Consider the following 69330-nt stretch of genomic DNA (forward strand, 5'->3'; position numbering starts at 1 on the left):
TCTCTTCAAGGACTTAATAGCTTTTTCCTGTCTCTGGTAAGTTTTTTTCTTGATTTTTGTGTAAATATACATTGTATTACATTCAAATTCTTTCTTTTCTTTACTTTTATTTTTACGCGTGTGTTTTGTCAACTTATGCATTTTCTAGATATGGTTGATCCAGTGTGGGATGTCTCTATTTTATAAGACGTCATGCGGGAACTGCAGAAGGAGGTTTGTGACTTGCAGTGAGAGTTGGCCAACGTCAGACTAAGGATGTTGCAGGAGATCCGCAGGCTGAGGAGGGCGCTGCTGCTGCCGGTTGAAGATTGGCCGGTTGGCCTTACAAATAATAATGATAATAATAATTAAGCTTTTTTTTTTGTTTTACCTATGTATTTTTATTTTTTTTGTTTAATAAAAAATTTATCTTTGATGCATTTGACATTTTAATTCTTATTTACTTTGCATGTAGTCTATCTCTTTTTCTCAACAAATGACATGTCTACAATTAAGAAATAATTTGAATCCAGCATCAATAGCAAGAGATCAACATATGAGTTGAGTTATTTATTAGGTTTGTGACAGGAGCTGTATTTTACTGTTTGAAACAAATTATTCATCTGTTGCAACAGAATAATTATTTGTTGCAACAGATAAATATTCTTTTGTAACAGATATATATTTTGTTGCAACAGATTACTTGTCTGTTGGAACAGATAACTAATCTGGTTCAATAGATTATTTATTCGTTGAAATAGATTACTAATCTGGTGCAATAAATTATTAATTTGTTGAAATAGATAACTAATCTAGTGTAACAGATTATTGATCTATTGCAACAGAATACGCATCTATTCGATTCATATTACGAGCACCTAGAACCATAAACATGAATCCAACATGAGTCTACTGTTGCAACAAAACATTTATCTGGTGCCACAGATAATGGATCTGTTTAAACAGATTGCTCTTATGTTGCATTCATGTTCGCGTGCTAGCTATTGTTTTAAAAACAACACACTAGCAGTTACTCAGATGACAAATTCAACTAAAAAACATAATTTGACTTACCAAAGTCTCCTCTCAAGTAAATGTCAAAGTTAAAAGTGATGTACGAAATAAAATTTGACATAAGAAACTGGTCAAAGAGCAGCAGTTGCCGTAACAACAACAACAACAATAGTCAACAAGAAGAATATGAAGATGATAATGAAGTAGAAGATGATGATAATGAATCAGAAGATGATGAATAAAGCATCAACAATAATGAACAACAAATATTGCGAATAGAGAAAAATAACAACGGATGAGAAGAGAGAAAAACGCGCCTTTTTTCTCTTCATTTTCCATTATATTAACTGACATTTGAATCAAAGTGTAAATTTAAAAACTTATGGGTTATTTTAAAATTTTTCAAATTTTCTTAATCCATAATTAAGTAATTGTCACCTCTACTCAATTATTAAGACTTGTGTCACTTACACCTCATTTTAAAACTTTTTTGTCACCTATAGTCCAAAGACCTAAGTGACTGAATATTTTATTGTATTAGATGATTTTATAAGATTAGAAAAATGAATTATGCAAAAACTCTTGCACATGAAAAGAAGAATGAAATTAAAACTCAATAAACATCAAAATAAATTTATTTCTATATATAGGTAAACAATTAGATACTCACAAATTCATAAAAATATAAATATTTTTTTATTTATGATCTTCGTCAAATGATAATTATTTAAATATTTTAAATCATGTTATTTTACAAAATATTGAATTGTTTTTGGTCCTTTGATATATTCTAATTCTCAGGTAATACTTTCTTTCTCACAAATATTTTTTTCTTTAAAAATTATCTAATTATGTAATTGAAAATTTTAATAATTAGAAAAACGTATTAACAAGACATTTTGGCATGTCATTAGATTATATTAATTATAAATTAAAAAGTATATAAAAAATTATATTTTCAATTAAAAATTCTATTTTTATATTTTGAATTTGGGTCTAGGCTTAGCACAGGCCTTGTGGAACTAGTATATATTACTACTATATATAAGAGAGAATGTGAGATTTTGGTAGTCCTCACGTTAAACCTTTTTGTCAATTTTATTACTAAATTAAGTTTTAATTATTTTTCAAGTTTTCATCCATTTTAGTAAATTTGAAAAATTATATGGGTTTATTAAATTCTATAAAAGTGATGAGTTATGAAAAAATGATAGTCAAACCATAAAAACTATTTATACAATCAAATTCAAACTTGATCTAAAAGTTTATTATGTTTCTATTTTCTAGAAATATTTATTAATTTTATTTCAAATTATTATTTTTTCTAAAAAATTTATCATGAACAAGCAAACAAAGTATCTTGACATCCCTATCTTAATATAGCCTTAATTATTTGAAAAGATAATTTTAAAAAAATACAATTTAACTATCCAAATATTAATAATACTAAATAATAAAAAATGAGAGTAATTATTTTTCACATATTTTGATAATGAACTTTTTAATTAAAAATGGGATAATCAATAGTTTATAAATTTAGGATAAAGTAATTAATTTAATATGAAATATTAAAGCTTTATACATGTTTAAAAAATTTCAATATAAATTTTTTAACATGTATTTTTAGAAAAAAAACTATTAAAGTTAAAAAAACTTAGTAACTTTTCAATTTATTTCGTACGGTTTAATATGAAGGAACATTTACAAGAGTATTTTGTTGAATCAAGCCTTTTAGTTATTTAAGTTAAATTCTATCTTTATTTATAAGTTAACTTTATTGATGTTATCATCCAAAAATTTGCAGTATTAAAAATTTATTATATTACTTTGAATGTCAGAATATATTTATTATAATAAATGAATGAATTAGTATAAGTTTAATTGAGAAAAACTTAATGAAAATAGGTTAGTCAATATAATTGAATTGAGAAAGAAATGGTGAAGTGAATAACATAAGGTAAAACTTGATTTGGGTCATTAAAGTCTTTAATTTCCAAAATTATCATTAAAATTTTTTTAAAAAAATTGTATTGATGCATGCATGTGTTTGAAACTAAAAAGAAAATATAAAATAAACTCTAAGAAAAAAATTATTCCTTTAGTTTACAAAAAAATATATTAATTAATTAATATTAAAAATATTGAGATATTATGAAACTATCTTTACAATTAATATAATGTCACACAAATAATATTAAAAAAAAAAATAGCAACAAGATATAAAAAAATTACAAATATAAAATTTAATATTAATTTTGAGTCCGGGCTCAGCACGGGCCAAATGTGACTAGTTATACTTATATATAAGAGAGGATCAAAAGTTTTGGTAGTCTTCACAAAACTTTGATCCTCTTAAGATGCTCCATGTGGCTTTATTTTTAATTTGTCTTTTTTTTTCTTCCTCTCTTACACTCATCTTGTCTTTTGCTTCTTCTTTTTGGCACCAAATTTCTTTTTTCTTTTAAGTCTATTTCTATATGGATCTCCATAATTGAAGTATCTTGACATTGTAGCTTCTTTCATCTCAATTTAAGTATTTTAATTTGATTGGATAAAAAACATAAGAAATAAAAGGAGTTTTTTTTAATCTTATGGTTTTAATTAAAGATATACTTCCTTCGTCTCATATTGGTTGTTTGATTTCTTCTTCATACGCCATTAAGAAATCATAAATGGGAAGGATAGTTTCATTAATTTAACCCGCAAGACATTCTTTTTACACTTTATAAACTTTTGCATGCTTTAAAAAAGAATCACAATTGTTTTGTAAATTGACAAGCAATTTAGAACTATTATTTTTTACGGATACTAATGTGAGACATATGTGAAAGCATTTTTAATAAATGGTTAGAATGCAAAATAAAAATCTAAAGCTTCTTTAAGCTTATCCAAAAAGAGAAGTCCAAATACATTTAAAAGATACATTGTTAGAAAATCTAATTTATTAATTCTTTTGTAACTGTGTGTTTTCAATTCTCCTTGAACGTAAGAATTCATTTGATGAGTTAGTTCTTGATAAGTTAATTCATCCCTTGAACGGATGAATCATTTGGTGAGGAGTTAATTCATTCAATTCACCATTAACTCACTCTTGTAACATCCTTTGTTCTTCACCTATATAAACCACTCTATTTGAGAACAAAGAGACAACACCAACAAAGTAAAAGAAAAATATCTTCCTCCTAAGTTCTCTACTTTTGGGCAATAGTTTTGAGCAACCTCCAAACTTCCAGCCACAAGTGCACGTGTTTGGAAGTAGCTTGTAGAACTTTGGGGAGCGACCGGCTAGAAGATTTGCACCGGAGTCGGGCCGAAATCACTTTCAAGGCAGTGGCTTGCCACGACATAACATTTGTGACTATTTTATTATAATTATTAATTTCAGTTCCATATCAATATTGTAGTACTTTTTCCAATAATTTGAAAGCGATTTTGTTACATACAATAATGATAAATGGCTCTTTCTTTGAACAAAATTTTTTCTAATTTGTCAAAACTTGAGCCATTGGACGAAAATAATTTTAAACGTAGGTCACATTTAATTTTATTCGAACAATTAGAAGTTGATTATGTTTTGTTTAATGAATCTCCTACTGATAACTCTAACAATATTGTGATTGATGATGTTGCTAAATGAAAATTTGAAAAAGATAACAAAACAGTTAGAGGACATTTGTTGAATCATATGACTAATCATTTGTTTGATTTATTTGTTACTTACAAATATGCTAGGGAAATATGGGACAGTTTAGAAAAAAATATGGTGCCGATGATGCAGGAAAGAAAAAATATGTTGTCGGACAATGGATTAAATTTCAAATGGTTGACAATAAATCAATCATGGAACAAGTTCACGAATATTAAAATTTAACTGTTGATGTTCTCGATGAGGGTATGAAGATGTGTGAGATTCTTCAGGCGAATGTTCTACTTGAAAAATTTCCACCATCCTGGAGTGATTACAGAAATTAATTGAAACATAAGAAAAAGAATTTAACTCTCCAAGAACTTATTAATTACATGAGAACAGAGGAGGTAAACCATCTTAAAGATAAGATGGAAGATCTTTCTCTTAATTTCTAAAGCTAACCTTGTGGAATCTTCTGGTACTATTGCAAAAGACAGGTACGAAGGCAAACAAAAGAATGTTCAGAATAAGAAACAAGTGAAAAATAAAAATAACTTCAGCAAGACAGAGAGTCGAATTAAAAAATCAAAGGGGCCTTGTTTTGTCTGGGGAAAACTTGGCCACAGGACTGTCCAGTGTTATCTAAGAAAAGGACAAAAGCCAAAATAGGGAGGACAAGGTGATGCCCAAGCTCATCTTACAGAGGGTGATGAAGTAATTGCTGCATTAATCGTCGAGGCAAATCTAGTAGCTAAAAAGATTGATTGGGAGTTGGACACAGTCGCTTCAAGACATTTCTGTGCTGACAAAGAATTATTTCATGACTTTGAGGAATCCATCGATGGCGAGTGCGTCTACATGGGTAACTCCACTACTGCTGGAGTTATGGGTAAAGAAAAAATTTTACTTAAATTAACTTTTGAAAAAAATTTAGCCTTGAACAATGTTCTGTATATTCCCTCGCTCCATAGAAACTTAGTTTCTGTAGCACTTCTCAATAAAGTAGGCCTTAAACTTATTTTTTAAGCAGATAAAATAATTATTTTTCATGGAGGAGACTTTTTTGGGAAGGGATACCTTAATGGGGGCTTATTTATACTGAACATTGATCAAGAGATTGTCAATGCAAATATTTCTAATTCTGCTTATATTGATGAGTCTATTAATTTATGGCATGATAGACTAGGTCATGTTAATATTGATTCTATTAAAAGACTTAGAAAAATGAAATTAATTCCTATAGTAAATATTGATGATATTTCTAAATATCCTATGTGTGTAGAAGCAAAGATGCCAAGAAACCTTTTAAATATGTTACTAGTAGAAAAATCGGGTTGCTTGAACTAGTACATTCAAAGTTAGCATATTTTAAGAACACTATTAGTAAAGGTGGAAAGAAGTATTATATTACTTTTGTTGATGACTTTTCTAGGTACACTAAGGCATACTTCCTTAAGTCTAAAGATGAGGCTAAAAGCATGTTTTTAAAATTCAAAATATAAATAGAAAATCAATTAGACAGGAAAATCAAGAGATTTAGATCTAATAGGGGTGGTGAATATAGTACTAAAACTCTAGAATATTTTTGTGAGAAAAATGGTATTATCCATGAGTTTAGTGCTCCCTATACTCTCTAACAAAATGGAGTAGCCGAATGAAAGAATAGAACACTTAAGGAAATGATGAATTCTATGCTTTTAAGCTCGGTTCTACTTAACTATATGTGGGGGGAAACTATCTTATCTGCATGTTATATTCTTAATAGAGTCTCTCATAAAAAGTTAGACAAGACCTCATATGAGTTATGGAAAGGATATGCCCCTAACTTGAAATTTCTGAAAGTGTGGGGGTGTTTGGCTAAGATTGGTCTACCTGATTTTAAACGAGCAAATATAAGTTCTAAGACCTTTGATATTGTCTTTATTAGTTATTCTCAAAATAGTGCTGCATATAGATTTATGTCATTAAATGATTATTCAATTTGTGAATCTAGAGATGCGGAATTTTTTAGCATGTTTTTCCTTTGAAAAATGATGTTCCTAGTGATGTAAAAAATAATACTTCTATATCTATGTCTTTTAACTCTCATGTTATGCCTGTATCTGATGTTATTGCTAATGAGCATGAAAATGAACTGAGAAAGAGTCCAAGACGTAGAACTGAGACTGAATTTGGTCCTGCTTTTATCACCACCTTCTTAACTGAGGATTTTGATATCAATACTTTAAATGATGAATTAGTAGCTATCTACTTAATAGAAGAAGACCCTAAGACATATGATGAAGCAATGAGTTCAATAGATACAATATTTTGGAAAGAGGCTAGTAAAAGTGATTTAGACTCTATAGTTTCTAATCACACATGGGACTTGTATGATTTTCCTAAAGGTTGTAACCCATAAGTACCAAGTGGATATTTAAGAATAAATTGAGGTCTGATGGTACAATTGATAAATATAAGGCTAGACTTGTGATTAGGGGTTTTAACCAAAATAAAGGTGTTGATTATTTTGATACTTATTCTCTTGTGACTAAAATAGCGACCATTAGAACTCTTATTGCTCTAGCTGTTATTCACAGTTTAGTGATACACCAAATGGATGTCAAAGCTGCATTTTAAAATGGTGATTTAGAGGAAGAGGTCTATATGACTCAACCTGAGGGTTTTGTGGTCCCAGGATAGAAGGATAAAGTATGCAAATTGAGAAAGTCCTTATATGGACTTAAGTAGGCACCTAAGCAGTGGTATGGAAAATTTAAATTCACATTAATAGATAATGTTTTGGTTGTTAATTCATCTGATACCTGTGTTTATTCTAAAATGATAGGATCGAACTGTGTGATTATATGTTTATATGTGGATGACATGTTAATCTCTGGCCTAAATGTAAATGTTGTAGATAAGACTAAGAAATTTTTATTTTCTAAATTTGAAATGAAAGACCTTGGAGAAGCTGATGTGATTTTAGGAATAAAAATCTAAAGAACTGTTAATGATTTCTCTTTGTATCAGTCTCATTATATTAAAAAAATGCTGAAAAGGTTTGATTGTTTTGATATAATTTCAGTGAGAACTCCTTATGATCCTAGCATACACTTGAAAAATAATAGAGATTCTAGTGTTTCTCAAACTAAATATGCTAAAATAATTGGGAGTGTAATATTTCTCATGAACTATACTCGGCATGATATAGCTTATGTTGTTAGTAGATTGAGTAGATATACTCATAATCCCAGTTGTGAACACTGGAATGCTCTTCATCGCTTGTTAAGGTATCTGCGAGGTACTATGGATTGGTGTTTGCATTTTAATAAATTTCCTGCTGTTTTAGAAGGTTTTTGTGATACAAACTGGGTTACTGACAATGATGAAGTTAGCTCGACCAGTGGCTATGTTTTTACTTTGGGTGCAGGTGCTATTTTGTGAAAGTTTTCAAAGCAGACTTGTATAGCACATTCTACCATGAAATCTGAATTCATTTCTCTCGAGTTGGCAGGGCAAGAAGCTGAGTGGCTGAGAAATCTTTTGACAGATGTGCCTTTATGGAGAAGACAAATGTCACCAGTCTCTTTACATTGTGACTCACAGGCATCAATTGGGATTACTAAAAATAGTGTATACAATAGTAAAAAGAGACATATTCGCATCAGACATGGTCCAGTTAAATAATTGTTGAAACATGGTGTTTTTCCTTGGAATATATAAGATCTGAAAGAAATTTGGTGGATCTTATGACCAAGGGTTTGACAAGGAAAGTGGTTCTTGAATCGTCGAGGGGGATGGGGCTAAAGCCCATGGATTGAGGTAATATGGTGGATACCTATTTCTGGTCAAACGAAGCCATATAAGCCGTCAATAAACACTACACATCCTATCCCTATGGCGTGAGGTAATGCATTATAAGGTTGAGCTTATTTTTTCTCTTAATGATCGATAGCCTTAAGGTGGTCTATGAGATAGACTTGATGGATCACTTACGTGAGTGTAAAAGGTTGGTTACCTTTTTATGAAAGACTTGAGTTATCTTTCTAGAGCACTCATGAGTCCCAAGGTTTGTGTGCATGACCATAAAAGCACTTTGTAGTAATGCGGATGTTGCTTAAAATCAAGGATATGGTATGTGTTGTGGGGGTCTTAATTTATGTCCATCTAATTCAAGAGTACTTCACTTTTTGGATATTTGTTGTTGCCTCATATCACTACGTGTCAATTCAAATCGAAAGATATTGACACTTAAGTACATGTTCCTTTTATTTGCCCAAAAGTGTTTCTATTCTTTTGTCTTTGCATTTGTGGGGGATTGAAAGCATTTTTAATAAATGGTTAGAATGCAAAGTCAAAATCTAAAGCTTCTTTAAGCTTATCCAAAAAGAGAAGTCCAATACATTTACAAGATACATTGTGAGAAAATGTAACTTATTAATTCTTTTTTAACTGTGTGTTTTCAATTCTCCTTGAACATAAGAATTCATTTGATGAGTTAGTTCTTGATAAGTTAATTCATTCCTTGAACGGATGAATTCATTTGGTGAGGAATTAATTCATTCAATTCATTATTATCTCACTCTTGTAACATCCTTTGTTCTTCACTTATATAAACCACTCTATTTGAGAACAAAAGAGACACCACTAACAAAGTAAAAAAAAAATATCTTCCTCCTATGTTCTCTACTTTTGGGCAATAATTTTGAGAAACCTCCAAACTTCGAGCCATGAGTGCACGTGTTTGGAAGTAGCTGTGGAACCTTGGGGAGTGACCGACTAGAAGGATTTGCACCGGAGTCGGACTGAAATCGCTTTCAAGGCAGTGGCTTGCCACGCACATCATTTGTAACTATTTTATTATAATTATTAATTTCGGATCCATATCAATATTGTAGTACTTTTTTCAATAATATGGAGTGTGAAATTTTAAATTTTGTAGTCTTAAACTTACTGTGTAGAATGTTGCAATTGAAAAACTTATTAAATATCGTAACAAACTCTCTTTTTAAAATAGATAAAAAAATAAAGAAAGTAACACACTTAAATTGGGATGAAGCAGTAGCAAAATTTTATGAATTATTTTAGTTTTTCACTTCCTCCGATTTATATCATGATTTATTTTAAATTTTATACTTAATTTGAATAATTATGTTTTATATAATCATGACAATATTAATAGTTTTTTTAAGAGAAAGTTAAATATAGATGAATTCTTATAAAACGAGAAAAATCTTATTAAATTGAGACTATGTAATTAAGGCACCGTAGTGAAAGCTGCATTTTTATAGAGGAAAAAAAGTGTGCCAAAACTAAAAATGTCATAACTATGTATCAGAAAATCAGTTAGATTACTCTCTATTTTTTTTTCATTATAGATTTTCAGCAAAATTAGTAGCAATGAAAATTTATCAACAATACCTATTAACATGTCATTAGATTTTATTTATTATGCAGTAAAAATGATACAATTTAAATGTTTTTAATTAAAATATTATTATTTTATATTTAAAGTTTGGGCTCAGGCTTTAGCACGGGTCACGTATAACTAGTATATATTATATTATATATAAGTGAGGATGTGTGAGTTTCATCGTCCTCACGGTATCACAAGTAATTTTTTATGCTTACACGTAGTTGCTGACTTTTTACTGTTTAGTGTGTTTTTGTCCTTTTTTGTCCTAAAAATAGAAAGAGTTTTTTACTTTATTTTTTCCTTAAACACAGATACTATTTTAATACTACTTTTGCTTCTTACTCAACCCCCTCTCCTTGATTTTTTTTGAAGTCAAAATAAGAAATGATTTGATAATATTAACGTGATATTCTCAAATTTTGGAATATAGTGTAATTCTTTAAGGCTTTTTCTTTTCACTTGATTATGATTTATTTATCATACATAGAATTTTTAATTTGGACATCATACATAAAAATTGCTTTACCTTTCAAAGTGAAATATTTTTATATATGGTAAATTTGGACATCATATATGTTTATATACTTCTCCAAAGTAATTTTTTTTAATTAATTGTCCTTGATTAGATGTAATATTAACTTAATATAGTTTCTTGAAGAAAGTTATGTGAAGTAGTGAAGTTGAGGTTTTGGATTGGTAAAATTGGCACTGTCATGAGGTATTCGAAAGAATTTATGAGTGAGTTTGGTGTGTTATTGAAAGACTCACATTAGGAGTTAAAATCTAGCCTACCCAAGTCTTTGGCTAAGAAATGGACTAACCCTTAAACACCCATGCATGTATGACCCCTAGGATAAGCATAACCTTAAGACTCTTCTTTTATTGGATTCTAATCAATAATTGTTGTTCTCATTTAGTGTTACAAGTTAACTTTGTTCAAACCATGTTTTAAATCATACTCCCCAATTTAATTTATGTTTTGCTTTAAGTGTACATTACGGATCAACGCTTAGGATTCGAAGACTGAATTACACTCCTCGTAGATTCGACCCCAACCTAAGTTGGGTTATTGTATAGACAACGATCGCCTTGCACCAAAATAATGATTTAAATTGAGTGTTATCATATAAAGGCTCATGTAATCAATGCACCTTCAATCAAATAATAGAAACACCCTTAAGTGGAGAGTATAAAAGATTAATATTTGAGTTGGAATTGAGGTTAGGATCAGGGTGGTGTCTCGAGTTGGGGTCTATACATTGGTCTAAGTTTGTGTCAAAGGGTGGGATCTGGATGTTGTATCATTGTATTTACCAATATTATATCTAAAAGTTCTTAAGAGTGAATCCCCCTCAAATGCCACCTCCACGAAGTTTTTGACTTTTGAAGGATTTCCAAAATTTCATATATATATATATATATATATATATATATATATATATATATATATAAAAGTTTATTTTGAAGTTGAATTCACCTTTAAGTTTTAATTTCAAATCAATCACACTACAAAATTAATGATTTAAGTTCATGTCTAAACACCTATTAATAAAAATAATATTAAAACAACAATAATATATCACAAAGTGGGGAGGAGGGATGCAACACAAGGAGTTTCCGAGAGTCATCCATCTAGATTATTTTTATCAAAACACTCTTAATTTTAGAATTTTAATGAAATTTAATGCGTTAATACTGATATGATCGAATATGAGAGCTCAACAAAATTAAATACAATTCATCACTAAAAGAAACAATTCAAAACAAGCCACCACTAAAGATAACTCTTGCATCATTAACTCGTTAAGTAGCAAATATGATCAATATCACTTCACCACAAACAACAAGTGTAAGCGAGTGACATGTTATGAAGACATAGAAAAAAGGTAAAGTGAAAATGAAAACCAAATGAACTCCTAACAGGTGCGCAACTTTCATCTTCTCTGGAGTGACAAATTACACCATTAAATCAAAGGAAACTTTTCCAATGCCTGATCCTCAATGGTCGGGAATCCTGCCCTTCCAACCAGTAGATCTACCAGAACCACCAGACCTAATGGCCATTGAACCCCCTATTATTACTAAATCCACAGAGCTAACAAAAGATTTCTTCAAAGAGATGCTCATGAACAAAAGCAACTCCATAAACAAGAGCTACAACTACACAATGAGAAAATACCCAATGCACCCAATTGAGGAAGGAGATATTATCCAGCTGACAAATGAGGATAATTTGAGGAAATATCAACCATGGCAACATTCGGTAATTGTGAAACTTTTCAACAAACGCCTAGCCCATAACTACCTAAAAACTAAATTGGTTGACCTATGGAAGCCCACTAAAGCACTTACACTAATTGACTTGGGATGTGACTTCTACATAGCCAAATTTAATAAGCCAGAAAATACGATGAAGTCTTTGAACGGCGTACCATGGTTTGTAATTGGTAATTTCCTCTTTTTTAGGTAGTAGGAGCCAAATTTCGTGCCAGACGAAACATCACAAACTCATACAGCTATCTGGATTAGACTCCCCTAACTTCCAACCAAATTTTATGACCAAAAGATTTTGAAAAGGATTGGATCGATATTGGGAGCACTATTAAAAATAGGCACATGTACCTCTTCCACATCCGGCGGCCGATATGCTAGAATTTTCATCCAAGTACCTCTCGAAGTTTCTCTTGAAACTCAGGTTAACATAGGTAGCCACAAACAAAGAGTGGTATACGAAGGTGACTGGATTCTATGTACAAGATGTGCAGGCTTGGACATGTCTCTAGAAAATGCCCCATTCTACCACAGCCACTCTAAGGATGTGGAACCATCAACCTACAATACTGACTCAAGACATAAAGACTCGGACGAATGGAAAGTAGTCTCTTTCCCCATATGAAGGCATAGTCCTAAACAACCACAGGCCCACTAAGAATGAAGACCATCACACCAGGAGGAACAAACTCAGGTAAAAGTGAATGATGCTGCCTCGGGTAAGAATCTAATCAAATTCTCTTATTCTATAATTCCTACTAGTCCTCGCAGTAGAGCTAACAACTATTCCTTTATGAGCACGAGGACTGGTAAGAATCTTTTCAATGGAAAAAAAAACAAAATGGAGGCAGGACCATTTCACCACCGTGTTAATAAAGTTATTGACACTAGCAATGCTTTTTTAGTCAACCCTAGCTGCCAACTAAACCATAGCTTTAAATACTTCAACGACCCCACTCCCTTCATTAAATACACCAACTCCATCAAATTTAATGAGGATAGGACAAAAGGGGACCCACCCTCCTCCAACAATAACGAGGCTTCAATGGAGGCCTCCATCTCTGCGTATTCTGGGTAGATAACTAATGTCGCTACCAGGGATAACTATCATCCTGAGAAGGTTGACATGACCGACACAGTCATGTCAATTAACTACCCTACCCTTTTTAGCTCTAATCAAGAGCCTAATCCCCTTATTACCACCTCTGAACAACCTAATCTCACTTTCAATTCTAATGGTAAACCATCTTTCTCAACCACAATAAATTTAAAGAAGCCACTTATATTTATCTCAGCTCCTCATCCACCCAACAAAATGCCAACGTCCTGGGCAGAACTTGTACTTAGAGAAAAATCAATCTCTCATTGCATCATAGTGGGACACTAACTAATAGTATTGGTTGTACAAGACCCGACGTGGATGACACGGATCATCAAGAAAAGGGTAGAACAGATAGCAAAAGGATTGAGGTACCAACTAAGGGCTCAAACAATGTTGCAAGCCCAGATATTGGGTACTCTGAAAATAATAAACTCAAACGAGCTCAACTCCCTAATGAGTCACATGTTCAAGCGGCTACCCTTTTACCCTAATAGTCCCTACGTCTCAGATTTGGAAACACTGAGTTTTTGTAATGGACTCTTCCAACTACCCCATCGCATACCAATACTACCCCAGAACATGGGGGGAAGGGATATAGAGGGAAAAGACGAAGGAAAAATAAACCCTCTAAGCTAGAGGAGCTCTAACAAACAAATGTGGAAATGGATCAATTCTTGGCAACCTTCGAGGATCCCAGCACAGACTTCTACATAAAGCCCTTCAACACTGCTACTATAGTGCTCTGTACGAAGGAGATAAAGACATTCAAACTAGTGTTGAGGAGCATGACAGACTATATGAATACGACAGTCTCCCTAAGACCTTATTTGGAATAAGGACAGCCTCCCCAAAATGACAAAGGGGAGAGGCCAATAGTCAACCACCCACCCAACCTAGCTGACCATATGAATTTTATCATCCGGAATACTAGGAGGGCCGCCAACAGTGCAAGCTTTAGGAGAAAATGTGAAGCTCTTGTCAAAGATCACAACCCCACTTTAGTGGTCCTGCTAGAAACCAAGATGGTTGACCATAAGCATCTTACTTAAATCTTTAAGTTTGATTCTCATCTTGAATCAAGTGTCGTTGGTAGGAGGGCTATATTGCTATTATGTGGAATAAGAAGGATGTTAAGCTTCAAAATTTTTCTATCTCACCTCAGGGAATCCACACCATTGTCAAGGTAAACTCTTACCCTAGACCATGGTTATTTTCTGTTATTTATGCTAGTCCAGACCCCAGCCTGCGTGCCACCCTTTGGGATGATCTTTGTCACATCTCATCCACTTACAAAGAGGATTGGTTGATTGGTAGGGACTTCAATGAAGTCCTGAGAGCTAACAAAAAATTAAGAGGGGCTCTCATCAATAATGTTAGGGTTAGCAGACTTTATTTAAATTTTTGTAATATAGTGGACCTAAGGTTTAGAGGTTGCAAATACACTTGCAAATACTCATGGATAAACCACTTCTCGGAGTTACTTATAGCACACTTACCCAGAATAAAGTCTACCCATTTCCCTTTGCTTGTGTCCTTACCCAAAAGAACCCAAGGTACCAACAACAAACCCTTTAGGTTCGAGCCTTTGTGGTGCAATCACCATACTTTCAATAATTTTGTCCATGATTGCTTCACCCAAACAATTGACCTCTAACAAGTTGTCCAAACCTTCCAAACTCAGGCCTCCCACTGGAATCATACTGTGTTTGGCAATATCTTCACCAAACTCAGAGGCATTTAGAAATCTATAAAATACCACACTAGTACTTTCCTTCAGAAGTTGGAAAATGATCTCCTTTATGACTACGAAGCTCTTCTAAAATGTAAGTAGGATTTTTCAAAAACTAAGTCCAGAATCACTTGGCTCACAAAAAGGGATTCCAACACATCCTTCTTTCATGCCTCTACCATAAATAGAAGAGGAAAAAATAGTATTAATGAGCTTCATAATTATGTGGGCAATGTATATAGGGAAAGGACATTATTGCTTCTCATGTGCTCCAACACTTCACTAATTTTTATACCACCAGTCAAGTTCAATGCCCGAATAATCATTTTATTCCCACTCTCCCTATCAATATGATCACTGCTAAGATGAGAGCTACTTTAACTGCCCCTTGAGGGACACTGAGTTTTTACTAGCCATCAAGTCCTTCAATCCCTTGAAAACCCCTGGACCTGATGGCCTCCACCCTTTTTTTCAGAAATTTTAGATTGAAGTTGGTCTAAAAACTATCTTCTTTTGTAGAAAAGTCTTTTCTAAAGTGGACTATGCCTTTTAAAAATAACAACACTCTCCTTTGCCTCATACCAAAGTGTAGGAATGCCTTTAGCCTGAAAAATTACAGACCTATTAGGCTGTGGAACAATAGTTATATGATTGTAACAAAGATCATTGTTAATAGAATCAATCCCCTTCTCAAATAAATCATAGGTCCCACTCATCCTATCTTCCTGTATAAAAGGAGGGTCTCTGATCATGCCATCATCATCCAAGAGTATATCACTTATTTTGGAAGAATGAAGGGCAAGCATGCCAATGTGATCCCCAAGATTGACCTTGAAAAGCTTTTAACAAGCTAGAATGGTCATTCATAAAGGATACTCTCCAACTCTTTGGATTTCCAACCAATCTTACCAATCTCATCTTATCTTATGTGTCTTCTTCCTCCATAGTTATCCCGGTTAATAGATGAAAGATCACCTTTTTTAACCCCTTTAGAGGCATTAGGTAGGAGGACCCTATCTCCCCTTACCTATTCATCATGTGCATGGAGGGACTGTCCAGGGGAATTGAGGCAAAAGTTAGAGCCAAAAATTAGACCCCCATAAGTACCTCTACTAGTGGCCCAAAACTCTCTTACTTTTTCTTTGCTGATTATCTCACTCTTCTTGCTAGAGCCAATGCTACTAACTTTCATACCATTGTCAACATCCTTGAAACCTTCAATCACCTATCTGGACAAACCGTTAATCATAACAAGTCCAAAGTGATCTACTTTAAAAACTGCTTATCTTCTCACTCCACCATGTGTTCCCAGACTCTAAACATCCAAACTAGTTCAAACTTTGGGAAATACCTTGGCTATTCCATTTTTAACAAAAATCCTAAAAATAGTGACTTTCAGTTCATAATTGACAATATGAACACTAGGCTAGCAGGGTGGAAAACCAAGTTCCTTAACACGACTGAAAGGACTATTCTTATCAAGTCTACCCTCAGTGCCATGCCTACTCATGCCATATATTACATCAAAATCCCTAGCAAAGTCACTGAATCCTTTAAAAAAATTCAAAAGAATTTTATTTAGGGTAGCTGTGCATAAAAGAAAAAAATCCACATGCTTAGCCAGGATGTCCTTATCACTACTATGAAGTAGGGTGGCCTTGGCCTCCATAAGAGTAAGCTCAGAAATAGGGTCGTTCATGCAAGCTTGGCATGCAGACTATTCCATAACCCTAGTAGTATTTGGGGCTAAGTCCTTTTTGCAAAATATTACAAATATCATGGACACTTTTCCATCAGGAAAATCACTTCCAGAACCTGGCATAACATTCATAAAAGGGTGGAAAGACTGCCTTAAAGGTATCAGGTGAAGGGTGGATAAAGGGGACAGAGTAAACTTCATGGAAGAAATCTAGATCCCCTATTTAGGCAGCCTCAGAAGTATCATTCAAGGCCTTATTAACAACCAAGAAGCCAATATCACTGTAAGGAAGTGTACAACAATGGCAACTGTAATTTTACAAAACTTTCTTTTGAAATCCCTAATGTCGTTAAAAGACATTATCCTTAGCACCCCTTTTACACCCAACTGCAATGATGAAGACAAAGCTATTTGGAACTGCAGCCTCAATTCTATATTTACCACTGGTAGCATGTACTCTTGTCTTAGGAGTACTAATTTAGTTCCTTTACAAGACAAGAACTTCTAACTTGTATGAAGGACTAACACCCCCAACAAAAAAAACCTTCCTTTGGCTGCTGATGCATAACAGGTACCCTACCAACAAATATCTTAACCACATGGGCATTAATATCCCACTCCAATGTCACTTCTGTAACAACAACAGTGAAGACATCAACTATATTTTCTTCCAGTGCCACAATGCTTCATAATTTTGGATCAAAATGGTTAACAAAAGCCTATTCAAACCCTTCTTTCCTTGGACACCATTAATGTCTCTAATTGGCATAAAATGTGGATTAACTTGAAGGGGAAAATTTCAAATCCTGGTTTACTTGGGACACCTTGTTCCCTTATTGCTTATGGGTCATCTGGCTAACAAAAAATGATAACCTTTTTAAAAATAACCACAATATCACCATGACTGATGAGGTAATTATTGCAGCCACAGAATTCACTCTTCTGGCCAAGGACAAGAATACCCATGGTACTACTACCATAGATACTATCAGCATCAAGTGGAACCCTCAACTACCAGATGCATCAAGCTTAATACCGATAGATCATCCATGGCTAACCCAGGCCCAAAGAGCACAACATCATCTCTTTCGACATTGAAATGGACTCAGTTGTGGCTATTCACATCTTAGCTAATGATCATCCTCTTTATCATAACATTATCTCTGAGTGTAGGACATTACTAGCGGAGCTGGGAGCAACAACCCCAATACAGATATATAGGGAACGGAATGCAGTAGTTGATTGCTTAGCAAAGAAAGGAACCAAGATGGAGTTTTTGGAGCACCCTATTGTTGTTGAAAATGTGCCCCTTTTGTTGTTAATTTAGTTATGAATGATTGCTCAGGCAAAACCTTTAAACGTATTGTGAAACATTCAAAGATTAACCTACAGGGCCGAGATGTGGTTCCGAGCAATTTTATTTTGGCTCCTACAACTGATAGGAGCACCAACCCACCCCCTCCTCCTTGATGATTAATGAAATCATTATCCTTTCACCAAAAAAAAGACATGTTATGAAGACAATTCATTTAACTTAATAAGGTAATAGAATAGAAAGAATGAAGACAGTTCATTTAACTTAATAAGGTAATAGAAAGAAAAAAAACATACTCCTAATTGTTTATACATAAAAATAATTGAATCTCTTTAATATGAAAAAAAATATATAAATTAAAATGTCTGCTTTGTTTTTCTAAAAAGAAATACTCTTATAAGAATATCCAACTCAACCATGCATTGTAACCTTCACTGCTTTGCCTAAAGGACAGTGAAATATAGGGGCGAGTATACCTTTTTCTCGATGGCATTTCATGGGATACTGTTGTGTCAAAAATTTTATTAAATATGTATATCTACTTACGGGAACAGATCTAGAGGCCTAGTTGGGGGTTTTAAAAAATTTAGTAACTTTCGTGTAATTTAGTATTTATATAGAGAAATCTAGTAAATATATAAAAAATTTAAGTTGGAAGTCTACAAACAAAGTTTATTATTGATCTAGTGGAATAGAGGACCTTGTAAAAGTTTTATTGACTTCTTGGTTGTGTGTTCAAATCTCCTTAGTTACTATTTGATATTATTTTTATCAAACATGGGAAACCCATAAACTTTAAGTCCACCTCTATTACTCAATAAGAAAAATAAAAATATTGAGCATAGTTATTTAAAAAATGACAGTGCTTCAATATATTGACCTATTATTTGTTCAACTTTTTCTAAGTACTAGTATTTTAAACTACGTGTGTTGCACGTGTACATCATGTCAAGTCGTTAATCACTATAAAATGTATAGAAGATGAATAAATTATTGAAAAATTGCAATTGACTTTAACCAAAATACAGTATTTTGTTCTTTGATTTCCATTTTTATCTAACATGGGAAACCCATAAACTTTAAGTCTGCCTCTGTTACTTAATAAGCAAAATAAAAATATTGAGTACAATTATTTAAAAAATGACAGTGCTTTAATATATTGACCTATTTATTTGTTCAATTTTTTCAAAGTACTAGTTTAGAATACATGTGTTGCACTTGTACATCATGTCAAGTCGTTAATCTCTATAAAATATATAGAAGAAGAATAAATTATTGAAAAATGGTAATTGACTTTAACGAAAATATAGTATTTTGTTCTTTGATTTCAATAACAAAAAAAAATGAAATATCTTGTTTTGTATTAAATATAATAATTCAGATTTGCAAGTTAACATATTTACAACCCTATCTTGTTAATTTTTTTAAATTTTTAAACAGATAACTCCTTGATATTTACCACTCCACTCAGTTATACAACATTTCCATGAGATTGGTCTTTACCATTTCAAGCATAGCTACTATAATTGCTTTGGATCTTGCATAATGAACATGCAAATTAAAGCAGTATAAATAATTATAGTGCCTAAGCCATTAAATAATAAAAAAGATCAAGTTATTAAGGATCTATTGAATTTTTCGCAAACATTACTCAAGAGCATATCACATTTGCTATGTGTTTTGAACAATGCTTTAGTCTATGACTAGAATGTTCTTTTAGGATGATCAAACTATTTTCTTACATCTCTATCCTCTTGTTCAAGTTGTTCCATGCACATCTAGAACTTCACCTTATTACTTGTCATTGTTGTCGTTCATCCTTTATCATTTGATACATGGGATAAGGTAGAATATCTTATGAATAAGTTTCGTACTAAATTTATATCATGTTGATTGATAGGTAGTTTGATAGAAAAATCATTAATTTAGGAATCAAAACAGGGAACCTAATAAATTAGAGACCCATAAAATAACGATTATCCCACGCACACATAATCTCTCTAAATGACTCTCAATAGGAGTAATATGAATTATCGTTGAGTGGAGGAGAAAGAAGGCATACCATGAAATTTTTCTACCAACCGATATGTAATATGGATGTTAATCATCCATTTCTCCATTAAATTAATGAAAAAAGAAGATTGTGTCTTTTATTGCTTGGAACATCCAAAAACATCATATATTTGGCTTCGTTACTTTTCTATTAATCTCCATTGGATGTGTTCAACTCTCCTAATTAAGAGTTAGCTCTTTTTGTCTCAAGGATTATGAAAGGAATCTCAGTAATGCTTTCTATCTTTGCATGGCTAATAAAAAATAGATTGACATAAAAGAAAGAAAATTCCTACATCTACCTGTCCTTGGCTATGATACGAATACACAAGACCTAAAAACACAACAAGGGCAAAAGCAACAATATTTATATTTATAGAATTACCATCTACATCTACACTCAAACAAATTCATGAACTTAAAGATATGCGAAATTAGCTTTACTCATACTTGTTGAGGAGAGATCGAGATTTGATCATGACGAACAATAGTTTAAACCTGAAAATTTGAATCAGTAATCAATTCCATTAAACAAACAAAATTGCAATCATAAAGTTAAATATCACAAAGCTAAAAATTTATACTAATACCACACTAATAATATTGAATCTTTACAAGAGTATTCACGTTTTTTAAAATTAGTCTACTTTACAAAAAGTCTCCTAATAAGACAAAAATTATTAATGCCTAAAATAATAGTCAAAAAGCCTAAAAAGTCTAAAACCTAAAAGTTTAGCCTATACAAAAGTTTTCAATACTTTACGTAAAATAAATTATGAAAGTTTATATGTTGCTTTCACAATTTAATAGCTTTTCTTCTATTATTACTCCGTTGATATCTTATTGTTGTCGTATCTGCTACTTTTCTATATCTCCATTTTTTAAACTAATGGTATCAGAGCCCAGTTATTCAAAAAATAAAGCAGTAGCATATATATGTTTGAATTTATGTTTGAATTTAGGTTTGAATTTATGTTTGAATTTAGATTGGATTGGATTAATTATGAGAAGACCATTTAAAAATAGAGAAACTTTTAGAAAAATTAAAGAATCTTTAATTAGTAATTATTCAGAATATATAAGCCTAAATAAAACAAAAGAAACCCCACAGAGATTAGCCTACCTAATTACTTAATATCTAGTATTGAAGCAAAATTAATAATCCATTTAAAATCTAGAAGAATGAGACACATACCACCTAATTATGATAAAATCAGATTTAGATATCTACCAAAATATTATAAATATGGTTTAAATGAATAAAGTACAAAAATACAAAGAACTAAAACAAATTATTTCAGAAAAACATAAAGAATTAAAAATAAGAATAAAAAGACTACATTATAATATATTTGCCGGAGTTAGTGAAAACTTAATAAATACACAAAAAAAATAAAATATCAAAATTAGAATCACAAATAGATAGTTTAGAATATATATATATATATCAATATGAACTATTCACAATAAAATGAACAAAGAAGAATTTATAATAGATGAAAAAATATATGAAAATCACGAAGGATTAAAAATAAAAATAGTATTTTCTAATCTAGGAAGATGATATAAGAAAATAGGTGAACATTTATATTTAATGTTAGAAAAAGAAGAATTAAAATTAGAAAATAAATTGACAGCTATGGTAAGAATAGAAAGAAAAAATGAAGAAATAGATAAGAAAAAAAAATAGAAAAATAAAACAACAAACTACAGAAGAAATACGAAAAATAGAAGAAACTAAAAATAGTAAGATTGCTGAATTAGAAAAAAAACTACAAATATTAAAAGATTTGTATGAAGAAAGACAAAAGGAAAAGGAAGAAAAAGATAAAGAACAAAAATTACTAAACGAGATAAATCAATTTAAAGAAAAATTAGAAATAAAAAACAAGGAATTAGAAATAAATAATATAGATGTTGAAGAGACAGATAATTATGATTCAGAAGATAGTGAAACATATACAGAAATATTAACAAATATAAAAAATTTAGAAATCAATGAAAAACAAGAAGTAATTAATGAAGAAAACTTAGAAAATATCAACACAGAAATAAATACTCTTGATAAAAAAAAAAAGATGAAAGTATAATACCTAGAACATCAGAAATAAGAAAACCTACATATTATAAGAATATATTGAGTAAAAAATGAAGAAATAAAAACTAATAATGATATATGCCCAAATCTACCAAGAAGTTTAATAAATAGTAAAAATATAGCAGAAAAAGAAATAATAATAGGAATTAGAAAAATAAAAATAGAATTTGAAGTAAAGGAAGAAATGCAAAAAGCAGACATAATATTAGGAATAAAATGGCTAGAACAAGTAAAACCATATAATATAGAACATACACAATTAACCTTAACATATAACAGAGAGAAATTATTCTTAAGAAGAGCCTTAACATAAAATGAAAATATATGTATTAATGAAGATAGTAGTAGAAGGATATTACAGTAGATATTATACGCCTATGATAGATACAGGAGCAGAAGCTAATTTATGTAGATATAATTGCTTACCAGAAAGCAAATGGGATAAACTAAAAACACCAATAATAGTTAAAGGATTTAATAATGAAGGAAACTTAATTATTTATAAAGCTAGAAATGTAAAAATACAAGTATGGGATAAGATATTAACAATAGAAGAAATTTATAATTATGAACTAACATCAAAAGATATACTTTTAGAAATGCCGTTTTTAGATAAATTATACCCACATGAATAATTAGAATAGATTGGTGGTTTACAACACCATGTAAACAGAAAGTAAAAGCAAAAAGAGTTAATAATAAAATAAAAAAGAAAACTGATTGGATAAAAGGAAGCGAAAAAATTACACAAAAGTTAAAAAATATAAAAAATACTGAAGATACAATAGAACTAGTTGTATTTTTTATAAATAAAACAGAAATAACTATATTTTCAATAAATAAGATAGAAATAATTAAGAAAAAATTAGAACAATTATATAGTGAAGATCCATTAAAAGGATGGAAAAAAATATAAAAATACTATAAAAATTGAATTAATAGATAAAAATAGCATAATAACCCAGAAACCATTAACATATAATTTTGACGATTTAAAAAAATTTAAAATGCATATAGATGAATCATTAGAAAAACAATATATACAAAAAAGTAATAGTAAATATAATAGTCCAGCATTTATAGTAAATAAACATAGTGAACAAAAAAGAGGAAAAAGTAGAATGGTTATTGACTATGGAAATTTAAATGCAAGACTATGACATATAATTATTCAATACCAAATAAGATATTAAAAATAAAACAAATATAGGGATATAATTATTTTAGTAAATTCGATTGTAAATCAGGATTTTACCATTTAAAGTTAGAAGAAGAATCTAAAGAATTAACTGCATTTACGGTACCACAAGGATTTTATGAATGGAACGTATTACCATTTGGATATAAAAATGCACCAGGTAGATATCAACATTTTATGGATAGTTATTTTAAATAATTATCTAATTGTATAATATACATAGATGATATATTATTATATACAAAAACTAAAGAAGAACGTTTAAAATTATTAGGGCAATTTACTGATATAATAGAAAAATCGGAAATAAGTCTAAGTGAAAAGAAAATCGAAATTATGAAAAATTAGATAGAATTTTAGGCATACAAATAGATAAGAGTGGAGTAAAAGTGCAACAACATATAGTACAAAAAATAATAAATTTGAAAGAAGAATTAGATATGAAAAAAAATTACAATCATTTTTAGGATTAGTAAACCAAGTAAGGGAATATATTCCAAAATTAGCAGAAACTTTAAAACCACTACAGAAAAAATTAAAAAAGGATATAGAATATAACTATAATGAAGAAGATAAAAAACAAGTTTAGAAAATAAAATTACTTTGTAAAGAATTACCAAAACTACAATTTCCAGATGAAAATAGAAAATTTATATAGTAGAAGCAGATGCTAGTGAATGTAGTTATGGAGGAGTACTTAAATATCGATATGAAGCAGAAAAATTGGAACACCATTGTAGATACTACTCAGGTACGTTCAAGAAACAGAAATAAAATGACAAATAAATAGGAAAGAATTATGTTCATTATATAAATGTTTGTTAGCATTTGAGCCATATATTGTATATAACAAATTTATTGTACGAACGGATAATACACAGGTACGCTGGTGGTTAACAAAGAAAATACAAAATTCAGTTACAACAAAAGAGATTCGGAGATTAGTCTTGAATATATTAAATTTCACATTTATAATTGAAGTAATTAGTACTAACAAAAATGTTATTGCAGATTACATATCAAGACAAAGCTACACAGACTGATATAATAGAAGAGGATACTCTAGAAAAAATACTCAACACCCTAACTACGCTTTCAATGAAAGTGGACAGTATAGGTAATGAAATAGAAAAGCTAAAGACTAATGAAGTTAAACTGAAGTCTATAGCTACAAATCAGCTAACTCAGCAGTGTGCAGAGCTATGTCAATCGGAAGACATTAAAGTTCCAGAGCTAGAAGGAGACGATGGGACACTCCATAAAACCCATAACGTTTATCAATCTACTTCTGCACAAGCAAAGGAATTAGAAAAAACACAAATATAAACCTAAACAAGCTATTTGATAAACCATATATACCAAATACATCAAAAGATCCTATGTTTATACCCCTACAAATTACCACATACCGAGATAGTTTAAACCAAGACAAAAAGACTTACAACTACACAGCCCGGACATATATAGAAAATATCTACAATGTACAAACCTTTTTAAATACTAACCCCAGAGCTATAAACATCCAAGAACCAGATACAAACTATATAACCCAAAGATTGACCGGATATAATAAGCTAATTGCTTTACCTAAAACCAAACCAAGTCTAGTTAAAACTTGCTACGAATATGGACTACTCAGTACTGTATATACCTCTGACGGAAATGAGATATCCACTATACCGGAAATATATGAAGCATTTATCATTTTTAAAAGAATAACAAAAGGTACTCTATTTTTTATAAAAATTTACACGGCACCAGCAGAGATATTATATGATGAAGTTAAAAAACCCATACAAGTTGTAAAGATAGGAATGACACGAGATATGATTATACCATAAGATGTTATTTCACAACCAGAAATACCTAGAATTGAGATACCAAAATTTTATGCGAATAAAAGGATTATCAAACTATCTACAATTTTGCAAGAGCTAGCGAACACATATTGCAACCAAAATCCCATATGGAATTATTATTCAAGAAATCGTGTACTAATATATTCAAATTCAAAGGAATTACGAGAAACAGATATGGAAACTATTAGGCAATGGATTCTGACGTTACTCAAACCAGAGACAGAACCTATCGCCAGAGCTATCAGAGAAAAATTTATTTCAGAAAAATTATTAACCAGATATTGTAAGACAATTGGACATAAATATCCAGATCATAAATGTTCAAAATATAATGGAGGAGATAATGATATCCCAGAAGTTCAGCTAAACTAGAAGAAAAATCAACCAAGTAAATAAGAACGCCAGCTGAAAGATACAAGATAAGAAGCAATAATGGAGATATGGAAAGGCAGCAGATACGATAATGAGAAGATATCAACGGAGTAATAATAGAAGACAAGCTATTAAATTGTGAAACAACATGTAAACTTTCACAATTTATTTTACGTAAAGTATTGAAAACTTTTAGGTTTTAGAATTTTTAGACTTTTTAGGCTTTTTGACTATTATTTTAGGCATTAATAATTTTTGTCTTATTAGGAGACTTTTTGTAAAGTAGACTAATTTTAAAAAACGTGAATACTCTTGTAAAGATTTATTCAGTCTATAAATAAGATGAACCGAAGACATTGCAAAGCAAGCCTTCATGTGTTGAAGCAAAAACTCTCTCCTGTCCACAACAAATATTTTGCTTAGTTATTAAAAAACAGATTTATTTCAATGAAAAAAGCTATGGAGGAACAAACCTTAGAAATATCAAACCTACCCGAACATGTATATTTATTATGATTATGAATAGCTAAATTCATAATTCCCAACAATCATGGTATGATAAAATAAATTCATGTTAGTTACTTTATAGTAGAATTATTCGAAGAATAATATGTTAAGAAGTTTATTAGCAAAGTGGAAAAGGAGGAAAATCCCTATGAACTATGTCATCCTAAAGGTGAAACCAATGAGGGCAAGAAGCCATGGTGGGGAGTAACCAAAGTAGAGGCGCTGTTTAAGGGCAAATATCCAGATTACCATGCTAATAGTGACCGAAGAACATGTTATTTAAGAATAATCTAGTATATAGTAATCTAAGATGACCATATTTTATTATGTACATGATTGAAGGGAATATTTTGAAAATAGCAATTTTATAAAAATGAATAATTATTTATCTGATGTAATGGTAGATAAATTTAAAATACTTATTTTGTATGCACTTAAAGATATAAAAGTAGTAGATATAAGAAAAATTATATTAGAAAAAGCATTTGGTAAATGTTATATGACTAGAATAAATTACATACCATACCTACCCAACTACTCTTACAAATACTTACCATGATAAATTACATATATCTAGAATTTTTAGAAAAAGATATGAGAAACATACAGTTAATAGAAAAACAGATGAAAGCAAATTTAGACAAATACATGGAAACTAAAGATATAAAATATATAGAATTTCTTAATGAAAATATGCAAGAACTACTAAGACTAAAACAAACAACTACAAAATATTATAATAAAATATTTAGTCAATTTTAAATGATAGATAATCTTAAAGTCTTAATCTTATATATACTTAGAGATATAGAAATTATAGATATTAAGAAAATAATATTAGAAAAACTATTAGACTATGAAATTGAAACTATAAATTGGATAACACAGTTATACCTGGATAATTACCCAGACGGATATTATTCAGACTAAGAGATGTTAGAATATATTAGAAAAACTAGAGAAAATCAAGATAACCTAAATAAAGAAATTAATTATAGAAACCGAATTAGAAAAATAATGGAGAATCTAAAAGAAAAATTAATATGGATAGAAGAAACCTTAGAAAATTTAGGAAAAAGTACATGTGATAGTTTATATAATTTAAAAAACTCGCTACGAGAAGAACAACACAAAATAATAAATAACATTGAAAATCTAGAATTAGATATACATTACAGTACAATTAGGATACATTATTATACAAAAATCTGTAACTCTGCAATTACTACAGGATAAAATGATAAACTACAAATATTTAAAATATTGAAGAGAAAATATGGATGAAATGATATCACAAAGTAAAACATATCCATTATATATAATAGATCTATTTTACTTTTTATCTTTACAAGTTAGTTATCCGCACCCCCCTACTAATGGTATGCTCAAATGCTAACAAATATTTATATAATGAACATAATTCTTTCCTATTTATTTCCCATTTTATTTCTATTTCATTGAACGTATCTGAGTAGTATCTACAATGGTGTTCTAATTTTTCTCCTTCATATCGGTATTTAAGTACTCCTCCATAACTACATTCACTAGTATCTGCTTCTACTATATATATAAATTTTCTATTTTCATCTGGAAATTATAGTTTTGATAATTCTTTACAAAGTAATTTTATTTTCTGAACTTGTTTTTATATAATTTTGACGATTTAAAAGAATTTAAAATGCATATAGATGAATTATTAGAAAAACAATATATACAAAAAAGTAATAGTAAATATAATAGTCCAGCATTTATAGTAAATAAACATAGTGTAATAGATACAGAAAAAACAATACAATTATAGATAAAATATATGACAAAACAATTATTAGATAATAATATAAAATAGCATATGCACCAGAATATACAGAAAGAACACTAATAGGAACATGACTAGAATAAATTACATACCATACCTACCTAACTATTCTTACAAATACTTATCATGATAAATTACATATATCTAGAATTTTTGGAAAAAGATATGAGAAACATACGGTTAATAGAAAAATAGATGAAAGTAAATTTAGACAAATACATGGAAACTAGGCTCAAGTCTCGACAAACAATTATATGCTACTATCTTAATAGTTTTTAGTACATATATCAATTAAAAAGGTATGTAATTGAAACCAATTGAAAAGGAAGAACGTGAAACAGAGAAGAACATGAAAAGAAGAACGTGAGAAAATATGTAATATAAGATATTCTAATTGTGATATTTAATTCAAGAAAATAACTTGTATAAAGTAAAATTTTAAATCTCTACTGGTCCTATTTTAGCTCGGAAATATTTTTGTCAAATTTTATTTGGACAATGGAAAAGGTGTCTTATTTCTGCTAGGAAAGGATTTTATTTTTTATTATAGTTAATATTTAATATTATTAAAATAATAAACATTAATGAAAAGACGATTTTATCTAAAACAAAGTCTTTTAATAAAGGGCAAAAAGTTCAAACAATATTTCTAAGGTCCTTCACACTTTTAATATAGTAAGTTAAGTCTCACACGTATAACGTTTGATTATTTAAAATTAAATAATTTTACCTATTGCGGAAATTTATAATTAAGTGTAAAAAATTCAAATCACTTTGTCCAATAATAATTGTTCATTATTAACTTGATACACATATGATATAACAATAAATAATAGAGTTAATTTGGCTACTAAATTACTTTTTGAGTGCAATTAATTTAATGCCGAAAATGCATTGTATAACGACTATAATTAATAACTAAGGGTACAATGGATCAAAATGGATAAATTATGCATTGATTTTCTAAACTGGGAAAATATTGTTGGACACTATCTTTAGCACTTTCTTCATTTATCTTTACTTATCTACTTTTCTATTGACGCATGAATTAAGAAATAATAAATGATGGGGGGTAATTTTATCATATTACCCGTTGAATATAATAGATTTAATATTTTAAAAAATGTATTAGGTAATGAACCATATTTAATGCTAATGGTGATAAAAAAAAAGTAAATTATCCATTGATTTTATAAACTGGATAAATATTATTTAACATCTCAAAAATAAAAAAAATGGACAAATAAAGATGGACGGAGAAAAATAACATGGATAAGTATTGTTAACGGAGGAGTATTTTCTATCTTTACTTTTACTTATCAACTCTAGACTTTTTACATTTCTTTAAAACAATAATAATTAATATGAAAATTTTAATATAATATTCATATTAATTGATATTTAGTATGAGGTCTTCGAAAATAATATTAGAATCAAACATGCATTAGAAATACTAAAAGTAGAATCTACTGAATGGTGTCATAGAGTGTTGAAATTGAATTAGTGTCATTCGTCAATATCGAATTGTCATAGAAATTTCGTATTTGGTTAATTAAGAATTAATTTTTGTAAGCATAATACGTATAGAAAGAACGAAATTAATTTTTGGGATATATCTTAATGAATTTAAGATTTTTCTTGAATTTTTTACTAAATTTAAGTCATCACATTTAACTAACATAAAATTGTGACATACAAAACAATGAATGAAACTTAACAAATATCAAAAGAGATATATCTATAAGGAAGCTTCATATGCTCACAAGCTCATAAAAATATTGATTTGTAATTATCATAATTTATCATGTCAATTTATATAATATCAAATCACTTATATTTATTTGATATTTGCTAAGTTTCCTGCTAAACTTGCTTTCCATAAATAACTTATTCCTTTAAAATTTATCCAATTATTTGACCAATTAAGGAACTTAAAAATACTAAAATTTATTTTAAAGAAAACATAATTTAATTATATGTCACGACCCAGAATAGGATCCTGATCGGTGCTAAGGAGTTTAGGACTCCAAAGCAAGCCTCATCAGAATTCTACAGAAAATCGGGCAGAGTTTTCCCTGTTTTTGGGCCTAACAAGAAAATTTTCTATCTCAATTCAACAACAAAACAACCCAACAACACAACCACTACACAACCACCAACACAATTCACCATAGATCATCAACAATTCACCAATACCACCAACTAACAATATGAAATCCATCTCCAAAAATAAGAGAAAGTCAAATACTCCCCAAATCCAAAACAATGAAAGAATACTCAAGCTCTAAAGATATGACTATGGAGCAAACTAAAAGTTTTCAAGAAAAAGAAACATAACGAATAAATAAACTATAGCTCACGCGAACAATTGTGGGGCTCATCAGGAATATGCTACTCGGATCCTCTAGCTAACACAATCCTCAGTGTCACCTGCGTTCTCTGAAAAATATTAGCGAGGAGTGAGACTCTAGCTTAGTGAGTAATAACCCTTAAACACAACCGTTTAAATGAGGACAAGTCATAAAAATCATGAAATAATGCTCTTTCAGATAACAGTAACAATAAACAATATCATTGTTTCATGTAAGCCAAGTGAACCAATAGTTCAGTAATAAACTTAAAAAGCATCGTATCATATCAAATATTACATATTTGGGAGGTTTTCAAGAATGAATCATGTAATCAGTGTGGCGTTCTTCTTTATCAAGAATAACCCATAACAGTGGACCCCTCATAAAGTAGTCAAATATCATATCAGTATCAGTATGCTAGTTCTACCTTCCCATTAGTGAGGGCTATAACAGTCATTAGTAAATAAAAGGTGCACCAGGTATAACGATCCCGCCGTTAGCTACGGGATTCAAATCAAGGTCTACTCCCATTTATAAATTCTTTGTATACAATAAGATATTCATATGAAAGCATTTTCAGAATAGTACATATCATTTAAAGTTCATATCAAATCATGTTACATGTAAACTTGAATAAAAACACATGTCAAAATACATATTTCTCATGTAAGTGAAGAATATCCACAGTAATAATATCATATCTCAAATAACAATTTTAATATCATATCAAGTAAAGGACTAGCCCCACATGCAATTTCAAAGCATTTCGTAACTCATTATTTCATCAAAGTCAAGTATAAAATATGCAAGTTAACAAATATAAATCATGGTAAGATTACTACTCACAGTACTCTTGTCGAAATACCAAATTTGTCACCCTGAATGATTCGTATCACTTTCTTAGATTAAACCTATAATCACATCATATCCATTCTCGAGTTAATATCCTTATTTTAGGCTATCATGATACAATCAGACTACCCAACCCTCAGAGTTTCATGGTATTTTCCAATTCATCGAATTTCATACCCAAAATCAAAATAAAGATGTAGGAAAGGGTTTACCTTAATCTCAAACCTAAAAGTATAAAAGTTACAATTCAATCATCTATTATTCTCGCTCCTTTCGTAAGAATTTAAAGATTTCTCTATCACTTTAACCCTTGATTCTTAAACTTTCTACCCCAAAATAAGTTATAAATTAGACGAGTCAAGTTTATGGACCAAGTTAGGAAATTTTTTTCTTTTAACTATTGTGACACTAGATGAGGCCACTTCGTGCTCTCCAAAAAATACAAGAGAAAAAATAATAATTTCCTTGGTGTTTTCTTCATGTAGGAAGTTGTTGTTTGAAGCTTTCTTTCTGTTTCCCCCTTTTCTGCCTTACACGTGAAGCTTATTGTCACTTTTCCATGAGAAAATTATCCCTATACTATTATTAGATCTAAAATAACAAATTTTAGCAACACTCTTAGATAATTGCATTAATAGCAATTTAGTTACAAGTTATAGCAACTTATTAAAAGATATATTATTTTAATTATATTTTTAAAATTTATTTTTAATTATATAATTTAAAATTAGTTCCATATTTATAGAGTTGTAATCAATATTCTCCTTAAATTGTGTATTGATAATTATGGTATATATATATATATATATATATATATATATATATATATATATATATTCTCTTTCTCCATTCTAATACTCAACCTTTCAAAAATTTATTGAAAATTTTGATTCCATTAACTTACTCATATAATATTCATACTCTTCCCTTGAAAATACAAGATTGAAAAAAAATGGGTTTCATATAATATTCATCTTCTTCATTGAAAAAAAGTGGGTTTAAGATAATATTCATCTTCTTTCCGAAAAACATAAAATTGATATATTTGTTTTTTTCATTCTCCATTGTGAATTATGTCTAAACCAAAATTCGATTCTACTCCTTCGCGTAGAAGTTCTAGAATATTCAACCAACGATTTGTTCCATTGTGAATCATTATTCAACCAATGATTTGTTCTCCTTTATCAGAAATTCTCTTTCTTCTATTTTTCCTTTTGTTCCTTAAAAATAATATGATATAAGGAGTATTGCCAATTTCTTTATTAAATACTCATTGTATATAATAATAAAAGATATGTCAATAGATATTAGAGAAAAAATATTGAACAATCAGTTTGTGTTGGTAACAACATAAATAAGGATTTAACTATAGATCGTAATAACTTAAACATGTTGATTATGGTAATTTTGTTATGTATTATCTATTACAAAATGCTTTTTTTGTGAAAGGACATTAACGAAATGTACTAAAAAATGATGGTTATGCACAAGTTTTTTCAGTGCAAAAATAATTGTTCTACATTACAAATTGTTTTGTATAAATGAATGAATAACATTATACATGTAGAATTACGCTTAATGTAATATGTAATAACAAGTATCGTTCACCTTAGGCATAAATGTTGTAAGCATTAATATAGTTATACATTCAAATATTGTATCTATACATTACAAATCCTTATGTGTTCACGTAGGATGAAGTTGGTGGGACAATAACTGATTCAATACAAGCAGCTATAGATACAATTTTATTTGGTCTGTCAACACCTTCGAATACAAAGTCATTGGATGTTGGTGCTTCATATAAAATGACCGAAAGTCAATGGGACTTTTCAGATAGTCAGATTCCACCTGACTTCCCTGATGCTCAGGTTCGGGAGCTTGAAGCCTCAAAAACAAAAGCACCTGCCAAATGGGAAAGAAAGAAGTTTAGGGTTTTAAGGTCTCCGTACATTTCAAAGTATGGTTCTGGCTCTAAGGATGCGGGCGATTCCAATAAAAAGGAGAAGTTGAAGTATGTTTTTGATGGGTACACCATTAACCAAGATTTACCGAACGAATTGATGATCGATTACTCCCAGTGGATTGTCGTAGGCTTACTGAAAACTCATTCTGCCAAGTAAGAAATTTGGTTTTATTTTTTTTCTAAAAATATTATTCCATCATAAACTAAATAGTAATTGTGATGTGTAATCAATGATGTTTTTCCAGGAAAGAAATGGACAACCACTATCAATTAAATGCTTTGGGATTAGGTTACAAACAATTGGACTTTGGCATTGCACACCCACAGTCCAAGAATTGGTTTTACTTAATGGTCGAACACAAGACATACTGGAACGATGAGGTAACTTATTCTAAATATTATCCATATCATAAGTTCTTTTGCTGATACTCAATATTCTACAACACCATAACATATCATACATGTTAAACAATGTATAATAACATATCATACATACAGTATTTTCCATTATCAGTTATTCAACTTTAATCAACATGTCATGTATAATAACATGTAACACCAGCATAGTTGTATATCATACATCTAATTAACATGTAAGGTCGAAGCTACTAATTTCTTTCAATCATTTTTACTTTGTTACCCTATTTTCACTTGTAGCATTTAGATGTGATCTTCTACCACTTAAGAAAAAAATCAAAGATTCAACTGGGTGATAATTATAGATATACGACAATAAAATTCTTCTTTAAAACATATGTTGAGAAGACACATACTCGATATTATCCAGCGAAACCGGCAGTTGAACTATCCACCCAACAAGACTATGCAGAATCAATTGTGGTGGCTAAGAATGAAGATGCTATTGCAAATATAATTCATTGATTTTGTATGCCTGCTGGATTACCATGGTACATGGTTGATGAGGTATATGTTCCAATTAACGGCGGTAAAGAATTTCATTGGGGATTGGTTGTGATTGTCTTTAAGGAAAGATTGATACGTGTGTATGACTCACTGTCAAGTAAAAGGTAAAAAGAACCACCAATTGAAATACAAAAGCTTACAGTGATGCTGCCTACTTACTTGTTAGACAATGGCTTTTATGATAACACCGAGCGAACTGACTGGCCATCACTTGAAGCGTACAGAGGGAAGATAACTCAGCAAACTGGTCTTGCCAATGAAATCCTATTTGATGTTGACTATGTGTAAAACATCCAACAACAAGTGTCTGGTAGTTTGTAAGTAAATTACAGTTTATTTTTCATGTATAATAATATTATAAGTAATGTACTGATTATTATTTCATTTTTTGTTTTTTTAAATCAGGGACTGTGGTATCTTTATGTGTGCCTATGCAGAAATATTAAGTGAAGGGTTGCAAGTTCATTCATGTTGGTTTGATGCTGCAAGTCAACGTGCACGCTATGCTTCATTACTGTGGCATTACGGAGTGGAAAAGGCAAATGAAGGGTACATGAGTGATAATAGCGATCCGCTTCGTCCAAGGAAAAGTGTTATCAAAGAAATTGATGCAAGTGCAATCGTTACTTTAGAGTAGCAATGTTTTATAATTGTTGGCATTGAAAGAACTAATTCTTAGTTTTGTGGTTAATGTTAAACATTCTCAAGATTACTTTATAGATGTTAATGAACATTTTATGGATGTCTTCTTATTTTTGAGACAAATGATTAGCAATTTCTAACACACTACTGTAATGATACAAACTAATTCTTGGTATATATTGAGTTTGCCTTTTATTTATTTTTAAACATATATAAACAAAAATAAAACTATACTGATACTGCATTTGAACACATTATATTTTTACTATAACGTACATTTTCTTATAAGTTAAAAATACATTGAACTAATATTTAATACGTTAAATATATGTAACACATAACATAATACATGTTGTCACACTTTTTTTTCTGAAAAAAAATTACAAACATAGTTCACAACATTCACTTTTATAAAGTATGATACTATTTCATACAATGATACAAATGTATAATCTAATATTATACATTCGTAACTGAACAATATATATTTTAGAGAAACGTATAATGTGTAATCATTAAGAGTCAGTAAAATGACATTTTTTCTAACATAATACCCTAACTCAAAGTATAACGCTACATCATACATTTCTTACACAGTAACTATTAACGTATAACAGTTTATATAGCTTATGTTTCAACATTTTATTAATGTTATAGTTCCCAGGTTACATAATACATATACCAATCAGTTGTAACTACAATTAATATGGTTACGAAATATGATATACAAAATATGATTCAAACTGTTCTTATACTACTAAATAATCATTGAACAAGTGAAAATCAAATAGCAACTAAAAAGCTTAATATTAATTGCTCCGGCATTCCAAAAAAATCTAATTAAAATGTTTATACAACTAAAACCAATCAAAGCATCAGCATGTAGAAAAATATATTATGTTCATCATGATTTCTTTGGAAAGAAACTGCAAGTCCTACGATTGTGACCGGCTCGTCTGCATTTACCGCAGCGTTTCGAACTTGAAGATAGTGATTCACTTGATTTCAAATGCCTTCCTTTTTTTGGCCTACCAGGCGGTCTTCGATATTTGGGCGGCAAAAATTCTTCATCATCAACAAAACCTGGAACATTCCAATCCTTCTTGTCTGGCATTGGAACTATTGGGAGTTTATATGTCTTCATTATGGTGTGTGGCCTGTACAATTCAGAGCAATAACAACCATAATCCTTTACATCCATAATTTTACTTTTTAATACGGCAATTCCATATGAACAAGGCATTTCATCAATTTGATACCGGCCACAATTACACGTGCCACGCTCAATATCTACAATGTACCTCTGTCCCGAATCATATACACAATAAAGATAACTCTCTGCTGTCATAACTTGTTACCAAAAAGTATAATATGTTTCAGGTGTTAAAATATGAATATACAATCAATGTAAAACAAAGTTTCTGTTCCATAATTATTCTAATACATACTGTCATCCGCAAAGGTTTAACACCATTAAGAGTCAGTATTTCTTCAAATCTTCTCCCAAGAGTTGTATTGGTGTAAGATGCAATTTCATTGTTCTTACAATTCCAGGCAGCAAATAAAATTCTAACTTTTTCAAGGAAACCTAGAATAGAAAGTTTTCTAGCCTCAACCAAACAACCGTTAATAAATTCAATTATATTTGAAGTCATCATTCTACCTCTATTTACAGGAGAGTGACACCAAGCCCATTTTTCATACCCAGCTTCCTCCAGATATTCCTTAACTCTTTGATCAACCTTAGCAACCTTAGACATAATATATTCAAAATCTTTTTTTTTATAAGATTTAGCCATGGAATAATATAGGTCACTAAGTCTATCTTTGCTTTTTCTAAAATGGGTGCAAACATTTTTTCATAAATGCCAAATACAAGCTAGATGAGGGACATTAGGATAAACAATGGTTACACCTTTTATGATACTTTCATTTCTGTCTGATGCAACACATATGTTGTCTCATTCACCAAATGCCTCTATAAACTGTTGAAAAAAATAAATCAATGCATTGTCATTCTCTGAATCAACAACACCGTAAGCTAATGGCAGAATACAACCTAAATATAAAATAAACAAGGCAATCATTGAAAAAAATGTCAACTACAAAGATGCTAATTTTAGCATCTTTATGAATTATTATAAATAAAACATCAATGTATAAGCTCATATAATAAATAGTAAATAACAAAACAAAAAAGAGTATAATAAAACATGAACGTACAGTACCTGCACCATCTAATATGCTTGCCGATACAAATGTTCCTTCATATGGACTGCTTAAATGTGCCCCATCAACAACTACAATAGGTCGACAAAATTCAAAACTCCTTATCATTGGATGCAATGCAATAAACAAGTATTTAAATTCGTTATCTATTGTTTTATGCATCCAAATGTGCGATTGTGGATACACTTGGTTCAACATATAGATATAATGGGGCATTTTTCTATATCCATCTGTTGGTCCACCTCTAAGCATCGCAATTGCCTTCTCTTTTGTGCGTTATGCTTTCATGTAGTAAATATCGACTCCGTAAACAGCCTTCATCTCTTTGATAATGTTTGCGGGGGTGTGTATTCTTTTGTGATTGATTAATTTTGGAGTTGTAAATTCACTCATAAAATTAGTTGTCGCAACCACATTGTTCAACACTCGGTCACTAAGACTGCAAGTATACTCCGAAACAAATATTTTAATCACAAATAATTCCAATTCATTCATAAAAGAAGCCTTCAAGACTCACTTGCAATCTTTGTTATGACAAATCAGTACATAGCTGCATCAAAATATAAAAACTTAGTCAATGTATTAAACAAAACTATTAAAATTGAAAATAGAAAGACCAAAAAAATGTAATACTGGAACTGACCCAGTTATATTATACATATCTCTGAATGTATAATCAATATTATACATTCATATTTTAACTGTAAAATCCATTCATAAAACACAAGCAATTTTAGAATGTCTTTAATCATATTATCAGTACATAGCTGCATTAATATATAAAAACTTACTCAATGTATAAAACAGAACTATTACAATTTAAAATAGTAAGAAAAAAATTAAATACTGTCACTGCCCCAGTTATATGATACATATCTCTGAATGTATAATTAACATTATAGATTCGTATTTTAACTTAAAAAAACCATTAATAAAACACAAACGACTTCAGAATCTCTTAATCCATAGTATCATACATTTTTTTGACTGGCACGATTTAATTATACATTATCAAACACGTATAATAACACATTATACATTCGTACTTTAACAATCAACAGTAATAATTCACCAAACTACACAACATACTTCTAAAAAAAAATTCCATATATTATAAAATCAGCAAATATAATTGATACTTTTATATTATACCATTTTTTGTCAGATCATTTTGCTTTTGTGTTGAAGCCATTAGCTATTGCATGTCTTGCCATTACTGAAACAAGAGTTTTCTTATTCTTGTAAATCTGACTCACCATTATTTCAGTGTTCTTGCAATCAGTAATGAAGTTTTTCACTTCAATTTCAGGAACATATAGAGCATACTGATTATCCATTTCAACAACTTTTAACGCAACTGAATCATATTCACTACCCTTGATACACATTACAGCACCAGTTACTTTATCAAACTCTATTTCATTATTGGATTTGTCGAAAGTTGAAATACAAAGTAGAAAATTAACCAAATCAGAAAGTTGTTTCTTTAACTCAACGTAAACCCTCACTCCATTGTCGTTTCTTATGACAATTGGAGAAGAGTTTCCTTCAACCACATATTTCACTTCAATTTTTTTACGCACTTCGTTTATGTCCAACTCCATGGCGATCGTAGAAACCAATTTCAAGAAAGTAATACTTTTCAAAACAATTATTGTGTCACTTTTGTATGACTTATAACTAATATCTGACTCCCAAATTCCAGAATGTCGCAGCAATATGGGCATAGTCATATTGATTTTTGAAGTAATAAAGAACGTATATAGAAGAATTTTGTTGCTTGTTTTTTAGAATTTTTAGAAGAAATTTGTCGCAGCAATATAGCTTTTTTGCTTTCCACATCTTGAATCCAAGATTACAAAGAAAAAAATTGACTTCTGAGATTTTTTTTTTGAAATTCAAATTTCAGTTACTAGTTTTATCCATAAACGAGTTAATGTTAGCTAATTATTACCATTAATTAAGGAACTGTAATATAATTACTAATTTCAATTACCTTAAATTTAGGATTAACTGTTTCATCATACATTCTACCAATGTATAATACTTGGCCGAATGTATGAGTATATTTGCCAAAATTCGGGAGAGAGAAAATAAGAGGGGATTTTGTGTAATTACTTTCTTAAGCTAGGGGATTTATGTTGTTTACATTTTCCTAATTCCTTTTGGTTTGGGCAGATGGACGGCCCACCACTCACTTTTCCTTTTCTTTTCCTTTTCTTTGTACAACTAGAATTAAATTGATATAGGATATTACATTATAGCTATAAATTATATTTACTAAAAATTACCTATATACACAAGTTAAAGTTACATAATTACATCAAAATTCCAAATTGGTAAAGTATTTACACAAATTCCAAAATAATTACAAAAATCTCCTTATTTGGTAATTTCTCTCTCCTTAATATTATACATCCAAAAAGGGCCGCCTTTTCCTCCCTCTTTTTCTCTCCCATTACAAATCAATTTATCCTCCATTATTAAATCCCTTTTTTACACCTAAAATCAAACAATCATACTTAGAGTTGACCATTGTAAATTTTCAAACATTAATTGAACTTATTGATTTCATTCATTAATTTTTTTATTTTTTTTGTAACTTCACCAAATCAGAAACTCATGGACTTGTTTGAGAAAATAAAGGGGAAAAAAAAGGCGATGAATTATCAGAAGCTTCGAAAAATCTCAATTGGGTCATCATCATCAGGAGCAGAGCACAACGGGGTGGAACATGTCACAAAAAATGAATCCCCTGAACAGAGAACCACGACTTTTATTCAAACAACTGAATCAACGAAATTACTTACTCAATCTTCTATAAGAATCTAAATCCTAATTATTTGATTATTTAATGTTTGTTTATATTATTCTATTTCTGAAAATGAATGATCTTGCTCTGTTTTATATTTTTTAATACTCTTTTAAAGATTCTATTTTTTAATATCAAATTCTTTCAATATTCTTGGATCTAACTTTATGTTTCAAAGATTCTATTTTATATGTTTCAGTATTTTGTTTTAACTTTATGTTTGTTTTTTGTTGAAACAGGCTAGCTTTGTGGTTGCAAAGATAACTGCAATTTGTACACCGAGGCTACTCAAAAGAATAAGTGATTTGCTACAATGGAAAAAAATTACTTGTCATCGCGTCCAAAGATGTAGAGTTTATACATTATACATTACTTTATTTAACACACTTATGTATAATGTAAGTTTTTGTATATATAGAAGAGGTTGTTTTTGTATTTAGTCGAATTATAAAATTATAATCTATGAATTTTGTATAAGGTTACATTATACATTCTGACAAGTTTATAGATAAATAATGTATAGTGTTAATATTTTATATGTATGGTGTAACATTATACATTCTTGAAGTTTTTATTTGAAAGTATAAGATATAATATATCAGGCATTATACATTAGTTATTTTGGAAGACTAATGTATAATATATGTCTAATGATATATATTTCCAATATGTTATACATTCAAAGTTCTTATTACATTAGTTGTGTTTTATGTTTTATTTTACAGTTAAAAAGTCTTATTTTTGTATAATTTTTTATTATACCTTCTGTCAAGTTTATAGGTTATACATGTTTAAAGTGAAAAATTTAGATGTGTAATATGACATTATACATTACTGCAGTTTATTTTAAAAATGTATAAGTTGCCCTTATACTTATTCTAATGTATAATATAAGCCTGTAGATATATATTTTAATATGTTATACATTAAAAGTCCTTATAAGATGCATTTTATGCTTTATGTGGTAATATACTGTTAGAAAGTCTTATTTTTGTATAAATTTTCATTATACCTTCTGTCAAGATATATAGGTCATAAATATTTAAGGTGAAAAATTTAGATGTGTAGTATGATATTATACATTACTGCAGTTTATTTTTTAAATGTATAAGTTGCCCTCATATATGTGAAATTGTTGTGTATTTTATTTCGGGTTTTTTACGAACTTAGTCAATTTTCAATTCCATTCGATCGTAACAATCAATTTCAAAAAGCTAATACTTTTCGAAATAATAATTGCATCATTTTTATAGAATTGATAAATGATTTTGAACTTCCAAATTTTGAAATGATGCAACAATATGGGGATGTTCATATATTTTTTTTGAGAATTGAAGAAAGTTGAAGACGGGTTTTTTTTTAAAAAATGTCATTAAAATGAGGAAAACTAACAGTGATGTTTAAGAGTTTTTTTGAATTTAAATTTCAGTTATTTTATTTAATCATACAAAACATAATTATAGGTAATTAATGGTTTTATTTAAAGAGAATGAAAGACTTTATCTAATTACTCTCCATGAATGTAGGAGATTATGTTTTATCATCTTACCTTAAATATAGGATTAACTGTTTTATCGTACATTCGAGCTATGTATGATGGACAGCCGAATGTACGAGTATATTTGCAAAATTTGGGAGAAAGAAAACTAGAAGGGATTTTATGTAATTAGTTTCAATAGGTAGGGGATTTATATTGTTTACACTTACATTTATTTAATTTTATTAAATTACATTTGTTATCTTTGGAGTTTGGGCCCGGGCTTAGCACGGGCCTTATGTAACCAGTATATGTAATAAGGGAGAATCCAAAGATTTGGTAGTACTTAGTTGGATTTCAACTAATGATTATCCAAATATTTTGTCATCTTTAGTTAGATTGCAACTAATGTTTATAAAGTACTTTAAAAGGTTTCTTTTTCTAAATTTACCCTTTAAAATTAGTTTTAACTTATTATTTTATATCAATTTGTGTTGTTTCCTTTTTTATATTATCCTTGATTAAGTTCAATATTGCTTCACTTGCCATTATACAATCACTAAAAAAATATCTTGTAAATTTAAATAATTATATTGACATTTAAAATGCTATAAAGAAAGTAATGAGCCATAGAAAAAGTGATAGTGACATTATAAAAGATCTATTTATCCAATTAAATTAAAAATTAATAAAAAAAAATTGACGATTTCTTTTATATGAAAAGAATCATATTTTCATTTTTGTAAATTTAAATAATTGTATTGACATTTAAAATGTTATAAAAATTGTAATGAGTCATAGAAAAAGTGATAGTAACACCATAAAAGATCTATTTATCCAATTAAATTAAAAATTAATAAAAAAAATTGATGATTTCTTTTATATGAAAAGAATCTAAAGATTTGGTAGTAGCTGGATATCAACTAATGCTTATCCAAATATTTTGTCATTTTTAGTTAGATTGCAACAAATGCTCGTCAATTACTTTAAAAGGTTTCTTTTTCTAAATTTACCCTTAGACATTTGTTTTAACTTATTATTTCATATTATTTGTTTTGTCACCTTTTTTATATTATCTTTGATAAAGTTCAATATTACTTCACTGGTCATTATACAATAACTAAAACAATTTTTTCATTTTTGTAAATTTAAATAATTTTATTGACATTTAAAATGCTATAAAAAAAGTAATGAGCCATAGAAAAAGTGATAGCAACACCATAAAAGATCTATTATCCAATTAAATTAAAAATTAATTAAAAAATTGACGATTTATTTTATATGAAAAAATAATAAGAGATAACACCCAACTTTTTAAAATTTATTTTATCCCTAATTGAAGTTTTAATGATCTTGTAAGATTTGACCCATTGAAAGAACATTTACAAAAGTATTTTGCTAAATCAGACTTTCAACTATTTAAGTTAAATGTTATCTTTATTTATAAATTAATTTATTGACGTAATCATACAAAAATTTGTAGCATCAAATATTTTTTATATTACTTAAATATTGTATTTCTTAAAAATAAAATGAATTAGTCAATAAGTTTAATTGAGAAAAAGATAATGAAGGTAATTCAACGTAAAATAACAATAATTTTAGATTGAGAAAACTTTCATTTAAAAAAATTCAGTAAATAAAAAGGAGAACAGTTTTAGTGCGTGCGTTTGTTTGAAAATTAAAAGAAAGTCTAAAACATACTGTGAAAAATGTTGTTTTTTAGCTTTCAAAAACTTTTACTTCCTTCATTTTAATTTGTTTGTCTGATTTTAACTTCGCCCAAAGTTTAAACGCGTGATGGAGACTTTTGAATTTTATGATCTTAAACTGAAAATATATGTGGAAAGAATCAAAAAAATCTTTAATCTTGTAGTATTAAATATGTCATATGAAAAAGGATAAATTTAAAAAGTCTACAAAAAGGAGAGAGATATTCTTTGTAAACGAACTAAAAAAGAAATAGGACATAAGAAATTGAATGTATATATGATTTAACATTTTAAAAGTATTGACAGATTATCGAACTACTTTCAACCAATACTATAATATTACAAAAACAAATAAAAAACAAGAGTAGCAAAAAACAAAAAAAATTATAAGTATAAATATTCATGTAGTTTGGGCTTAGGCTTAGCACGAGCCGATTGACACTAGTTACACTATATATAAACGACAATATTCAGATTCGTCGTCCTCACAAAAGGAAAAGAGGAATATGCTTTGATGACAGTAAATAGTCAAGCTACATGTGGTTAATTCATTGTTTTGCTATAATTTGTTTACTTATTTTATTTTCTTGGAAAAGCTACTTCATTGTTTTTCTGTAATTTGTTTACTTATTTTATTTTCTTGGAAAAAATTAAAATATTTTATCGAATTATTAGAAATGACATATTTATGTCATCTGTCATAAGTTTAACTCATCTATATCACTATCATTTAAAACTCATCAATGTCACTATCATTGAAAGGTTGACTTACTTACGTCACTGTTATCACAAAAAAGTTCATTCATTCCAGCATTTTATAATAGTAATTTTTGCAAAATTATTTTTGTCACATGGCCTCTTATTAAAGGTTCATATTATAAATCTAAATTAATTAATATTACTTAAAACTAAAAATTAAAATTAATTAAAATAAAATATGTTTCACATAGTTAAAATAAAAAATGAACTTTTTAAAAATAAAAAGTTGAATTAATTAAAATCAAAATCAAATTCATTAGTCGTGTCAGGTTTTATTTTAATGGGTATGATTTTTTATATTGATTTACGTAATATTGGTTGATTTAAATTTAGTGATCTGGACTTCTAATAAGAAGTCATGTGGCAAAGAAGTTTTGGAAAATCGCCATTGCAAAAAATAATGGAACAAGTGAATTTTTCTGAAACGACAGTGGCATAGATAGGCCAACTTTTAAAGATAATAGCATAGATTAGCCAAACTTATCGAAAAGATTCAAATATGTCATTGAACTATCAAAAAGGGATCATTTATTCCATTAGTTAAAAGTTTGGCTCATTCATGTCATCGCCATAACAAAACCAGCTCATCCATGTCATTATTTTTAAGGTGAATTTTCAGAAACAGCTTGTAACGTGACCTTTTAATCGAGGTCCACATCATTAATTTAAGTAAGAGAAAAGTCTCAAATATATCATTGAATTATCATAAATGGATCATTTATGTCATCGGTTAAAAGTTCGGCTCATTCGTATCATCGTCGTTATAAAATCAGTTCATCCGTGCGATTACTTTTTTGCGGTGAATTTTCAAAAACAGTTTTGTCACGTGACCTTTTATTAGAGGTCCATGTCATTAATTAAAATAAATTTATATTAATTTCAAAATATCTGAAATTAGTTAGTATGATAGGAGAATGGAGAAGTTCTATTGATACGCCTCCTTTTTCTTGCTTGCCCTAATCATTCATTAGCTTCTCTTTCTTGCAACTTTGGAGTATATATTGGAATCACTGGAATTACAACTAATTAGTTACTTTTGGATAAAAAAATTACTGTAGGATAGAACTTTTGAGGCTTCTATAAGCATAATGATTTAGAATCAACAAGAAACAACCAGAGGATATACACTAATCATAATTTTTTATGATCAAAAATATAGTTGTTGTTGTAGAAAAAAATACTTTAATGGGTGTGAGTCGGGTTATGTTAAATGGATCGGTTCTTTTTAATGGGTCTAAGATATTTTAAAATTAATATTGATTTATTTTAATTAATGCTGCGTACCTCTAATAAAATGTCACATGGTAAAGCTATTTTTGAAAATTCACCGTTAAAAAGTAATTGTATGGATTAGTTGGTTTTATAACGGCGATGACACGAATGAGCCAAACTTTTAACTGATGGCATAAATGAGTCATTTCTGATAATTCAATGATATATTTGAGTCTTTTTTCTTAATTTTTTTGTCTTATTTAATTAATGACATGGACAAATCATTGTTGACCACGTTTACAAAATGGTTTTGTCAAAAATCACCAAACTAGATTGCTAAAAAATGGCATGAATGAGCTTTTCTGTAACGACAATGACATGAATAAGCCAAACTTTAAATGAATGACATAGATGAGCCTTTTCTCAAAGATCGATGACATATTTGAGCCTTTTTCCAACTTATAATGAATGACATAAATGAACCATTTTCTATAATTCGATGACATATTTGAGTGTTTTCTATTTTCGTTGTCCATTATAACATGGAACTCTATGGTTGGTTGTATATTGATGTTGTTAATCAGTTTTCTCCTTATTTCTTTTGATTCCTTTTATTTTCAATCTTTGATTATTCTTACTTCTTTTGGTTGCTTTGTTTTTTTTAATCTTTGCTTATTCCTTTGTTCATATTCTTCCTCCATTTTAATTTATTTGACATATTTTAGCCTAAAAAAATATTTTAAAAAATCAACTAAATTTTAAAATTTTATGTTTCTAAATTAAGGATATGTCGAACGTACTAAAATATTTTTTAATATTGTGTATTAAATATGTTAAGTGGATAGTTAAAATAATGAATTGATAAAAAGAAAAGCAATAATTATTTTTAAAAATAAAGATAAAAATATATCAATAAAATTGAAACGAGGGAGTAGGAAGTCTTAGTAGCTTGATTGACTAAATGAACTCTCACTTCGTTGATGAAGATTCAATTCCCACAATTTAATCCACCTCTTCCGTTTCCCCTTCTCCTATCCCTAATTTTTACAAGGGGCTAATAAATGATCTTATACATGGTCAAGACCATATTAATAATTTCTTTAAACTCTTTTTCTTATTTAGATAAGTCAATTTTTACATAATTCAGAAATTATATTAAATTGATATTAATTATTAAAGGATAATATAGTAAAAAAAATTACTTTCTTGGAGAAACTTAATTATAAAAGTGTGCCCAAGCAAAAATAAATTCATAAAATATGAATCAGAGGAAATATTAAATTACTCCTTACATTATTTATCGAGTAATTTAGTACAAATACTTCATACTTTTTAGAGATAAATTTAAGGAGATACATATTAATTATGCAGTAAGAAAATATGATATAAGATTTGTATCTTTAAATTAAAATATTATAATTATATGAAATTTCTAATTATATATCTATAACTTGGGCCTGAGCTTAGCACAGGCCTCGTGAAACTAGTTCTTATATATAAGGGAGGATACCAAAATTTGGTAGTCTTCACAATAGCACTATGGTTGTTTTTATTTTCTTAAAATCTTCTAAAATTGAGGCATCTGTTGGTAAATTATTTTTCCCCTCTAAAATAAGACATGTAATTGATAAGATTGTGGTAATTTAAAATTTTTAAAATCCTTTAAAATTGTGATATGCAGTTGGTAATTACTTTTCTCATCTAAAATTGTGATAAGAAGTTGATAAAATTATTTTCTTCCTCTAAAATTGTGTTGTTGATAAAATTACTTTTCTCCCTTTTCAAATTATGACATGTAGTTGATAATATTATATGTACAAATTTTGACAATACTTATTCGATGACAAAATTATAAAGATTTTATTTTAAAATTATCTTTAGCATGTTGATTTATCTTCAAATAATTAAAATAATCTTTAAAAAGATAATAATTCTTTTGTCCCATTTTATGTGTTGTCATTTCATTTTTGGACCGTCTCAAAAAGAATGTCACATTTTCTTATTTAATAACTATTTAAAGACACAATCCACTTTTATCCTTATTGATCCCACTTATAAAGTCTCACTTAATAAAAGATAGCAATTGTACATTTTTTAATAAAGGACAATTTGATAAACATCATCAATTTTTTTCTTATTTCTTAAACTCTATGCCTAGTCAAAGCATGCCACATAAAATGGAACGAATAGTTATACACGTATTTCTATTTAATAAGTTTTGAAGAATTTATCTTGTTTATTATTCTTTTTTAATGCACCTGTTGGCAGATGGCTGCAATATTTTTTTTATGAAAATAGCCTTAACTGGGTTGTCTAATCTATTAAAAATTTGGTATTCTTCCATTATATAATTCATAAGAAAAATTGAGTTAGACACACATAAAAAGGGTCAAGATATGAGTCTCTTAAATTTAAAGTAAGAACTAATTAAGGTTGTCACATCATTTTTCTGGTGGGATTATTGTAAAATTCAGTCATAGAAACTTTTGCGATAACTGGAACAAAATAAAATAACTTTTTGTGTAATGAATAAAAAATGACTTTTACGTAGTAAACATAAAGTCAATTGACCATAGATGTCATTTTTGTTATCTTGTCTGTAGTGGTGCAATTTTCCTAGCAGTTGAAACCACATTACTTATATATAAGAGGGAGTTTGAGTGTTGAAGCAGGTACGAAGTCGACATGCCTGTTTTAGCTGCTTCTATTATATTTTTTACTATATTATCTTTAATTAATTATTATTAGTTATTTATGTATTAGAAAATTAATAATATTTAATAAAAAATAAAATAGACATCTATGACTTCAACTAAAATTTTACTATATTATTCTAATTAATTATTATAAGTTATTTATATATTAAAAAATTAATAATATTTAATAAAAAAATAAAATAGACATTATAACATGTCTGCTTCACCTGCTTCAATCATAATTTTACTATATCTCCCCTAATTTAATTATTATACCCCTAATTAAATACATGTCTGTTTTAATTTTTTTAAATGTAATTTTACTATATCACCTCTAATTAATTATTATACACTTAATTAAATACTATAAGTCATTTACATAATAAAAAATTAATAATATTTATTTAAAAATAAAATAGACACTTATGAGGTGTCTGTTTCGACTGCTTCAACCGTAGTTTTATCGTATCACCCTTGATTAATTATTATAAGTCATTCAAGAAATAAAAATTAATCATATTTAATAAAAAAAAAAGATAAGACATAAAATAAAAATTAACTCTTAATGTTTTAAATTAACTTGACGACTAATATGAGGCACTCTTAATTTTTTTTTTACAGGCATTTTTTAAAAGCAATTCTCCTATGTAATAAATGACAATGAAGTAGCTGAAGAAGGCTGCTCATGGTCGACATGCCTACTTCAGCTGCTTGAACCATAATTTTACCATATCATTCCTAATAAATTTATAAATTATTTATATAAAAAATAATAATATTTAATAAATAAAGTAAAATAGAAATTAATGACATGACTGTTTTAGCTATTTCAATCGTGATTTTACTATATCATTAATAATTAATTATTATAAGTCATCTAAGAATTAAAAAATTAATAATATTTAATAAAAAATATAAAATAGATATAAAATGATAATTTAATTCTTAATATTTTAAATTAACTTGACGTCTTATATGAGCCCACTTATTTTTTTCATAGATATTTTTAATAATAATTTTACTATGTCACTTCTTATTAGTAGAATAGAAGAAAAATTATTATAAATCACAATAATTCAAAACTTAAATTATTTTAAAAATATAATTGACTAACAATGCCATAAAAGTTTGAACAAAGAGAGTAACATATATTATTTAAAAATTACATAAAAAATATTAAAAATTACAATAGTTAACAACTTAAAATATGTAAAAATATATTAAAAATATAATTAATTATCTAAATTTTACGTGTGTCACATATATTGTGGCCAAAAAAAAATTTACATTGGGCTGGTGCTAGCATGGGCCTTCGGTATCTAGTTTCTATTATATAGAAAGGAGAGTTGAGGACGAATAAGGGCAAACTTATAATTATACTCATTATTATCAAGGGCAAAGGATCTTTAACTTGAAAATATCTCTTTCTTCACTCCTTTTTCAAGCTTCTTGATATAAAATAAAATTACCTTACAAACATACTATTTGTATACCATGATACATTTTAATGCATACATTATAACATATTATATTTTTACCTAGGTTATTATTTTCTATGATCTCTTCTATTAGTTAACTTTCTTATCAAGACTTTAGTTTTTCCCATATTGATCCTTATTATTCCAAGAATCTAAATATTCTTAATTTTTCATTTGAACAAATTTCTACTTTGGACATAGATACTATTCCTCTTTATTTTATGCAATGTCGATTTACCTTTGATATTTTCAATCCTCCATCTTTTTAAAATATTTTTATATAATATGTAATATTTTTTAATTCTTTTATTCTAGATATTGATAGATTTTTGTTTAAGTTTAATAACATTATAAGTAGAATAATTTTATGAACTTATAACAAAATATAATGCTATCTTTTATGATATTATTTAAATATTACATGTATTAATTATATATGTATGTAACTTTTACATATCTCTTATTCTTAATTGTGTATATAGATAAACGAGTTTTGTCATTAATTGTTATTTCTAAATTATAATTTAATGACAATATAAATGGATGATCTTTGAGGAATTTATTATAAAATATAAATACTATTTCTATTTTTTAATTATTTTTATTACTTATATTAAAATATATCTATAAAACTATCACTCTCTATTATTTTTAATTGTATAAATAGATATTAAAATTTTGTTGTTAATAATAAAATATTTTTTAGAAAAAATTATTCATTCATTTCATTATAAACGTCAATAGTGTATGCACTTAAGTTACTATTTCTCACTTTTTTCTTTTTTGTCTAACTAATAATGCTTATTTTTCATGTAGAGATTTGTAGTTTTTTAAAAAAAATTGATGAGCTGAATAACGATCAAGGATAAAAATGTCATTTCAGCAAATTTATAATTTAATAACATAATTAAGCTTCAAGCAATTGTACAACAAGCAAAGATCATATTAAATTTTCAAAAAGTTATTCAAGTTATACTAAATTCTAATGGATACGTGAAAACAAGGCACTAGAACAACAAAAATATTTTGTGTATGTGTAAAAATATAAACTCAATTTTTGTCTTCAACTGGTCATCAATTATCATCCTTATCAGAGAAGCTTTTTTTCAAAAGGTAATATTCAACACCATACACTGTTTTTTCTTCTTTAAATTAATTTGATATTTAATCAAATTACTTTTTGTTATTGCTTCACTTTAACTCATAACATAACTAATGGGAGTATAAACTATCTATTATTTTAGAAATTAAAAAATTAATTATTTTTCAATTTTATTTTTCTTTAATATAATAAAAATTGAATGAAATTAGTGTGATAAAAACAAATAGTATATGTTAAACTAAAATAAAAATAATAAATAAAAGAAATTTATTGAATTATCAATTTTAATATTTAATAGAGCCTACAAATATCAAGACAAATAAATGAATTAGGTGGAATGATTGAAATGCAAAGTAAACTAAGTAGGCGTTTGGCCATAAATATTATTCACAATATTTTGAAATATATTTTTACTTTATTTCATAATATTTGTTTGGCCATAAATATTTCAAAATACTTTTTCACTATTTTTGGATTTCTGAAAAACACCTCAAGAGGTGTTCCGCTATTTTTTAATTCACTTTTTATACTTTTAAATTTATTTTCTTAATTTTTTATTTTCATAAAATAACTCAATTTTCATAAACCTCTCAAAAATTTCTAAATTATTATCAATTTTTATATTTTTTTAACTTCAAAACTCATTTCCAAAATAATATGATCAAACAGATCCTAAGAGTATTCCCAAAATTTAAAAATCACAGATCTTCATCTAAATAGAGAATGAGTCTATATTTTATTTCATTTTAAACATTAGAAAATAATTTAAATAGTTGAATTAATGTAAGTTTGATTAATTTTTTAGTTGTCGGATCAAATTGATAAAAAAAAATTATTCTTGAGTCCAATTAATGTATATGATAATAGAATATGTTTAGATTATCAACGTGGATAGTGGTGCAGTGTTGGGATTGCTCTTTCCTTAATCATAGGTCTCAGATTTGAGCCTTGAAGTGAGGAAAATTTTATTGGGAGCGCCAATCCCCTGCAGTGTGCAATCCGAATTAGTCGGGGCTTCAATGTGAGTAGACACTGAGTGAAAAAATAAGAGAAAAATATTTTTATATTTTTAAATTGATCAAATCAAAATTGAATTAACCATAGTAAATTATTTTCCTTATTTTTTAATTTTTTTATTTTAAGATTCCAATTAATATTTAAAATTTTGTCAGAAATAGTCTTTCTATCCCAAAGAGTAGAGGTAAGATTTATGTACATTCTACCATTCTCAAACCTATTTTGTGAAATTATATATAGTATATGTTGTTGTATCAATTCAAACTTAATATTATTTTAATAATTAATAATAATATACAAGTAACAATTTATGTGCAAAGAATAATAAAGAAAAAAGTACAAGAACCATGTTCTTAATAGATCTTCCAAAGAAAATAAAGGAGTTAGGAAAACTATAAGAACTTTATTAAATGTACGATGTGATTTTTAACTTTCTTAAATATAGTATTTTTCATGTATAATTCAATTCAATCTAGCAAATAAAATTATATTTTAAATCACAATAAATTTATGTCATCATGCGATGTTGAAAAAACAAATTAAGTTTTAGCCTTAGTGCTTTAGAGCAACAAGAAAAAAATGTTTTCATGATAGATATCAATAATACTTAAAAATATTTGTGCATTAGATAACTTTATATACAGTATTTTTTTATAAAATTACAGTTTATAGCAAGAGTAACATTATTTTACTCATTAACTAGACAAGTGCATGATTTACTCTCAATATTTTACATTTTCCTATTTTCAGTCCATTATTTCAACTCCCCCAAATATAGTCATATCTTTTATCCTTTTTTTATCTTATTTTTTTATTATTTTATTTTATTTTTTATTTTTTATTTTACTTTATTTTCTCTCTTCTTTTTTTCCCTTTTTCGTTTTTTAAAAAAAATAATTTTTTTTCATATTTGAAGATAATTATCTTCAAGGTTTCAAAATAAAACATCATTACTGTCTTTCACTCTCTTATATCTCTACCTTTTTTGCTAGTTAGTTTTTTTCATCTTATTTATTTATAATTTTATTTTTTTTATTTTGATTTCTTTTCATTTTTTTCTTTTCACTTTATTTTTTCTCTTTTATTTCTCTTTGTTTTTCCTTTATCATTTTTTTTCTTTTTTCCATTTTCATTTTCTTCTATATTGTTCTATTTTATTTTGTTTCTTTTTTAAGGTGGGAGTTGCCTTGGTGAAGGACAAGATACGAGAAGTAAGGTTATGTTGGTTCGGGCACGTGATGAGGAGGGGCTTAGATGCTCCTGTGCAGAGGTGTGAGACACTGGCTATGAATGCTTTTAGGTGAGATAGAGGTAGACTAAAAAAATATTGGAGGGAGGTGATTAGGCATGATATGAAGCAGTTACAGCTAACGGAGGACATGACCCTTGATAGCAAGGTGTAGAGGAAGTGGATTAGGGTAGAGGGTTAGGGGTGAGAGGGCATCGATAATAGTATAGGTGCGCTTCTCGGGGGATAGAGTTTTTTGTTCGTGGCTAGCGGTGTTAGTTTATTTTGCTTATCGTACTAGTTTATATATGTACTTATCTTTTGTGTTTGATATTCTATTAGTTTGTCTTGTGTACCATACTAGTTATATACACTTATATTTGGATTGGTTTATGGGTATCGGTCCTAAGCCGGGATTCTATCGGAAACAACCTCTCTACTTCTCCTGAAGTAGTGGTATGGTTTGCGTACACTCTACCCTCCCCAGACCCTACTAGGTGGGAATACACTGGGTATGTTGTTGTATTTTTCTTTCTTCCTTTTTTCTTTTTCACTTCTCTTTTTTTTTCATTTTTTCTTTTTATATTTTTATTTTATTTTATTTTTTTACTCTTCTATCTCTAACTTTTATTTTGAAAAGACAAATATGTATATCACATACACATACTCAAAAAACATACAAAATACATAGTCATACAGGTCTAGATATGTATTTACAGTACAAAACATATATATGTATTTACGAAATACATATCATATTCATATTAAACAGTAACAAATATAACTATACTATATATCTTCATATGTATTTGCGAAATATAAAAGTGACTCATATAAAATAATAATATACATATGGATCACGTATGTATTCTATAAATACATATGCAGAGCTATATATAGTTTATATGGTGTTAAATTTATTTTTGAACTGTACATACTATGTCATTTTATAGGGTAACATATGTACTTATTTGTTTTCTTTTACTGTTTAAGATATGTCTCGTGTATTTTTTTTATTATATAATTGTCATTTTTGTTATAGAGATTTTGTGTCTTATATGTTTATATATATATGTGAGTCGGATATGTATTTCTATAAATATATATGCAGATACATATATGTATGTTTTTTACCATAAATACATATGCAGATCTGTATGTTTATTTATTTTGTATATTTTTTGAATATATATATGATATAGATATTTGTATTTTAAAAATAAAAGATAGAGATAGAAGGGTTAAAAAATAAAAAAATAGAAAAAAACAAAAACGAAAAATAAAAATTCAAAAAAAAGAAGTGAAAAGGAAAAAAAAAAGAAAGAGAAATAGAAACTAAAAATAGAAGTATAAAAATAAAAGCAAAAAAAAAAAGAAGAAGAAAACGAAAAAAAGTATGAGAAAAGGGAAAAAAAAGAAAAAAACTGAAAAAGGAAAAAAAAGAAGAGAAGTAGAAGAGAGAAAATAAAGTGGAAAGAAAACAATGGCAAAGAAAAGAAATTAAAATAAAAAATGAAAAAACTAACAAGAAAAAATAGTTAGAGATATAAGAGAATGATATTTTGAAATTTTGAAGATTATGAAAATAATAATTTTCATATTTGAGTTTGATTTAGAAAATGAATCTATTAATTTAAATAAGAGTAATTTATGAGAATTTTAGATGGGATAATTATTCTTTATTTAACTCAACTAATTTGAGTAAAATAAGGACAGTAAATCTTGTTGTATATGTATTTGTATAGCAACAGTTTATTTAAATACAAAATATAATTTGTTATTTTTCGTAATTATAAAACCGTTGCTATAAAAATTATAATTAAGGCTTTATAGTTACTATTTCTGAAATTTTTCCATAATTATTCCTTATTTAACTCAACTAATTTGAGTAAAATAAGGGCAGTAAATCTTGTTGTATATGTATTTGTATGGCAACAGTTCACTCAACTACAAAATACAATTTATTATTTTTCGTAATTATGAAACTGTTGCTATAAAAGTTACAATTAAGGCTCTATAATTGCTATTTCTGAAATATAGCTTTGGGTGGAGCTTGATTATGGTACATTACACCTTTGGATGAAACTCTAGGTATCACCTAGCATCTTCACATAAATTTGTTTTCTAGTGCCACCAGGAATAATGAGGGACGAGTTTAATATACTAGTTATTTCATAATAATTTAAAATATTTTCAACAATAAAATATAAGTACAGATTTAAAATATATGACAATAGATTATTTTAGTATTTACTTCATTTATTTTTACTTATCACTATTTGATATTGCACATCTATTACAAAAATAATTACTGATATGATTATTTTGGCGTAATTCCTCTATTAATTGACGTTTAGAGTAATATGTCTTAAAAATAGTTTGGAGAATAAATAATTAATAGTAAAGGTAAAATAAAAAAAATTCTTTTGTCTTTTCTTGATATATTAAAAATGACAAGTAAAAATAAAGACTCAATTAAAAAAAATAGTGACAAGTAAAAGCAAACGAATGGAGTATTAGATAACATATATTTATAAGTGATTAAACAAAATTTACTATTCAAATACTTAACTTCTTTTTCATAAATAGTTTTTATTTTATCATTTGATCCATCATTTCAACTTTAATTTGAAATAGATAATTTGAAGTTAGAAGAAGTATTTCAAGTGAAACGATTCTCACAAAGTTCAATTTTCTTTCAAGTGTACTTCATGCCCGAAGCACAATTTCAACTTTTGTACAACCATTATTTAATTAGAAAAAATATATAAATATGCACCTTAACTTATCATATTTATACAAAACTCCATTCTTATAAAGTAATTACAAAAATCTCAATTAATTATGTATCTTCGTTATCAGGAAACTAATTATGTTTAATAGATTAAAGATCAAAAAAATATATTTGAAGCTAATTATGTATTTTTACAAAGGAAAAAATGTATATTCATTGGATGTATCAGGAGCTAATTTACGTATCTTGACAGATCCATAATCAAGATTTTCAATAATTTTATAAAATATTAAATTTTTTTATTATTAAACTCTAAATCATCGAAATTTATATTATTTGTCCTATTTAATTTAAGCACCAAATACTCTTTTTTCCAATGTTTAACTAAATATTATTCAAGCGCCAATCAATGGTCCTCCTCCTATCATCCAATATTGTAATCAAGGCCTACATCATTCTTCCTTTCCATCGTCCATTGATTGCCGGGGTGCAAAGTTTTCATCCTTCCTTGAGTACTTCTCTCGAGGTGGAAAAATTATAGCATAAAAATATAAAATGTTTAAAACGAAATTTGGATGGTGATTGGCCCAAATTATTAGTTCAGCTCATTTAAACTTAATTTATAAAAAATTGGTTTATGTCATAAGAAATCTTATTTTGAGTCCTTCTTAACAATTCTTTTTACATAATTAATATTAATTTAAAAGATTATGATAGGACTAATTTGCCCTTTCTAATGCACTCTTCAATTATTTTGTAGACACGGTTATGCAACGTTAAAGCCCCGATTAGCACAAATCTCCATCATTTTGCCAATAGTAAATCAAATAAGACTAATGACACCTCTTTCTTTTGTTGATTTTAGTGCCTTCTTTATCTGCAACATGCTCAATCTTTTACTTGTGCACTTACTCTTTTATGTCTGTTCTATTATTATTTTTCTGTCTATTTAAAATAATTTCTCTATCAATGAAGTGGAGATAATGTCTGTGTACACTCTACTTTTCCAAGGTCATACTCGGTGGGATTATATTACGATTTTGGTATGTTATTGTTGTACTTATATTATTTAGACAACACTTAACAGGAAAAATAATAATTAAGAATTCATGCATATATGCTTCATACAAGGAATTGGGAAAAGTAATTGCAATCATTAGAGCATGAATAACGAAAAATAATGGGTATCAATTTGATGCAATGCAATGGAAAAGAGTTGAACCATTTCTTTTAGGAGTTCTGAGATCGTTTTCAAACTTTTAGTCTCAGAGCTCATTTTGTCTTGTTGCTGCATAGGAAGTTTGATGGAGAATCGGAAAGGGCAATGATAATTTATTTTAAGAATAGATACTTGCAAAATAATTTTTTTAAAAAAAGTGCCTCAACATGGACAAATTAGTCCTATCATAATTTTTTAAAACTAGCGATAATTAAGTAAAAAGAACTGTTATAAGAAAACTAAAATAGGGGAGGTAATCTATGAGGAAGGTCATGTGATAAGGCCAAACACAAGGGAAGGTCTTTGAAATTATTCCTAAAAACAAAATAAAATAACTTAGTTAAATTAGAATGATTGGGTATGACTCATATTTTAGTTTATTTAAATCCAAATAACTTTAGACAGAACAGTAACCCACATATCTATATCTATATATATATATAAAAGCAAATTTAGAAGTAAGACAAGAAGCCACGTGATAAGATATTAAAAAGCTACGTGACAATTTTTAGGACATAACTTAATAATGTAGTAAAATTTTTAAAATATTTGAATTTGAAAATATATTATTCGTTATTGGAAAAAAAGATTTCATTAGCTTAAAAATAGAAATTCATGGTTAAAGAGTTTTGAATGAACTTTTACTCTATCATGTTTATCTCTTTAAAATTTAAATAAATATTATAAAACTATTTAAATATAATTTATGTAAATATTAAATAAAATTTAAAAATATAATAATAATATTAATAATAAATAATAGCAGTAAAATTAGTAGTAGTAATGCGTAATAATAATAACAACAACAACAACAACAACAACAACAACAACAACAATAATAATAATAATAATAATAATAATTGTTAAAATTGTTAATACAATTCATATTTTAAATCGTTATTACCTTTTATAAAGAAAATATATATGATTTTTTAACAAACAATAAAGGGAAAGAAGATAAAAAGAAACAGAAATGACCTGTGCACGTCTCTTACCCCTTATGTGATAAAGATTACTATTAAATTTGAATTGTGACTTTTCCTTTTTAATAGAATATTTTTTTTGATTGAAAAATTATAATCCTCTTTAACTCCTTCTTATTAGCAATTATCAGTTTTTGTTCCTTTATTTTCTAAATTTATATTTATCCTAATCAGTTAGTTTTTTGGATATAAATTTAAATAAAATTTGAGTTAAAATAAATTTCTAACTTCTTAATTTTTTTCTATATATACTTCTATAATGATAAATATTGCTAAGCTTTCTCCTCCTTCTTTTAAAGTTATTTTATATTGATCATTAAAATTAGTTTACTTCATTCTTCATATTCTTTACTTTTTTTATGTGCTTTTTTTATTTTAACATTTTCAATTTTTATATGCAGATGAGTGATGATGAAATTTCTTGCTAATCTATTCTTCTATTATATTCAGGCCTAAATTCAAGTAAGTAATATTTATCAATATGATTTTGTTGGTTTGATTTTGGATAACAACAAATACATTCAATAGCGTTTGGTTTGATGAATATATATATATATTTATATACACACACGCACACACTTTTCTTATTATTGTCTGGGAGAACATTTATTCATTTATTCATGAATCTACTGATATCTTTGCTCCAATTTCTATTTATTCGTTTATTTGTTCAAGGAATTAATTGGCTCATCAATGTACTTTCCTACGGTCATAAATTATACATTCTGATATACATTCTGATATACATTTTAATAAAGTTGGTTTTGCCGTTCAATAGTTTAAAGCATTCAGAATCCTGCATGATATTTTTGGAATTTATTGTTCAACTATTAAATAATATAGCATTGATACCATGATAATTAAAATTATACTTAAAAAAAAATACTCATGATAATGTGCAAAAAGGTAAATCACTTTTAATAACTCTTCTGTCTATTAATAGTTAACATTTGAAGTCATCCTAATCATATATCTATATATAATATAAAGCAATCGATATATCTTCTATCTATCTATATATTATAAAGTAGGGGATAAAACACCACAATTAGTAAGTGATAACCTATTGAGAAGTCATGTGGAAAGTTTAGGATAAGATTAATAGTACTGAAATAAGATTTTTATAATTAGTTGAAATTGAAAATGTTAAGTTTTTTTCTAAAAAAAAAAATACCATTAGTTTAAAATTAGGAACCTAAGATTGAAGAATTCTAAATGAGTTATCACCATTTCATCTATATATTTCAGTTTAAATGTTACATGTATTTGAATACATTTGATTATAGTAGTACTTTAGATTTTTTTCAATATTGTTAGCTTACTCTTATTTCAATCATACAATTATAATTAAAAAGAAAAAATTGACTACTAAATCATTTCAAAATTATAAATCACCTTATTAGGATTCAATTGATGTAAAAAATAAACTTGAATCTATTGACAAACATTTTATAATTGGCACAACAAATATATGTTCCATACAACATTAAAGAGGCAAAGATAATGTGATAATTCATTTGTCATCAATTGTCAAATTAAATTAAAAAATGTCAACACAAATAATAATAATAATAATAATAATAATAATAATAATAATAATAATAATGGAAAAAAGAAAAAGGAAAAAAAGAACAACACGTTTTGGGATTTAGTGATAATCCCATAATCCAATTGTAAAGTTAAATTAAAAAATGTCAGTATAAATAATAATAATAATAATAATAATATTAATTATACTAATTATTATAATAATAATAATAACAAAAACACATTCTAGCCACAGTAATTTTGAATTTAATTTGATAATAACTTCCTCCATGGTTTTAGAGTTTTATTGTTATCTCAACACTTGGTGCTTATTATAATTTAATTTGAATTTAATTTTAAAATTATTTTATTTCAACTCTTTGACTTTATCTCAACTAAAATATATTATCTTCTACTTAAAAAATAAAATCATTAGCTTAAAGCTAGGAGCCTATGACTGAAAACTGCTAAATAAACTCTAACAATTTCTTAATAATAAAAGAACCCATATTTACTGAATATTCTTCTAATAGACTTTTACTATTTCATACTTATACCTTTTAAAATTTACATGTTATAAAATATATCTAAGTATATTTTATTTACATATTAAATAAAAAATAATAATCACAAAAATAATAATAATAAGAATAACAACAAGAATAATTATTTTAAATTAAAATATAAGATATATTTAAATTTGAAATAATAGAATTTTCAAAAAAATTGTTAATTATTTATTAAAAAATATGAATTATATATTAGAAGTAGTTACCACAGTAAAGATAGAGTTTTAATTGTAATATAACACCATGCTATCTCACCCCTATTTTATCAAAAATTTTGAATGATTTACCACGTCTTGAATTGATTAATAATTAAAAAATTAAGTAATAACAACAATGCAGAAAATATCTATAAAATTTATAGGAAATTTATTTATTTATTCATAATAAAAGAAAATAACATAGAAAATAATGTATTTAAAAAGTGTAAACAATCTATTTGAGATTTAAATTTAAGTTCAAAAATATGTAATTAAGAGAATCTCAAAATTTTCATTAACCTAATTTAACTCACGTAATTCTATGAAAAAAATACAACATGATAAATTGTTAGATTGTTAACCACCTAGATGAAGAAAATTTTGAATAATTTGTTAAAGAAAAATGTGAAAGTCAAAGAACAATAAGAAGATAAAGTAGCAGACTTCTCAAAGTTATGAAGCGTGAAAGTGATGATAGATAAAATAAACATTAACGTGAAAAGAAAATGAAAGTGATAGTCATTTAGTGTTGGAGAAGATTTTTTTTTTCTTCTTTTCATAGTATTGAAAAAATATTTTTTTTTTTTTGTAGATTCCATAACTAAATTTAATTTTTGAGTTATATGGAGAATAAGTTATTTTTTGGTAAAATAATAAAATTGATATTGTTAATTATTTTTTTCATTTAAATTTGGAGTATCAGAATTTATCTAAAATATTTTATGTTAGTGTTGAATAAGATATAAACATTTTTTTTTTGGTTTAAGAATTCAGAATGTGTAAGTTAATTATGTGGCAATTGAGAAGCTTATTCTTAAATAGTTAAAGTAAGTTATTATTTTTTTGTGATAACTTGAATTGATGAAGTAGTAATTATGCAAATTATATTATTATTGAGGAATTGATAAATTTCACTGATCTATGAAGAATAAATTTATAAATAATTGTGAGAAATTAAATTTAAACTATTAGATTTAAAACAATCAGAATTTGTGGCTAAATTCAAAAAATAATACTTCATTAGGTCACAATCATAATTTAATTCTTATTTGTAATAATTTTAATTTTTTTATCATAATAAATTTCTTTCATGGATAAAGAGATTATATGTCATGCAAATAAGATTTCTCTATATAAAAATAAAGGTATGTTGATTATACTTAATTTAACTTTTTAATTAATTTTTATTATTCAAAATTAACATTTTATATTTATATTCTGTCACATATATAGCTAAGAAATTTAAAAATCTAGTTAATTAGATATAAATATCATAAAAATGTGAAGTAAGTTGTGCAAAGAATATACACAAATATGATATACTTCTCATAAGCAGAAAGACAACTTTTGAAGAATTGTTACACTACATTCATATATCTACTCTATTTTAGAAAGATTATAATATAAAACTTGTAGGTATTTAGATATTTCAATTGGTTTATTCTTTTCTTGATTTTCCTTACAAATTTATATTTTTGTGTAGTTTTTTTTTAATTGATTGTCTGTCATTTATCTTATACAGCCAAGTAGTGGTTTTACATTTCTTCTTGAGTAATTCCTTAGTATAGAAAAAGAGACTTAAAAAATTTGAAAAATCAAATAATATAGCTTTTTAAAAGTATATACGAATAAGTCATAACTAAATTCGTTAAATCGTAGTCGAAAAAAGTAGATGTTTAGTGATGTAGCTTAAAGTATAATTAAACATAATATATCAGGGATTGGACATTAAAATTCTTTTTACATAGAATGACTTCATGATGTTATTTTTCCTTTAAAATTCATATTCAAGATTTTTTACATGCATTATGAAATTATTTTTAATTCTTAGGACAAGTTAATATCTTTGTTGAATTTAAGTAAAAATATATAGAATTTAAAATAGAATATGAGATAAAATTATATTTTGATAGATGTGAAAGTATTTAATTTGAATTATAAATTACAACCACTTCTAAGAGATTAAATTATTTTGGAGTCTTCTTCTAATCTAACATTTCATTATTTCTGTAATGCATAATAAAACTTATCTATTCTAATTTATATATTTTGAAATAAGAGATAAGAAAACTCAATTGATTATGCGTTTAAAAAAATTAAGCGTAGGGGTGGAGGTAGAAATTTTTTTATTTTATTTTGTATTTTAATTGAGATATTATAATATGATAGTTGAATTTCTTTTAAGGTAATATAATTTAACATGTTCGAATAAGATAATATTTTAATAATTATTCGTTCATCGCGTGGGTACGTATACTAATATATTATAAAGCAGAGGATGAAGTTCAAGAGGAAGCCACGTGGCAAGTTATTGTTAAACTATGTGGCAATTCTTAGGACAAAACTATTAAGTGTTGTAATAAAAAATTTGTAATAAAGAATGTTAAAAATTTAAATTACTACTATATATATATATATATATATATATATATATAGAAAGGTGAAGTAGGGACGACCAAGGGCAAAAGAATTATTTTGCCTTTTGGTAAAAAAGTTCCAGAACTCTCTGGTCTCAATCACCATCCCATTCAATCTTCTCTCTATATTTCTTTTATTGGAAAAGGCTTAAATATGCCACTGAACTATTAGAAATGACTCATTTATGCTATCCGTTAAAAGTTGGGCTCATTCATGCCATCGTCGCTATAAAACTGATCCATCCATGTCATTACTTTTTAACAGTGATTTTCTAAAAAGCTGCTTTACCACGTGGCCTCTTATTAGAGGTCCACGCCATTTTTTTTTAGTTTTGATCCATTAAGAAGAATTCACACACACCCAACCTATCACATTAACCCACTTTAATATTACTCTTAATTTTGACCCTAGATTTAAACATATATATATAACCATTTAGTTTTCGAAAATAAAATTTACACACTTGAATACGACATTTAAAATAATATAGGTTAGAATAATTAATAATTTAAAATGACAAATGAATAAATTGTGATTAAAAATTAATTTATTTTGACTCTCGAAATCTGAATATCATCACATAATTTAAGACGAAGAGAATACCACATAAATGAAAGACCACAACTTTTAATTAGGAAGAATACCTAAAAATCCCTTCTAAATTTGGATTATAAGTTTTATAATTGAATTATTGGTAGTCTTAATTATTTCGTGAATTTAGCTATCTGGTAATCTTTATACTCTTTAACATGGACGAGGCGTAGAACATAACTTTTTTCTGCGTGGGTGGATTCTTTAATATACACATTAAAGATCCATTAGTATACACATAAATAGTGTCTGCGCGAGTAGGTACCAAACAACACTAAAAAAATTATGTAGACTGAAAACATCCTACGTACCTGGATGGTGGTCTTTTATTTATTTTATATTTTTTTAAACTCTAACACGACTAAAAATAAATTATGCTCTAGTCTCGTACACGTTAACGAGTATAAAGGCTACCAAATCCCCAAGTCCACGAAATAATTAAGACTAATAATAATTCAATACAATTTATAATCCAAATTTAGAAGGAATTTTTAGGCATTCTTCCTAATTAAAAGTTGTGGTCCTTCATGTATGTGGTATTCTCTTCGTCCTAAATTATGTGATGATGTTCGGATTTCCAGAGTCAAAACAAATTATTTTTTAATCACAATTTATCCATTTGTCATTTTAAATTATTAATTATTCTAACATATATTAATTTAAACGTAGTATTCAAGTGTGTAAATTTCATGTTTGAACACTAAACGATTATATATATGTTTAAATCTAGGATTAAAATTAAGAGTAATATTAAAGTGGGTTAAGTGTGAGTGAATTCTTCTTAATGGATCAAAACTTAAAAAAAAATTTAAAAAATTTAAACAATAATGTGGACCTCATAAGAGGCCACGAGGTAAAGCAGTTTTTTTTAAAACAACCGTTAAAAAGTAAAGATATAAATAAATCGATTTTATAATGGCTATAAAATGAATGAGTCCCATTTTTAACGGATAATCAGTTATTTATGATAATTCAGCATATATTTTTGAGCCTTTTGACTTTTTCTATTATGTGTAGCAGTTTCTGGTCAAGTTTTCTCAGCTTCAGCTACGCCATGGAGACTTCATCATGGAGAATCGAATAGCTATTACGAGCTTCAGCTATGCCATTGACAAATTTAATGGTATTTCCCTCATCTTTTCCTATCTATTTCTCAGCTCTTGCGTCCAAATTAGGAAAAAGTTGCAATATCTCTTCTTGCATAGAAATGTCATGCTTTTCCTTTATGTTGTACAGTTTTGATTTATATTTACCTGCAGATCTGAATCTCTGCACTTAAAATTTTATTTTTGGTTCTTTCGTATTTTTGGTATCTCCACCTTAATTTTTTATATGGTTATTTCATATTTCTGGACTCCCATTGTGCACTTCAAAGATATTCATGAAAGAAATTTTTTTCCATCTTCATGTTCAAAAGTCATGTAAAGATCTGATTTTTTTTTTATCTCTACAAGAAAAGAGGAAGCATTAGTGCGGAAAGGCAGTAAGTGAGGAGGGAACAATACAAAATATTAATTTGATTGAGTCCAAATATAAAACACTCGCAATATGTTTTTTTTTAATGTGAAAGTACTTGTGTATCCTTGCTCTTTAAAGACTGAAAGATATAGAGGCGCAACGACAAGTATGTACACTGCACACACTACTCTCCATTAGTCGAACTGCCATTACTTCACTTCTCTTATCAAATTCAATCAAGTTGACAGAGAAAACAGGTGGTATGTACCTTCAATTCATTCTTTGGTTGAGTACATCTACGCTCCTAAATGACTTCAGCTTTTGTCTATAAACTGTGAAACAATTTATAAACTGTGAAACAATTTATACTTAGTAGAGCTTCCAGCGGTAGAGAAGTCATGACTTTTCTTAGTGCTGTTTTAACTTACTCCATCATTTCTTCTTACCGTTTACACTTTGCTAATAACATTTTGGGTTCACTGTATGTTCTATTAGTTGGATTTCTTTATATTTGGAGATTGTAGCTGTAGTGGTTCTTTGGTTCTTTAGCTGTATGCATATATCACTCTCTAAAGTTTTGTCCAGATTGTCTTTTTGCACTCAATAATGACATGACAGTCTGGGATAATTAATAAGTAGTTCAGGAAATGGAGGATCCAGCCTCAATCATTTCCCTTTGGATGTTGTATTCTACGTGCAGGGTAGGCTTATTGTGCTGCATTGCTGCTTGTAGTGAATCATTTGCATCGACTTATAGATTATTGTGAAACTTAGCTAATTAGTTAATTAAGGTAGTGTGGATGGTAATCTATTTTGTCCATCAAAATTGGGAAAAAACATAAGTTGTTTGACTAGATGCATATTGGAGGGGTTTCACTCGAAGAAACTTCCCTTTCTTTCTCTTTTTTATTTTTCTTTTATCCCTTCATTGAATTTTGTCTACAACCAATCACTTGCTAGCTGAATTGGTGTAAGAATAGCTGAATTCCACGTGCAGCATGAATGCTCCTCTGATGGTTGAGTTGGAGGGGGAAACTGACCTACTTGAGGTATGACTCTTTTAAAACTTAATGCAGATTGTACAAAATGTCTTTTTAGTGAAGCTTTTAGATTGCCTGATGTCTTTTTGTTAATCTTCTTTTTTTCTAAAAGATTGCAATCAAAGAGCTCCAGGAGAGGAAGATACCCTTCACAATTCGTCGCTACTTGCCTGATGGAAGGCAAGACTAACTTTTCCTTTGCCCGTCTTTTTGAGGTAACGAGAAAGGGGTGATAAACATCATTTGTTCTGGGTAAATTTGTTTTTGTCCAGTAGTTCACTTCCTTTTTTGTTTATGATGATTGACAGTTAATTTTTATGTATCCATATCCTCCGCTTCCTCTTTTTCCTTATGATTAACAGTTAAGTTCTATAAATCTACAGATTACCTGAATCTGTACTGTGCGTGCAGGCCTTATTGTAAGGAATGGACACACCGTATGTGGACACTGCGGAAAAATTTGAGGTGAAAAAAGAGGAGACAAAAAATAATAAAGTAATTGAAATGGAAATGCTGTTAGGTAAGTGTTTGATGCAGTATCGGCAATGAAGAAGGCGTATGTTAGTTTACAAGAAGCACATTGCCCTTAGGATCAGGATAAAATGCGCGTGGCTAACGTGCCTATGGTATCTGAACTGCGAAAGCTTGGAGTGTTGAGGGAAAGATTTCATCGGAAATTGAAGCAAGAAATGAAGTCGAAGGATATTGAGATTGATGATTTGAAAGAGAAGTTGAAAATGGCAACGTTGGTTAGTAGCAGCAATAGTAGTAGGAAGAAAAGTAACATTGCCGCAAAATACGCATTGGAATCTTATGTGAACTGAAAAATGTTCCAAGGATTCAATCACAAGACATTCTACATGGACGGAAGCTTATCGTCACTGCTCCAGCTAGACCAACACCGCCGCGAATGTTTTACACAGTACAGGGACATGAAAGCAATGGATCCAATGGAACTTCTGGGAATTCTCCCAACTTGTAGTTTTAGGAACTTCTCTTTCACCATCCAAGGAGTCAGTTTCACGGGGAGTTTCTTGCGCTAGCAAAGTCTGTTTGGCTGCTGCATTTGCTGGCCTTTTCTTTGGATCCTCTACCAATTCATTTCGAGGCGAGCAATGGATCGGAGTTTCACCCAAAATTGGGTTTTAAGTTTTTTGGATGGAGAGAATCTAACTCCTAGAAAAAGAATTCGTAAACCATATTTACATCATGAATACTTGAAAGAGTAACATATTCTTGTGATAGCCAGTCCATATTTGTTAGTTTTGAAGATCCAAGTGTAGGTGTTCTCAGTGCTTCTACACTGCAATGGAGATGTCGGATCAATCCTACTTCCTACTTTCCCGCCAATCCAAGGTGATTGAACACTGCTGCTTTTCTTTGTTTATATCAAAATATGGTCAGGAAAAGAACTCCAAAAATGTGTTTTTTCTCATTTTAGAAACTTGTTTTGCAGTTCAAGGGTGCATCCACTTGTTATCGCTGCACATCCATCTAATCCGAATCAGTTTACATTGGGACTAAACGATGGTGCTGTAATTGTACTTGAGCAACTTGAGATTGAAGGCAAATGGGGAACCTTACCTCCAACAGAAAATGGTGCTGGGCCAAGCACTTCAGGTGCTGCAAATTCAGATCAACACTAGAGGTAGTGTTACCTCGCTGAAACATGCTGGCAGTTTTTGTTGAAAAGACAAGTGTATGTACTGCATCGCATTGTTTTTCAACATCCTTCCAAGCTTCTAGATTAGCCAGTGTAGTTATAAAAAAGCTAAATTTAGATTATGTAGAGAGTTTGTTTAGTAGAGTTACACCAGTTCACTGATGATAACTTATGGATGTGTAAATATAGTAGGTGGTGTTTTTGCATCAGTAATCTGGAAATCCAAATAGTTGGAGATGAAAAACAATTGTCTTGGTGTTAATGGTTCTTTTTCTCTATACTAAAGAAGGATGATTTCCAGATTGTTTTGTTCCTTTTTACTGAGTGAATTTCTCAAAGTTTATCTGAAATCGGATGTCCAACAATATCTGCTTCAGATTGATGCTATAAACTGATATTCAGACCATACGTACAATGCATTTCTTTTCAAGTAGTAAAAATGTGTGACTAAGTTGCTATCGCATTTCGACTGCAGATATACGGATATAGAATGTCACTGTGGGCAGAGCACAAGGCAACTATAGAGCAATGTTTTGAGCGTCTAGAGAGTCTTGAATGCGTGAGACGGATGAGAGTATTTGGTGAACACAACTGGCCACACTACACGGCTAATGAAGTCACTGAAATGAGAGGCCACCTTCTTAAGTATCTGTTGAAGTTGATCGAACGGGGAGAGTTAAGTTGCTTCATGTTGAGTTTTTTCCCCTCATTCTAAGCTTGTGTGGGGATATTGTTCTATCCTTCCCCTTTTAACAGCTGAGTTTCTGGAGCTCACTAATAACTTAGTTCTTAAGTCTTAACTATGTAAATATCACTGTTAGGTGTTTAGAATGTTCGCCTTCTGTTATAATTCATAACAAACTCTGAATAGCATATAGAAAGTTAACTGGATGAAACTACAGTTATCTGGGCATGCATTTGTTGTCTGACTGCAACAGAACATATCAATAGCATGTACATAGTCTTCTTAGTCTTCTTTTTTTCTTTTCTGATTGCAGCAACAAAATTGTCCTTATTAATTCTGAAACAGGCCCTTCTAGATGTGTACGCCATTGAATGAGAAATAGGAAAATTTGATGGTATAAAACTTGCTCTTGTTGTTGGGCTAGCTTATGGGAGGGCAGTTCATTCACTTGCTCGCTTGCAAAGTACCAAGATGTGAAAATTTACTTAGCATCCCCTGATGTGGTTAAAATGAAGGTATGAGAAAAGATGAAATTTTGATTGTCTTGAGCTGGTAATTAGCATTACCTCTCATTCAATTTTATAAACTTTTGTTCTTTAAACTCAAATGTAATTACACAATGTTATTTTTCTTTGATAACATACGAATTGTTACGGATTCATTTTACGATGACATAAAGGATCATTTCACATCAATGGGGGTTCACTGCGAAGAAAGTGATGATCTGTTGGAGGTGGCTTCTAAATGTGATGTGGTATATCAAACTCATATTCAAAGAGAAACATTTGGAGAGAGGGTTGATTTGTATGAAGAATCTCGAGGGAAGTATATCGTGGATCTGAGTGTCTTAAATGCTATGCAGAAACATACAGTAGTGATGCGTCCTTTGCCAAGACTTGATGAGGTTAAATTCTGTTATATAGTTCGGCATATGATTCCGTTTCTTCTCATACCACAATTATGCTATTTAAATTCCTTTAATGATTCTCTGTAGTTAACTGTCGATGTGGATGGGGATCTAAGGGTTGCTTATTTCTGACAAGCTAAGAATGGTCTTTACATTTGGATGGCTCTTTAGAAGCTTCTACTACTTGTTGGTGACAAATGCAAACTTTCTATATCTGGAATATTGCGAAAACATGCTTCAAGCTAAGTTTTTATATAAATTTTTCCTCCACAAATATGTGTTATCACTCCTTAAGTTATCAGTCAAACTAATAAGCATCATGATGTTGTCAGTGGCACTTCAAAGCAATATGTTGCTGATGATTATGCCAAATGACTGTTGATAGGTTACTAGCAGGTGAGTTTGCTACGAACTCCTAGGAAAAGCTTGAGGTTGTTATGGATTTGGTCAATTTGTATTTCTAATGATGATGATTACCAAAAACTACTTGCAGGCTGAGGATATAGTGTCAAGTTCACTCGCTTGTATGGTGGAACCAGCTTCAGCATCTGGATGCAAACTGGCTGGAACTTTTATATATCTAGCACGAGTGTGGTATCGATTACAGTTTTCCACTCAACCAAATGGTCAGAGGCTGGCAAGAATCGAAAGGAAAAGACTTGAGTTGCGTTGACCTTGAAGAATCTAAAGGCAGTATCCATTCAAGGCCTACTGGATTTGCTGAGTCCTTCACATCAGTTGATTGTATGTAAAACAAGGTTCTGCACTATGTGTAGTTGATCTGATTATCCTATTCAATAAATGTGGATAGCATTTTTATTTGTTTTGTGTGAAATTTTGTTTCT

At 28.5% G+C, this 69330-nt stretch overlaps 1 protein-coding gene and 1 long non-coding RNA gene across 5 annotated transcripts; one reads left to right on the plus strand and one right to left on the minus strand.

Moving 5' to 3' along the window:
* Positions 1–35676: 35676 nt before the first annotated feature.
* Positions 35677–36532, minus strand: LOC107844639. The gene is made up of 2 exons (XM_016689007.1): positions 36221–36532; positions 35677–36075 (listed from the first exon to the last, which is right to left on the minus strand). Exons 1-2 carry the CDS (start codon positions 36530–36532, stop codon positions 35677–35679), a joined length of 711 nt encoding a protein of 236 aa, XP_016544493.1.
* Positions 36533–63713: 27181 nt separating this feature from the next.
* Positions 63714–69306, plus strand: LOC107843708. 4 transcript variants are annotated; one of them, XR_007045468.1, is made up of 10 exons: positions 63717–63855; positions 65151–65239; positions 65343–65445; positions 65642–66586; positions 66687–66878; positions 67369–67583; positions 67924–68093; positions 68258–68482; positions 68573–68881; positions 68979–69306. It is a non-coding gene; the product is annotated as an uncharacterized LOC107843708 (long non-coding RNA). The 4 variants fall into 4 exon arrangements; XR_007045466.1 differs by having other exon boundaries at positions 63714–63855; positions 65188–65239; positions 67369–68093; XR_007045467.1 differs by having other exon boundaries at positions 63716–63855; positions 66687–66929; positions 67369–68093.
* Positions 69307–69330: the final 24 nt, after the last annotated feature.

This window comes from Capsicum annuum, chromosome 10 (genome assembly GCF_002878395.1).
Source record: "Capsicum annuum cultivar UCD-10X-F1 chromosome 10, UCD10Xv1.1, whole genome shotgun sequence".
In the NCBI taxonomy this organism is placed as follows: domain Eukaryota; kingdom Viridiplantae; phylum Streptophyta; class Magnoliopsida; order Solanales; family Solanaceae; genus Capsicum; species Capsicum annuum.

Bases quoted from the DNA above. Each gene is read 5' to 3' on its own strand.
- LOC107844639 (XM_016689007.1), bottom strand. From the start codon at position 36,532: ATGTCTAAGGTTGCTAAGGTTGATCAAAGAGTTAAGGAATATCTGGAG. The intron at 36,076-36,220 runs GTATGTATTAGA...GATTCGGGACAG, and splicing joins TTAAACCTTTGCGGATGACA to AGGTACATTGTAGATATTGA.